The 72089-nt window shown below is 42.7% G+C and overlaps 1 protein-coding gene across 3 annotated transcripts; it reads right to left on the bottom strand.

Moving 5' to 3' along the window:
- Positions 1 to 25711: 25711 nt before the first annotated feature.
- BDNF (brain derived neurotrophic factor) lies at positions 25712 to 64577 on the bottom strand. Of its 3 annotated transcripts, none has more exons than XM_066320523.1 (2): positions 64401 to 64577; positions 25712 to 27049 (listed from the first exon to the last, which is right to left on the bottom strand). In XM_066320523.1, exon 2 carries the CDS (start codon positions 27026 to 27028, stop codon positions 26288 to 26290), a length of 741 nt encoding a protein of 246 aa, XP_066176620.1. In that variant the 5' UTR covers positions 27029 to 27049; positions 64401 to 64577; the 3' UTR covers positions 25712 to 26287. The 3 variants fall into 3 exon arrangements, with proteins under 3 accessions (XP_066176620.1, XP_066176619.1, XP_066176618.1); XM_066320522.1 differs by lacking the exon at positions 64401 to 64577 and adding an exon at positions 46608 to 46897; XM_066320521.1 differs by lacking the exon at positions 64401 to 64577 and adding an exon at positions 45724 to 46040.
- Positions 64578 to 72089: the final 7512 nt, after the last annotated feature.

Below are 72089 nucleotides of genomic sequence, written 5' to 3'. Positions count from 1 at the left end.
GCGAGGAAGACACATCTTACTTCATCATTTTGAGACCCCACCCCATAGGAAGGACCCCTGCCCCATTTCAAAGAACAAACTACACATGCTTAATTGCTTTTTGGCTAATTACCATACGAAGTGGGGAATGGGACGGACCAGAGTTATGAATATGCATTTGTGTTTTGGGTATTCAATACTCATGTACATAAAAGGACCCTGTGATCATCTGTAAATTGTGGTGTGTATTTGGGAGCTATCCTGTCATGATAAACATACACTTTCTAACTTCAAACCATTAGAGAGTCTTTGTTTGCCATAGTTCATAGTTTGCATTCAAAGTGCTTTCAACATTTTAAGGCAAATATTAAGTCCAAAAGGAATTTTATTTATCTTTTTACTTAAAGAATTACCTAGCTAATTGCTGTAGAAGGTATGTATGTGCCCAGTTACCTCTCAGGAGGAAATGGCAATTTTGTAACAGAGTACACCAGCGTGGAAAAAAAAATTGACTAGTAATGGGTATCAGAATATGGGCTTATAAAAATTGCAGAGGAGTATTTACTGTCCACGAAGAACAATGTCTCCTCAGAAAACCTGAAAGGGCTGAATTAACCATGATACGACTTTTATTTATGATTCATGTCAGAGAAGAGAGTGCAAATTCAATTTTTAGTTTATCAAGACATCTCTTTTTCTCAGGACTATGATGTTGGTAGAATTTTATTGCATCAATACAGCTGAATTTAGTCTCTTTGAATCATTAACCATTGAATTAGTATTTTCAATTTTAGCAATACTTTGATTCACTGACCTAGTCCATGGTGAGTTTCACGATATGCCACACACTGTGATTGATTGCTATTGTCCCTGTCAAAGTTCAGGTGTTTATATCTATAGGACTTGGTACCTTTTTGGTCATGCAGATACTAGCAATTTTTTTCTGTCTTCATATGACAGAAGACATTTTTGCTCTGTTACGTGTTACAGAATATGCATTTTTGATAAATCTCTCTCACACTGATTGATTAGCATGTAGAAAGAGTTCAGCATTTTATAAGTGTCACCTAATTTCCATGAGAATTATTTTTTCCACATAAAATTCGACTATGTGAAATGTCTCTGAATTTTTCTAGTTACTCCTGGTGAATGTGAGAGCCTGTGGCAGATATGTAGAGAATTCTGCCGGTTATGTTTTTGCTTTAATCTTGTCTGTGTCAAACCCTGCCCACTCCCAACATTTTCTATAGATGAAAGTGCTGCTTACTGACAACAAGACTGACAGAAGCAGCAAAGTCAAACTGTAAAAGTCAGTGATGCATGTGAGTGCTAATTACCATTAACACTCAGAAATAATTGAATGCATGTGCTTTGTTTCAGAGGAAAAGAGTTGATCTTGCAAATGTTCTTTTTTAATAAAATGCACAGTATCTATGAAAGACCTCATACAGATGAGACTTGATGCATCACCTCTAAGGTCTTCTCCAACCTAGCTGATCCTGTGATTTTGTTGACTCTGTGAGACATACCTTACTGTATGATGTAGTACAGGTCTGCAGGAACCACTTCACTATTAAGTTTTAAAGGTGAGCAAGCTTCTATTTACAAAAAAGGATACTATCATATATTAATAATACTAATACATTATTATATGTTAATAGTATTATCGAATAGTATAATATTCCATAAAGAACCAAAACTTACTTTTCAACATTCATTTCACAGAACTTACCCTTTTCCATATGCAAGTGGTCATAGTACAATAATTAAGCTGGCACAGTTCTCACCTATAAGCACATTTTACTTGGTACAAAATTGAAATTTTTTAGGGAATGGCATTGAATTAATTGATAAATTTCAGAAAAAAACAGCGAATGTTTCATTTCACCTTGAATGGGATAGGAATGTTTTTGAAAGGACTGTTTGTAAGTTGTGTCCTTTTGTAGAATCATGGAGATAAGTTCATATTGTATTAGCAACATTTTCCTGCCTTTCAAGTGTTTTGCTTGATGCCTTGTTAAAGTAGCCTATGAGACAAAGCAGTGTGGAAATGTGGCAACTTAAAAAAATACTGCATTTTACTTTATGAAAAGTTATTTGAACCCTAAAGTTCTGAGTTTACTTTACAAAAGAACTAGTGTTGAACTGAAGCTACTCAAAATAGATTTGGCAGAATAGCCTTTTGTTAGGAGTCCATAAACGTTTATGCTGAATCTCTTTCCACTTTCATCACCGGTGGCAATGTGTGGCCCCAGCCTGTGGGAAGGTTGATCAAAAGAAGAAACTGCCTCTGCACTATGCTCTACTTCCTGCTTGAACTCAGCAGAGCTTTTTGAGTGGGAAAGGGGTGGAAGCTGCAAATTTAGTGTGGGTCCTGCACAAATACAGGCATGAGTTAGCAGTGGGTTCCAAAGCTTAGTTTTAATTGAACCACACCTTGCAAGGAAGTAGTTCATAAAGGGAAGATGTTTGCTGCTAAAATATAATTTAAATATCCATAAAGCCTTCCATAAAGAGACGTGAGGAAAACTTTCCAGATCTTGATTATCACACTCACAAAAAAACCCACACAAAAATAATTGTAGGAAAATACTTTTACTATGTATTAGGCAACCATTGGCTGCATGTAGTAATTTCAGTGCTTTTAAACACATAGCAGCCTTTATGTTACTAGTTGTAATATACTCTTTTTCTGGTACCTGTCTGGTTTTGGCCCAGATCAGCAGGAGCAGATGTGGCCAAAGCCCAGATGTTACTCAATACCCATCCTGTCATTGCCGAGGCAGGAAAAAGAGATTCTCTTTCTCTTGCTTCTGGAAAGAAAGATGTTCCTTCCCATGGAGCAAGCATATCAGACAGAGGAGTGGGGTGACACTCGTCCCAACCAGAGAGAGTAATTTGGGTGATGTAGCTTTGGTCAGGTTGAGCTCTGCACTCTCTCTTTTGTATACTTTAATTATTAATATTGTTGCTGTTCCTTACCTCATTGCTGTTTCCAGTAAGCTGTTCTAATCTCAACCTGTTGTCTTTGACTTTTGTTCCTCCAAAACCTCCTTGCCTATCCAGGCTGGGTGTTTGCCTTGTCAGCTCATCTTTTGGCACACAGGGACAGTCTGTTCCTGTGCCCTCAAAATCTCTGCTTTGAAGAACACCCACCTTTCCTGGACTCCTTTGTTTTCCAGGGCTGCTTCCCAAGGAACTCTCTGAGTAAGTCTCCTAAATAGGCCAAAGTCTGCCCTCCGGAAGTCCAATGTGAGAATCTTATTGATGTTCCTTTTGATTTCACCAAATATCAAGAATTCTATAATTTCATGATCAGCCTGCCCCAATAGGCCTCCAACCACCACATCTCCCACCAGTCCTTCTCTATTTGCAAACAACAGGTCTAACATAGTCCCTCCCCTGGTGGGCTCACCCACCGGCTGTGACAAAAAGTTGTCCTCCACACAATCTAAAAACTTCCTGGACTGCCTCTTTTCTGCTGTATTAAGTTCCCAGCAGATTGGTTGGTTGAAGTCACCTACAAGAACAAGGGCTGGTGATCCTGAAACATTCTCCAGCTGATTATAGAATAGGTTGTCCACCTCTTCTTCCTGGTCGGGTGGATAACAGACTTCCAGGAGGATGTCAGCCCTGTTAGCCTTCCTCTTAACTGTTGCCCATAGACATTCAACTTCATCATCATTAGTTTCAATACCTATGGCATCAAAAGCCTCCCTAATGTAAATGTGCCCACCCCTCCACCTCTTCTCCCTTTCCTGTCTCTTCTGAAGAACCTGTAGCCATCCAGTGCAGTGCCCCAGCTTTGTCAGTCATCCCACCATGTTTCTGTGATGGCCACTACATCACAGCTTTGCTGTTGCACCATGAGCTCCAGCTCTTCCTGTTTGTTTCCCATGCTGCATGCATCCGTATACATGCACTTCAGCTGCGCTACTGATTTCACCCCTGACTCAGGCTTAGCCCCCTTGGGCCTGCTTCCAGGCAGCCCAGCTGCATCCCCTTCCCCCTTCAAACCTAGTTTAAAGCCCTCTCAATGAGGTGTACCAGTTCCTGAGCTAGGAACCTTCTACCCTTACCAGAGGGATGGAGCCCATCTGGTTCCAGCAGGCCAGGTGCCATATAAACTGCCCCATGATCAAAGAACCCAAAATTCTGCCGATGACACCATCCCTTGAGCCACTTGCTGATAATGTGAGCTCTCCTTTTGCTTTCACCATTTTTCTCAGCCACCAAAGGGACTGAGGAAAAGACTACCTGTGCCCCTGACCTATCAACCACTTGACCCAGTGCCCTAAAGTCTCTTTTAACTGCCCTGACACTCCTCTTTTCAATCTCATCACTGCCAGCCTGGAGTATCAGCAGTGGTTAAGAGTCAGAGGGCTGATTCAGCCCAGGGAGTCTCTCAGTGATATCCCATATCCAGGCCCTAGGGAGGCAGCAGAGGTCTCTATGGGATGGCTTCAGTCGACATATGGGGCCCTCTGTTCCCCTCAGAAGGGAGTCACCCACTACAATTACCCTTCTTTTCTTCTTGATGTTAGAGGTGGAGATCCATCTTACGGATGAATCATAATTGGGAGGCTCATTGGGCAGATAATTTTCTTCTAAATCATCTGGCTGAATCTAGATCCAGCTGCTCATACCTATTCTGAAAAATGGGTATTTATTTTAAATTAAAAAAAAAGAAAAGGTCTCAGTACTTATTTTCACTTGCATCAAGATGAACCCGGGATTAATTTTTTTAATGATAAACTAGAATGAGAGAAAGACTGCAGAATATCTAGGAGTTTTGTGGCTAGGAAGCTCTTTAGGAGATGTGATACAAAGGAGGGAGTGAAACCCAAATATTAATTTCTGAGGTCAGCTCACTAGTCACAGGGCTAGTGTATTTTCTAACATTCTTCTATCATCCATTGGCTTTTTGTGTTTTGCCCCCACCGCTTCGAATGCTTGCTTTTGTTTCAGTCCAGATCAAAACCAACTATAAGGATCACTGTTTTATTTCTTCATTGTTATGGTAAAAACAGTAATTTGCTGTCTTTGCATGAATGTATATTGACATGTGAATGCAAAATTAAATAGTTCAATTAAAAGAAAGAGGCAAGTATATAATCAGTCACAGAAATCATAAAACTATTTGTAGCCCCCACTTACTTCTAGTTCCAAATTAATATCCTGAACTACCTCTTTTGAGATGAATAAAGTAATCATGAGGATATTGTTTATTCTGTAACTGCTCCATCATTTCCCATCTATTTCATATGTCTTATTTTAACTAGCTATTCTTGTTTGAGCCCAGCAACTTAGCATGAACATATTTCTAAGAAGCCTACTCCAAATTTGCTCAATAACACACTTTTTCTTTTCATTCCTTTTCATTCTTTCTTTGATGGATTTGTGCAACAGCTTCACAGGAAATTCCTTTACTGCAACCTAATTACTGCATATCTTTAGCCTTTAATGTTTTCTGATGAGGATATCTGAGGCCACACTCTGTTCATGCTGGAATATGTTAGCATTTCTGGAAGTGAATATAAAAAAAAAAATATACATAGCTGAAGAGATACTAAAGATTTTGTTTAAATACTTGAGCTGAAATACATCAACTAAATATCCATTAACAGGTTTAGAAAATACAAATAAAATTTTCCACATTGGTGGGCACCAGGCTATTTTAATTTTGCTAAATAAATGACATATATCTTTATTTTTAAAAGTCCAGATTAAAAAAAAAAAATCAGGATTTGTTGTAACAAGCAGCTGCACTTCTAGCTCTGCTTTAAGATAAAGTTTTCTAGTCTTTTCCTTTTACCTTCCTCAGATGAGTAACAAGACCCTGCTGAGATCATTTAGCCACATTGGCTCCTGGGTTCTTGTCTCCCTGCCTTGGGCCAGAGTGTGACTGTGGTGACAGATGCCTGTGCCTGCATGTGTCAGGCAGGGGCTGCTACTTGCTTCCAAATGGTTACTTGATTCGGCATCCCCAAAGAGTCTGTAATCCTTCTTTGCTTTGTTCTGCATTGCTTAATATCCAGTGACTCAGCAGCATTCCCTGCCACCTACTGGCATATTTTCCCTGTTATTTTATACATTGTGAAACAACCACTAATTTAATTTCATGGGTGAGGAACGAGCCTGCCACACATAATTCCCCAACATGTTATGTGAGATAGTATCAGGGAACTCTTACAGCCCCAGGAAAAGCTTAGCTGTCATTTCAGTAAAGGCTCTGTTTTGTGGAAAGACAGTTTCAAAGTGATCATATGGGGTTCAGGAACCCAAGAAAATTGCAGGGAAGGCACCAAGGAACAGTTACTGCATGAGTGATGAGCAGATGCTCCAGAAAAGACACTAAACAAACTATGGAGCAGCATTGCCACAGCCTTGAAGCTTCTCCAGGAACAGGTAGTCAAGGCTGGTGTATTCCTGCTCCATGGGATAGAGACCCAGCTGATCCACCTTCAGCACTGTACCTTGCTAGCCCTGCACTTCCAAGCTGCCTTTTGGAGCCTGACCACATTTGAATAGTCCTTAAAATGAAGCAGATGGCAAATGGACAGCTGCTCTGATTTATGGTCATACAGGACATGGCTGTACCAAACCCCGGACTTAAAATTAAGTTGAATTTCTTTAAAGGAATGAGCAGAAACTTACTGGATTTTTCTGAGGTGGTTAAGGTTTTTAGTTTGAAAGACATCTCTGTTTATTATTCCGCTTATGTTCCACCAGCTGAGGGTATTTTATGCAAGGCACAGCTGGGGGATGTGCACCTCAGAGGTTCTTCATGGAGGGCATCCATATAGGATAATAAATGCTGTTTAACCAAGCAGACATCAGAAGCAACAAGCTTCTCTTAGTATTGAACATGTTGTGCCAGTGTCCAGAAGAGGGAGAATCATCTGTTGCACTGGGTCCACAGTCACAGTAGCCTCCTGCATGGCCACAGATGACAGCTTGCCTGCCTCAGCCCCAACAGGCCCCACCTCTGGGAGCAGGTGTGAGCACTGTTGTTATCTGTGCATGAGGTGCCAGTAAACACCTAAGCTCTAAAATCCATAAGAAACCAACTGGCCTGGAGGAAGCAGTGAGCTAGCACAGTAGGTGGGGGTGGTGAAGGGCCCACCCATGGGACAAGAACACAGTACAAACCTTTCTTGCTATGTGGATGTTAGTCATTGTTTTCCTATTTCTCACATGAAGAAAATAAAAAAAAAAATATTGAAAAAAAGTCGGTTTTTTTTTTTCCTGTTAAATCAGCTGAGCAGCCCTGCTCCTGAGCAGCCCTCCTCTGACCGTCTCTGATCTGATGTAGAATTCAGTTTTCTCATGGACAGGTTCAAGAGGACTACTAGAGGAACAGCAGTAGCACCTAAACCACAGGGAAGCAGATTTTCGGTACTAAAAATGTTAAAAGTGAGTCTGTTCAGAGGAGGCAACTTCGGATTTTGCTCATGGGTGTAAAAAGTTTAATATCACCTTTTGAGAGCTCAATATCACCATAGCCTAAACTGATGTTATTGCCATTGGAAAAATAGTGCTTTTTGTGTCTACAAGATCCCCCAAAATAAAGACACACCCATATACAAATTGTGCTGATATTGTAAGCACATTCATGACTCCAGACACTTTCAAAGGATTTGACCAGCTAGCAGAGCAAAATCCAGTGCTCTGTTTAACATACCAGCCTGACCAAAACCAGAAGATTAGGAATCTTTGGAAGATTAAGAAACATTACTGAGACATTAGATATGGGGTTATAATAATTGACAAGTCAAACAGGAGAACTCATGTCTAAAGATGGAAAATAATAGGTGTCTGAAACAATCAGGAATGTGTTCCTTCTCAATGGATTTTCCCAAGATACATCCACAGCCCCCTAAGCAAACCTCAGCAGAGGATATAGTAGATAAAATGAGAGATTGTGTCTATCACGGATATTGCATTTGCAATCTAATAATTTATATGTTGGATACTAAATGTTATTACTGAAAAAGAGTGTAAACTCTATCTGTGGGACAGTTTGAGCTTGAGCCAAAGGTATTAGTGGGAGACCCACAGTTTCAGTGATTATCTTGAAACTGTCCCAGAATGATTTGCTTGTCCTAAACAGTAGTTAGAAGAGCCTGTTTCATTTGTTTTGCCAAGTTTTAGCTGAGGGGAACATGAAAAATATCCATAAGACAAAACAAAAACAAAACCAAAAAACAATCAAACAAACAAACAAAACCCAAACCAAAACAAAAAAAAAACCCAACCCCAAACCCCATAACCACAAGAACAGGAGATAAAATCTGAGTATGAAAGAAGTTGGAGAAAAAAAAAAAAGGGGGGGGGATAAAAAGGTCTCCAGAACTATCAGTCTAAGAATGCAATGACTGTGGGGCCAACAGGAGGCTCAAGAAGTTGACTCATCTGCAAGAAGTCATTTTCAGGGACATCACTAGGGAAAGGATGTTATTTATTTGCTTGGTTCTTATTTCTCCATAGCCTGCTCATGCCAATACTGGAGAAGGGCTACTGGACTGCAGGGACCTTCATCCTGGCTGTTTCTGTGTTGCCTGCTGTCTTTGTTAATAAGACTGTGGATGAATCAAAAGCAGCTTCTGGAATGAAGTAAGATGGATGGAAAAAGCATGGAAAGATTTATTTTCCTTGGAGAATAGCCATATGTAAATAGTATAATAAGGAGTGTGACTTAGCTGAACTCCCAAAGACTGTCTCTTAGCTCCCTTTCCAGGGAAACAGCCTGAAGTCATGGGAAATTTTCTGGTTCTTCACCTTCTTCAGAGAATTGCTGATAGCAGTCTCCTAAGTATACTTCAGATTCTCTTGAAATAATTTATTTGTAAATTAACTTATTTTTTCTTTTTATTTTTTGTTTGTTTGTTTGTTCTTGTTTTTTTGGGCAGAGAATGAGAACAGATCTCTTAATGGTCATAGGTGTTCATAAGGGTTTTTGATTTTCAGGCTGGATTAGAGCACCTCAGAGAAATAGTAGTTGAAACCTGAACTCCTTGCATGCTCTGGAGAAGATGTTCACCACTGCAATAAAAATGGTAGTAGAAAAAACAAGAATGTGAAAAAAAGGAACAGGATCCTCTTTCCTCCTTGTACATTCCTATGAATTCACAATTAAAAGCAATTGCATCATTCTGCAAAGTAAAAGTTTTGTATCATCTGCCTTATTTCTTTACACTAAAGTTATTAAATCTGCTGAAAGAATGTATTTTCAGTTTGATAATTTCCTACTCAGCCTATAGAGTAGGCTATTACACGTTATTCAGAATTAATTCTCTAAATAATCCCAGTGATGTATTACTAAAAATGATAAGATTTTAATTGATTTCCAGCAGTTTTAGATTACACTTCACCCTGTACTGCATCTATAGTTTACAGATGTTTAATCCTGGAGCTGTCTTCCAGCAGCAGTTTGGCAGCATTTATGAAACAGTTGGTGTGTTAAAACTCCAAACATCTTTCTAAGAGCCTGGTGCTAGAACTAAAGGGGTATGGCATTTTCCATATTAAGTAATGATATACAGGATGGTAATTGCAGTGTCTTTTCCACAAGATATTTTTAAGGATCAAAACCTTCCTCTGTCACTTATTCTCATGCTAGGTCTGCTAGCATGTGAAAATCTATAAATAACAAACTACAAGCAATATTAGGTTTTATTAGTTGAGGGGAGGGAAGGCAATGGGTTTACTCTTCTTCCTTCAGTCCTTCTCAAGCAGATCTCCGTAGTTTGGTGATCAAAACCAAGTAGGGATTTGGCTCAGAGGTTAAGGCTCTGTTTGCTTTGCTCCATGTGATTTTGAAGACTCGATTGGTATATTCAACTGTGTAACTCTCTACTATTGTTTTGAAATAATTTAAAATGTTTGAAGAATTATCTATCTTACAACACTTCCGTATTGACGTAGCTCTCTGCTCTAGCCATTACAATTTTCCCCTGGGAGGAGCTAGCTTGATAGCTTGCTAGTTTGATTTAAATGACTTAAATGATAAGTGGCATCTTGTTCTCATTACACTAAGAAAAGCCAATCAATATAAAGCCCATCAATGCATTAATATAAAAGCAGAAACCAAAGAAAACTGGTATTAAATGGAAATTTAGGATCCAGTATATTGAACACTACAACTCAGTTTCCTGAACTAGAGTTGACAAACCACCAGTAAATGTCCAGCAGGGAGTAGATCCACTGTGATTATACAGACTAGATGATTCAATAGGTCTTTTTCCTCTCTAATATCTATGAACATATGGAAATCAATGGCAGCCCACTTAGTGGAAGTACCTTCCCTCTTTTGCTCCAGATGCATGGTTTGAGCTACCTATGCAAAGCAATGCTAACAGAGAAGCCAGCTGTGTGTCACCCCTAGGATGAAAGCCTCATACAGAAATTCTAGGCCAAAATCCAAAGGATTTTTTTTGAGCTCTGTAAAACGCCACCTCCTTTCCTTCGTGGGAACTTCAGGCAAAACCTTTCAACAGGAGAGGAGAGAGAGTGTCAGCTGTCAGCTGTAGAACAAGGTGAGGACCAGCTGGCATGTGTGAGATCTCTGCCCAGCATCTGTTCCCCTTCCAGAGACCCTTTTGGGATACAGGTCCTTGCCAATCAATGGAGAGAATATGGAATAGGTATGCAGCTGTGTCCCCCCTTGAGGCTTCTCCTCCATTTGAGAGCCTTGAGAACACCTAACTGAGGAATACGCCAAACAGCCCAGCTATGTGGATTTATTCAGATTGGTCTTCTGATCACATTGTCCCACAGGCTGTGGAAATGTTGTGTCTGAGGAGCGGAAGCAGCTGCCCCCTCTGTATTGCCAAGCTTTTATTTTACTTTTCATTTCTGAGCTGTCATTTCATTTCATATCCAGTAGATGCTACTCTACTCTAGGTGCTCGCTAATCAGGAATTGCTCCTTACCTAAATGCCAGAAACATTTCCTTACTCAAATGCCAGAAACCCTTGACAGAAACATTTCTTTGTGTATTTTCAGAATACAGAAAAACAGTCTTAATCCATCAAAAGTTGATCAATGGTGTGACATTTAATTAACAAGCAAAAAGGAAGGAGCAGGGCCATGCCTACCCAGTGAAGCCCACGGTGATAAGCCTGTGCAGAACTGAGCTCAGTAATTCAAAAATGTTTTAGTAAACAGTGGCAGGAATATGGGAGATTGCATTATACATCAGCAGTGTGGGTAAAAAGGATGGGTGTAGGAGAAGCAATAAAATCTTAGGCTTTGGTAGTGAAACGAGGGGAAATGGAATAAAACATCCTTTCTGAAACAACCTTTATGAATTTAAACAACACTTTCGACCACAAATTGTTTCGTGTTCCCACTTATAATATTGAATGTTATTTGCACATCTTATCCTTGACCGATTTTTACATATTTCTATGCTTTTCTCAAAAAAAAAAAAAAAAAGTGTGTGGTGGAATCCTTTCCATTAAAGAACTTGCAGGACTTCCTGCAAGTTTAGGACAAAGGACATAGTTTAGCTAAAATAAAAATAAAATTAGAAAAATTTAAATTTTTTACATAATTATATATAAAATATTATATATTTTAACCCCTCTGTCCCCTCCACACTCTGTGCTTTGGACACAAAGCCTGCCATCCATTACAAAGCAGGAAAAAATCTTCTCCTAATCTGAGCTGGGCCATGCTGGAAAGAAAAGGTAAGTACCTTGCTCAAATCTATGCTCATGTTATTTGAAGTTACACTTGTTATGTTCTTCTGCTAGAAGTACTGGAAGGATAAAAACTGATGGTAGGTGTCCCATATCAAGCAGTTGTTTTACATCAAAGGAGGGAGGACACCTAATTTCTACAGGAGCCCTGTCCCAGTATCAACTCCCCGTGATGTTGAAGACCAACAGCACCCATTTGCTGACATCCCCACTCAAAACCTTTGCCTTCCGTGCAGTACATGCCCTAAAACTTTCTCCTGCCCTTGCTTTCAAGGAGACAGACTCATGCATCCTCACTAATAAAACAACACAGGAAATTCTGTGAAATGATGAAAAGGTAAAAAAAAAAGAAAGGAGGAAGTGTTGGTCAAATCTACTGTGACTATTAATAAATGGTGACAAGCAAAGTTTTACCAACCTTGCTTATTTCCATAGCAATTAATTTCAAAATCTTGGCCTTTCCCTGCCCCCCCCCCCCATGATAATTATTCCAGTAAATTTTAAAGTAAGTGGCAGCATTAACTTAATCTTTTATTTAGCTAATAAAAGGTTGCATTAGAGCATTCCTGGAATAAATGTGAGTGTTCCTTAAACTGATTGCACAATGGCAATTCCCCATTCAGGTGGGAAATATGACTAAATATGGCTTTGTCACAGCTTGACCTTTTATTTCAAGTATCACATTATCTGACCTTACTCTTCAAGTTCTGTTCAATCAAATCATGTTGTTTTGTGAAAGTATGAGGAACCTCAGCATCTATGGTTAAAATAAAGTAACAGAGCTTCAGTTCCATACTTTCCATCTCTAATGGTGAGCATTACACATAGTGTAGCTGTGTGGGAAAACACACCCCTACTGAGGGAGAATGATTCAGGTCATGAGATGCCTGCCCAAGCCTGGGGATGTCCTTTTCCAGCTACCATTACACATCCAGGCTGTAATGCCATTCAACAGTGCTCCTGAAGCCTATGGGGGGGTTTCATCTCTATTAAGCCAAGATTAATTTAACTCCAACAGTCTTATTTGGACATCTGATAAGCTTTAATCACAATATTTCAGGCAAGGCTGTAACCTGCACCTGGCTTCCTTCTGCACCTTCATCACCATCGTTTTTCACAGCCCTGTTGAACCTGGTGCTCACACACCCCTGTCCCTGATGAGTTTGTTTCTCATTTGAACTTCAGCTGCTTGAAAGATGTCAACAGAAATGCCAGTGGTGGCAAGCTTTGCAAACAGGATGCTGTTGCTTTGCATAATAGGCCATTTTTTATTTTTTTGAACATTTTGTGTGAGAACTGCAAGTCGACATCAGGAGAAAGATGACTAAGGAATCATCTCAGGAAGCAGGGCACAGACACATCGGGGGTACCACATGGCACAGTCATAGTACAAATCACAAACACATGGCCCTGCACAGAGCACAGCCACCCTAGCACTGGCTCTGCTCTTACCTGCTGGTCCTTCATGGTGCCTCCCATATCCCAAGACAGCCCTCTCCTTGGCCGATGGCCACAGGAGCCTCAAATGGGGCAAACACAAGGGAAATGGATCCTATAAACGTACCGTGAACATCAGAAGATTGAGGTCACCATGCTCCAGCTGAGCTGCATGCAGAGAGGGAGGGTGCAAATCCAAGGGTACAACACAAGGCTCAGTTTCCATGTGTCCTTGCAGTGCTGGACTAGAAGAAAAGAGGGTAGATGGCCATTGGCAGCCACGACAGGTCCCTGGGCACTGCCAACCGTGCCCTGTCCCCGACAGTGTGGGTCCAAAGGGCTCAGGTTCAGTCTACTGGCACTGCTGTCACCTCTTTCCAACCACCAAGCCAGGTGCCTCCTCATTCAAAACCTTGAAAACACTCTGGTCCCTCATTGCAGTGCAGGAAGACACATGGGTTTTCTCATTTTCTTTCAAATGAAAGATGATGGGCCATTTGTTAAAGAAAGGAATATGGTGATTCTGCTGCTACTTTGCTGTGAGATTGCTTGTGAATTCCTTAAATACTCTATGCTGAGTTTACCCAGCCACAAGGCACATGCAGACCTCACAGAAGTATTCTGAGAAGAACTGCAATTTCAGATCCTCCAGGGTAAACTGCTGAAGCAGAGCACTGTGATTTATTGATGATTTCTTTAGCATTAAACAATTTCCACAGGCCATGGTTCAGCTAGGAAAGGCGGAAGACACCATACTTGTGATCTTTTTTCCTTCCATGCAAATGGTAACCTAGACAATATGCAAACACATCTGCCTAAATCAAAGCAGAATTTTCATCATCACCCATCCCTGCTCAGGCACAAGAGTTGGCAGCAATTAGAGAAGTTCAGAAATCAAACATGGAAAGAAAGATGAGAGGCACGCAACTGCATATTTAAATAAGACACAGCTGGTAAGGGAAAGGAATCTTTCTTAAAAGGTCACCTAATCCACTAGGACAACAAAAGAAGTACTTATTATTTATTCCATTTTCATGAAAATGTTTTTAGCACAAAGAGATACTCATTCTTCAGCCTTCTTTGGTGTCTGTGTGAGACATTAATTCTTGGGTAATAAACTGAATGAGACTTTTCCAGAAAAAATGGAAGAGATGGGACTTATGCTTCAGTTATGCTATAATAAACCCAGCAATTATAGTCTGCAGTATCTAAACCCCACAGGTTTGAGGTTTTGCTTTACAGCTGCATGCAGCATAAACAACATCCTTTGTATGTTTCTGACAGTGGTTTTACTTGATCATGGCATTGATCACCTGCATGCAGGTGGCTGGGGGTTTCCTCTAAAAAGTTTTTGATACCTCATTATAGTGCTGACGAAAGCAGCAAGTGCTCATGGCTGATGCAACTAACACTTCAGTTGTTACTCTACACTAACCCAATGATTTTTTACATCCTTTCCATCCCCATAGCTGAGCTAGTTAGAATGTGATCCTGAACATTGGCCAGTTTGGATGAGCTGGATGGGACTGCAGCTCTGGTACCCCATATGTCCTGTTCTCAGTTTGGTGACCTTACCAAGCAGCTCCAAAGCCAGGTACCTGCAAAGCCAGCATATGGCACTTTGGAACCCCAAATCTGAGTTTCTGGCTAAGGCAGATTGCTGCAGCAGTAGCAGGATTATTTTTATTTTAAAAACCCATTTCTGTACATATGTCAGGCTGTCAGGAGCAGCACGAAGCAAATGCTTTTGCATAATTGTGTATTACAGCTTGGAGTCAAAGCTGGTGTGTGGGTGGGGAGGGACTGGTTACACATCTCCAAGAGGAACCCTAACGGATGTCGTAAGGGCCACATGAAGAAAACATCTGCTCATTAGCAAAGCTGCTCCATTTCAGACACTGAGAGCACGCAAGCACTGACAAGCCTTGAACAGAGGCTGCTCATATCTAAATCCCCATGTCAAGCCTCATTGTTTGGCCACCCTGGCCCCCTCCACAGCCTCTAGCTAACCCTCTGTACTCAGCAGCATCCTCTAGTCTGCCAGTCAATCCAATATTCCAAAGGGATTTTTTTTCCCCTGGTTGGCTGCGCTGCTCACATTTCTTTTTCACCTTCTTGCAAACACACACAGCTCAAAGCATCTTCCCCATTTTCTCTGATTTTCTTTACGGTTGATCTGTCTAGTGGCCTTCAACATGCTACATTTTAGCCTCCTCTTCCCAAGGCCAAGGGAAGGTGATTCTGTCTCCACTTCCCCTGTTTCTCCTTTCTGGGGCAAATCCTGTCCTCTCTGCCAGAAATGGCTTTGTCCCATTTTTAATTTGTGGGAAGCTGTTAATCAGTCTTACTTTCTTGGTGAAGGATACACCTATGCAGCCCCCTGCCTCCCTCAAATGGCCTTCAAACTGCTTCTTCACTCATGCAGATGGGCTCTCCAGTGGTTTCTGGTGGAGGGAGAGCATCTTTGCCCTGAGATGATCTGTCTCTGGGATGAGGTTTCTGTGGTGGCCCTGGCTGTGAAGCAAACAGGGACTCACCCTGGACTCTCCTCCAAGTGAGAAGTTTGAGAAACAAAAGGAGGGAAGTAAACTGAGAGAATGAGACCAGCGATGATGGGATCACAGGTTAATTATCCATGGAGATTTTTGGACAGGTAATACCAACCCTTCATATTTTTTCCCAAGTCCCCAGTTAGCTGCTGCTGAGAGTCAGACACTTGGATCCTCATGTGTGTCCATGTGGACACACAGCTTTGGGTTAGGGTATCTGTGGGAAGTGAGCACATATAGCACTGGACCCTGACCGAACTGGACCTGTCGAAACACAAAGTGCAAGAACTACTTTGCCTTGTGTTTCCAGCTCTGCACAGGGGCGGGCTGGATCCAGGGATTTCAAAGATGTCACATTTGCTTGCCAGGCCCAAAAAACCAAGTCTGGAGCCCATATTTTCCATAATTTCAAGTCTGCAGTGTACTTGAGAAGTCTGAAATCTTTGACAGGGTTTTATACTTGCAGAGGGGGATTTTATTTTGAACATCCTTTAAATACTTTGTGGGTAGGAGTATTTCCAGTTTTGGCGTGGTACATGTATTCTGATAAATAAAATCAGCCTACAGGGTGGACCTTTGCACTGGTAATCAATACAGCATTTATCTGCATTAGTGACTCACAGGCCCTGTCACATAGGCTTTGTTCAGTTATTTAACGTAAAGTTATATTTAAATTACCAAATATTTACATTGTAGATATTGTAACACCAATGAACAGATATTTCGCAATATTATGTAATTTATTAGAGAATAAGAGTTTTGCATCCTGTGATGTGCTGCAGTCTTCATAAATATGTCTCTCAAAACTAATTATTTTTTGGCACCATATATGATGTTCATCTTAAAAGACAGAAAACTTTAGGTCAGAAGTATGGTGGTAATAGTTGAAAGAGACATTTTTCCTAATCAAATTAGTGTTTATTCAAATCCTAGCTTCCTAACCCAAATGATGTCATTTGCCCAAATTCTTCTTCCAAGTACACTTTTTATTCCTAGAATAGATAGATCTAAGGAATAACACTCTTTGCTGCCTTGTAGACCAAGCTGGCCAAGAAGACAGATCAGTGTGCCTGCCATTAGAAGGGAAGAGTCCGAGTTTTATCTCTGCAGCTTAAACTTTGTATTTTGAATACAAATTCTTGTAATTTCCTAGTTACTACTCAGAGTAATCATAGCTTTGGCAGAAAATCTTTTCTGTTTGCGCTTTTTCTGTATTGTTTTGTTTTTAAATATATGCATTCATCAGAGTTCAATGAGAACACATTGCAAAACACTCTAGGACCCTAAAGGTAAATCTTTAAGTGACTTTTTATTGGGACCTGGCAATGCTTAGGGATGGAGGTAGGAAAACCCCCTCCTGGGCAATGACAGAAACCTCTGGGCACAATGTATAGCATACAAAGAGGCAAAAACAGATGGTGGCCACAGGCCTGAACCAGAGCAGAGGCTCTGTGCTCTGTATGGTGGAGGATGAAAACTGTTGGGTGGAACAAGCTCATTTTCTTCAAAGCAAAATGGCAATTCCCAGCCAGCCATGCAGCTGCAGGACGCTGTGCCCAGGCATGGAGCTCTGAAGCAGGCAAGCTGCTGGTAAAATATAATCGGCAAAATTCAGGGCAACAACAATTGCAAAATGGCAAAACCTAACAGGAAAGTAGAGCCAGGGAGCTCAGCTGTGCCCGAGGCTATGTGAAGTCTGTAGCACCACAGAGACATGGCAAGTTTCTCATCCCTGCTGGATCCCCACAGCTGGCTGTAGCTCAAATACATCCGTGTAAATCCAGAACAAACCATTGACCTGACTTTAATTTACTAGAAAGGCAAACTCCCACAACTTAGGAGCAGGAAGGCCAAAGCAGTAGAAAGAAGCCACATGTGGTTGTGTGCAAGCTCCAGGAGATGTCTCTACCCCCTTGGGCCTTCTGAGCAGTCTCCCAGGCCAGACAAGGTCCCACTCACTCCTCCTCTGGGGTCAGTGGTCCCTGGGGCTGAAATCCACACAGGCACACACCACAGTGCAGTCAAGGCCCCTGTGTCAGTGCCATGGGGGCTTTTTCATGTTACTCTGCAAGAGGAAGTTTCTGAGGGAGTCCACACCAAATGTAATCACCAATGTGGCCACCCTCATCCTTGACCTCCAGTGGTGGCCAAGTCCCCAGTTTTCCCAAGTTCCAGGATGGGGGTGGAAATGGGGCAATTTTATAGCAATTGACTCCCAGACTACTCCTCTGCCAGTCTTCATCCCAAGTATCTCCTGAGCTGAAACTAAATCTGTCCAGAATGATTTCTGCTAGATTTATTCTCTATTGATTTATTGAGTGCTCTTTAATCCTCCAACTAAATTCAGTAGACACTGCACTTTTCAAAGGCAGAATTAGGCTCTGTGATTAAGGAAAAATTGTCCTATTTAAAGGAGAGAAAAACAAAAGCTCCAGGAAAGAATATTTGCAGAGGTCTCTGGGTGTGCAGCTTTGTTCTGCAATGCCCCAACTTACTGCAGAGGTGGTCATTTCATTAGTCTGGCACCAAACTGAAATTAGTCTGTAAATTTAGTCTGTAAATTACACTGTAGTTACAGCCCTACTCAATACCTGATAAACACTTCATTAGGGATATTGCACCAATTCTTAGAAACCATAGGTATCTGTTGTGTTACAAACCACAGAACAGAGTACTGTGTTTCTTAAAGGGAATTTATGAGGTGACCATTGCATAGGTAGTGGATTGCAGACCCCTAATATCATCTTAGGCTACAGGAAGCCTTTATTTCAGGATCTGTCCGTATTAATGTACAGCCTTGGAAGTTCGAGCAAGGCAGCCCATCCACTATTTTCAGTGACAGGCAGGGCTAATTAGCTCGTATAAATATTGTTTGTGCCACTTTATCTTAATTGTTCCTCTGACTTTCCATGCAAGCAACAATTACAAAGCCGTAAGGACATGCAGAATTATGCCTGGAATCTCTGGTTTAATTAGAGAAGGCACAGACAAGAGCAGCATTGCTAACTACAGATGCCTACCTGACAGATTTACAGAGGGATTTCACGTGTTTCTCTGCCTTTCCTCTGTGTCCCACACTATGCAAGCTGAATTTAACAGCTGACAAAAAGAGTTGTGGTGGTCCCTGGGCTTGTCAGACTCACTGAAATAAAATACCTGACTATCAAGGCCATAATGCACGTGAAGATTGTTATCTTTTTAGGAAACTAATGGTAATGCATCTTTTAAGGGAACACACAAAACTGATGCTTTTCTTCCATCAGCCTCTTCCAAGCTCTTGCCCTATTTTCCCCTGGGAAAACAAAGCTGCTGTTTGGCACATCAGGGGATAAATTTCTATTTCACTAGACAGCTTGTTTGCAACAAGACTTCTGAAAACAGGGGCATGGCTTATTCCCCCTGAAGTGCTGAGCTCAGACTACCATTGTCCTTATTTCAGCACAGGGTCATCTACCATGTGTCATATCTTGCAGTGAGCCAACAAGAAGTTGTTTGATACCTACTACTGCACAACAGGGCAAGGCATTTGGCAGCAGGATCCGCTTTGTTTCCCTGACAGCTCTTCAGTGGAGACCTGTGCAGCTCAGCGGAATGCACCAGCAGCTATTAGCAAGATTGAATGGGCATGTCTGAACTCACATCCCCGCAAGTGGGGAGGTGAGCGAGTGAACCACACCAGCACAGCTGGCAGCAAGGAGGCGGAACTCAAAGGAAAAAGAAGATAATATGGCTGTTTTGAATAGTTCAGTTGGAGCTGAGTGAGACTTTCTCTGTACACTTCAGAATTAAACAGGCAGATGGTAGTATCTCCAGGACTAATTTACTCAAGCCCAAGGGAACAGTGGTCAAAATCTGTAACGAGCTGGGAGGTGATTTGGCGTTACGTGACACAACAGTGTGTCACCTTGTTGCTGCAGCCCAGCACTGGCAATCACCTGTTAGCAGAGATCTGCACCTATATCAGCACATCCCTCTGGCTCTACCCTCAGGAGCAGTAACTCCCATGAGAAAAAAAAAGGTATTAATTTACAAGGTGATGTAGAGATTTTATTTTTTTTAATAAATACTTGTGTTGCTGAGACTGTTCTTGCTCACCAGGTGGCCTGCATTACACAGGGATGTTGAGGACAGACATTTTGCTTAGGCCAAGAATAAAACAAACCAGAGGGAGTTAAAAAAAAAAAAATTAAAAAATGCTGCACACTTTAAGTTTCTTGTAGCTACACAGAACTTTAGGTATGCATTTGTGGCTGAATGGCCACAAAGGTGGGGATGTCCAGCCTGCTACGAACAGGGAAAGCAGCAGTACATCACCTGCACTTTGCTCTCAACAAAGTTCACTAGGTTCGTTATTTTTTATATTTCTCAAAGATTTTTTGACTCCCTCCTTCCATTCAATTTTATAGCTGTACCAATCCCTATGTGTAAGAGCACAGCATACATCTGGAAATGAAAGGGCCTCATTGGGCTGTTCCACAGAAGTAAATGGTGACACTGGCAGCACTATTTTTATAATGGAAACATGGTCAAACATATTTTATACTTCTTGAAATAACAGATCCCCAAGGTTGGAATCCAAATGTAGCGGAACTTCTATGAAGGATCATGTAGGGATTAGAGAAAAAAATGAGTCTCCCAGCAGAATGGTCTTTAAAGGTCAGAAAAAATAATTACTGGAAACCTTCCTAAGATAATTTAGAACCCTCACTGTAGATGACAGTTGAAGGAACATTTAGTCCACCAGGTACCTGCACCGCTGTTTAGAGTCTGAGCAGTTTTAAAGGCTGTTATAATTAACATAACACAGGAGGAGAAAACAGCTTGGTTTACATACATGAACTGCAGTTTGCACTTTATAGGCTTAAGCTACACCAGATTTTTTTAGTGAAGGGGAGGAAGGGACAGTATAAAGAAAGGATTCTTTCAGCAAAGGGAAATATTTTCAGAGTGTAAACTCATGAGATGCTGTTTCTGGAAGTGCAAAAAACTCTGCACTCCCAGCAGGACATATCCTTCCTTGTAACCCATCCCTTCGCTGGCAGAGGCAGAAGAGAGGATTTAGGCAAGAAGCCTCACAGCTCTGTGCCAAATCCTCCTCCTCATCTCTGAAATCCCTGTGTGAGCAAACTGGCAGTTGCTGTTCAGATGAGATCAGCAGTGTCTGCTGCAAGCTGAGGCAGTGGAAGACTCCAGGCAGCAGGGAAGACCTGGCTGCCTGCGTGGTCCTCCCAGGCACTGGCAATTACTGGGAACTGCCACTCCTTGTTCCCTCTGCACATTATTCCCACAGAGCAAGGACCTGCAGCAGCAGGTGGGGTGGCTGCAATCCTGTATGGAGTCAACAACACAGCAGCAGCCTGACCAACAGAGACAAGTGAGCAGCACCAATAGTGAATTTTACAGCTAGATAAATACGTATACATGTGGGTGACTTCAGTGTGGAGAATGGAGCAGGTCACAGGCAGGTTTTAAGAGACTCACCCTTGCACGACAAAGCCAAAACCAGCAACTATGTGCAATTTGTCTTAGTAGAGAGGGGTTGGTATAGCGAAGAGCAGTTTAGCTCCAAGTGCTTTCAGCCACTGTCTAACAGGATTTCAAAGACTTGGAAGCACTTCAAATTCCACAGGTGAACCCAGATCTTGCGTGGAAAAGCAGAATCCCTTGTGCTACCTCCAGTCCATCTTCCATAGGCATCAAAATAAAGCTATCACTTTAAATTCTCTGATTTATAGCAACACCACAATCTCTGAGTACCCCAAATGTTAGCAAGTTGTTTTAAAAAAAGGAAACTCTTACCTATAAAAGAAGTTCAGGAAAAAAAGTCTCCTCCTCTTCCAAAACCCTCTACAAGCAAATTCCTGACTTTAAAATTCCAATTCCTTCATAAGGTCAGACGTCAGTGCTCTTTATATTTACTCAAAAAAAAGTGCATCAATTACTTTTAATTTTAATTGACCTGCCAGAAGATGTCTTAATGAGAACCTAATTAGGGGAAGGAGCCTGTGGAAGCCCTGTATTAGATCCACCTGGGACAAACTGAAATAAACATCCTCCCCATCTCATTACATTTCAGTGCAGCCTTCACTTCTCTTCAGAAATCTTCTATTTTTTTTTTTTTTTTTCTGAGTAATTGTAAAGTGGAGCTATGGATTTTTTTTTTCTCCAAGTGAGAAAAGCCATGGAAGTACCTTTGTTTTCCCCAACAGATCTAGGACTCAGGAGAGTGGCTGGCTGGATGGTTAGCACCTGTAGCTCAAATATATATTTTCAGTACCTCAATTACATTTCCGAGGTACCCATGTCATATCATCAACATACATTTAACAAGCTAAAGCAACTTCTCTTTCTTACCTCAGGAAGGAGGCAAGGTCCAGGCAGAGCGAGCTCCTGTAGCCAGGGGCAGGCACATGGCGTGGTCCATGCAGCTCCATCCATCACGTCCCAAAGACTTAAGCATCCATTACAGCTTCTGTTAGCTTATGTTAAGATGACAATAAAGGAAGCAATGTGCGTGCAGGTGTGTTGACTATAAATGACAATCGGGAGAAGCATAATTTCCTCAGTTTTGGTGAGATATTGTTGGTAGTGGACTCTTGAAAAATCTGCAGCAATAGATGGTTTTTTTTGGTAAGAGTTTGGGTTTGTGCTCCCCTCTCACCTCCCTCCTAAAGTTATATCTAAGTTTTCTACTCATCATGAGGATTTATTGATTATTATATGTCTATGGGATAATTAAATGCACAGGCTTGGGAGTTGTACTAGAGAATATTATTTTAGAAATGCTAACAAGATATTAAATCCAAGGAATTCCACTCCTAGTACTCTGTAGGGTCATAAATCAGTGCAGGGGATATAAATATAAATATAAATGACACCATTTAAAAATCAGGTACATTACTACAACTATTGAGTTTATGTCTCATCCCTTAGTTACTAAGGGTAGAAACTCTCACTCCCTTAAATCCATTATGCTCTTTATTTTATACTTGAGTAAAATCATATATATGCCATTCATGGGCTTTTAGTTCATGAGGACTTTTGTGCTAGAATTAAATGGAAATACATCATTCTGCAAGTATCCCCAACTTTTGTGTGAAGTAAAAAGTAAATTCTTGCTATCCCTCCCCTCCCCATGCTAACTGTCCAGCTATGAAACAGGGGGCTATCTGCCCTCCAAGTGAGATTTTATTGCTAAAATAGAGTAAAAATTGTTTTAAAACAAAGAACACACATATTTATAGTAAAACTCAAGTTTGTTTTACAATTAGAGAAAAGTCACATGGTCCCCAAAAAAACCCCGTTTATATATATATATATGTATTTTGAAAATATATTTAAAAACATAAAAAACTCTTGTTAAACATATATTATGTTAATCAGTACACTTAAATATAGCTTAATTATATTTACAATATGACGCAGTTGCTTTTAAATTTTAATGCCAATTTCAGTATTTTCCCAAAAAACCATAAAATTATATAAATACAATAAATATTTATGTTACACAAGATGAATAATAGAGAACAAAGCCACAGACATGAACTTACAGTTGCAAGAGTCTTTAACACAGTACTTAGGCCTGCTGACGTGCATGATATACTTCTGTCACAAACAGACCAAAGCAAGAGTTTAATTAAGTGATATCCAGGAAAACCAACACTCCCCTCTCTGTCTCTGTGTTAACAAAAACTGCCCAGCCTGTGACCATGGGTGTATAAGGTCAGGCACGGGAGACTGCAGGTTAATTGCCTGCTTAACCTTATATTGATAAGTATAGAGTTGGCATGTTATGGGAAATATCACTCTGGGTATAGCTACTAGACACAGCTCTTTAGGTTCCCAGCTCCATCCTTTAGTCCCCCCAGCTACATGGGCTGTCTTTTACCCCTCTGAACTTACCATGGTCTAGTTCTGCCACACCTGCACCATCGTTACTGTGCCAGGGTGAGGATTTATGAGTAAAGGATATAGGCAAAGTTAACTCTGGGAAGTAAGAAACTTTACTGGTAGCATGATTTATGCATTAACACTTCTCTTTTGGAAATTCAATTTCTTTGAACTAGTAGTTATTTTATTCCTGTATCTGAATTAGACTACTGTCAGATTCTAGCTATCTTTTTTTTCCCAGTCTAGATGAGTGATTTGTTTGTTATTCACACATCAGCATCATCTTTTCCTAAAAGGCAATCAACCCTCGTTTTGAGAGAAGCCAACATTACACCAGTTCTCTGCTGCAGATTGGAAGTATTGCTGAGAATAACTCCAGAGTGATGCTGGGTTAAATAAATGCAAATTACAATGCACTGACAGGTACTGGCCCCAGGGGAATGAAATGGTCTAGTGGAAGGTGTACTTCCCCATAATATAAATGATCTTTAAAGTCCCCTCCAACATAAAATATTTTTTGATTCTGTGATTTAATTTGCATGAAGAATATCTTAGATGAAGTTTTGAGAGTTTCAATAAGGTTTTGAGTTATTTTGGTTTTTTTTTTTTTTTTTTTTTTTTTTCTCTGCAGGAAATTCCCATCAGCAATCGATGGGGAAGGTTGAAGTCTGAGGTTCAGGTGGATCACACAACCCTCTCTTCTCACTCACAGTCCACTGTGCACATGGCTGATGCAACTGGCACTTGGACAGCCAGTTATCCTCAGGAACTGGATGCCCTTCTACCTGAAGTAGAAGAAATCACTAATGTGAAAGTGTTTGTTAGCTTCTGGCATGGGTTTTTACCTGTGATGATGTAAAATCAGTGTTAAATATGCTCTTCAAAGAGCATTACTGGGGCCAACATATTTCCATAAGCTTTTCCCAGTCAAAGTTTTAATAAACACAGATTCTACAGCATTCAGAAGCAGATTATATTTTGCCATATTGTCCTACTTGTCCAGCTATTTTTTTTAATCTACAGGAATTACAAATATAGCATCAGGCTTCAGTGAGCTTACTAACAAACTATTTTTGTTCTCAGCCCACTGTAGCCAGTGCAAGTGCTATGCACAGCTCTCAGCCTTACAACCCACCTTTTTAGCAATACTTCTGTCGGGGGGGGGGGGGACACAGAGCTAAACATGTCTCTCAGAACCTAAGCAAGTTAAGCCAACTCCTCCAGCTCTTGCTCTTCATTTACTTCAAGAGTGTTTTTTTAGCGCCAATATTTGTTTCATAAAATAAGCCTGACAGCAGAGGTAGAGCCACACAAACATAACGCTGTCTTCTACAAAAAGCAGCGCTCCTTTCTGTCTCATTCCCAAGCTATTTTCCAGGGCTCCTTCAGGCAGAGAGGCCACCAGAGTCTGCCTACCAGCTTTGCAGGCCTGGGGCTGCTGGCATGCTCTGGGAGGGGAAGGGCATCCACGTACATGGCCAAGCTCTCGCTCTCTAACATAATGCACAGGACCACATTCAGTAATGACTGCAATTGGGATAACCTCAGTCAACCCAAATCACTGTTATTTGTTCCCAAACTGGCTGAGCTATAAAGTTCCACAACCAATCTGATGGATTTCCGATCCATCATCATCTTTTCCAGACCCTTTTTCTAGTGACACTCTCACCGTGCTTCACCAAGACATTTAATGCAAGCACAGTCTTTTATTATATGAAAATAATGTCTCTGAACACTATAGAATATTCTCTGTATGACAAGTTCCAGTTCTATGGTAAGTGAAATACTTAAAGATCACAACCAATGTCTTTCCAGAGGGAGAAGGGGGGGGGGGAAATCTCAAACACAAGCAAACATGGTATAAGCAAATGCATGGCTCAAAAGACTGAAAATTGAAAAAGAAAAACAAAACCACAAAAACAACCCAACAACAACAAACTACCCCCCCAACAACCAAAAAAAGCATGTTGCCATACAGTTAAATAAGTGTTGTCTTTAAACCTGAAGTTCAACAATGTGAAGTGGAACATCACCATTCTTTTTCAGTTGCCTCTTTTTATTATTTTTTGTCAGTAGTTGGACTGCTATTGCAAACACCTTCACAACATACAAAAACCAAAATTTTTTTTCTAATCCAGAATAAAGTAATGATTTCTTTTTCAGTCTGATGGGAGTTCAAAAGTAAAAGAGAAACAGTAAAACTATGACAACAGCACCTTGACATTGTTTTAATTTCAACGCTATCAGAAGTTAGAAGCAGTAAACATATATACTAACAGACTAAAGATACTTACTGTCTAAAATGTAAACAGAATGTTTTGGTTCAATTTATTTTTCTGAAAGAGGACAGTTTATCATTAATTCACAATTGAAGCAGCATGCAATTATATTCTTTTTTTTAAAAATTTTTTATATTTTCAATTCTTGGCAACGGCGACAAACCACAATGTTATGGAGGAATGTAATGCAGACTTTTTTGTTTGCTTGGTTTTTTTTTTTTTTAATGTTTTGTTTTCCTTTGTTTGTTTAAACTTGTGCGCAAATGACTATTGTTCCCCTTCAGGTCATGGATATGTTCAATAAATAGATTGTGTAACCACTGTACTGTATAAACTTCAGTCATACATGCAGTCCATAAATTTTTTTTTTTACCGAATAATTTACCCTGTTATGTATATATACAAATAGATAATTTTGTCTCAATATAATCTATACAACATGAATCCACTATCTTCCCCTTTTAATGGTTAATGTACATACACAAGAAGTGTCTATCCTTATAAAGCGCCAGCCAACTCTCTTTTTATTATCCATGGTGAGAGCTCTCACATAAGACTGGGTAGTTCGGCACTGAGAGTTCCAGTGCCTCTTGTCTATGCCTCTGCAGCCCTCCTTTGTGTACCCCTTAGGGTTGCATTTGGTCTCATAGAAGTATTGCTTCAGCTGGCCTTTGGGTACTGGAACTTTTTCCAGGACTGTGACAGTTGCCCCAGACATGTCCACTGCAGTCTTTTTCTCTGCTGCTGTCACCCACTCACTCGTGCTGTCACACACACTCAGTTCCCCACGGCGAGCTGGATCAGAGTGGCGCCGGACTCTCATGGACATGTTTGCAGCATCTAAGTAGTTTTTGTACTCCTCGAGCAGAAAGAGCAGTGGGGGTTCCAAAGGCACTTGACTGCTTAGCATGACTCGGGATGTATACAAGTCTGCATCCTTATTTCCCTCACTGGGCTGGATGTCCTGGTCCTCATCTAGAAGCTCCTCTATGACATGTTCAAAAGTATCTGCCAACGATGTCAGTCCTCTTGAACCAGCACTGGGCCCATTTACGCTCTCGAGAGTCCCGTGGGTCCGAAGACCTGGGTAAGCCAAGCTGCCTTGTCCTCTTAGACTAGCTTCTTTCATTGGGGCAGCTTTCATGCAAGTGAAGTATGAGATAACCATAGTAAAGAAAAGGATGGTCATCACTCTTCTCACTTGGTGGAACTGTTAAAACCAAGAAAAATGAATTAACTTACAAGGTTTGGAGTAATAAAAATTCACCCAAGTTGTCACAACACTATGCATTTTCTACAGAGATGTTCTGCATGCAGTTGCAACTCATTACCAGTAATAAAGCATACTCTTGTAAAACAGTGTTCTTTAATTTAGAGTTTCAGAAAAAGCATATGCTGCAGCACAGGCAACATTGATCCCAGCAATTTGGTTGTTACATGCTAAAATCTCTCTGTAGGAAGTATCAGCTTAGATACTATGCAGGCTCCTTATTTATTGGATTACAATTACACCTATTTCAAGTAACAGCAAAAGCAAAACTGCTGTTTAGCAATGCAACATTTCAGCAATAAAATACAGCTTCACAGCCGTAAAAGGCAAAACTTCCATTTCAAGCACAAATGTAAACATCTGATTTTGAGGATCTCTCTATGGCAGAAAACAGTTCATCATTCTGCCCACAAAAAAAAAAACAACAAACCCAACAACTGAGCAACACCAGGATAAACTGCATTTGTGTTTTGAAAGCAATCTTCAAAACACAGGAAGAGCCAATACAATTCTGAGGTCCCAGCAGGTCAATTTCTCACCTAAATGTAGAAGGTATATACACATAAATATAGAACAAGAAAATGGTCTGGAACAGTACACTAAACCTGAGCTGGACAGATAGCTTGCATCATGTGAACAGCATGGGAAGGGTGTGCTGGATTACAGAGCTGGTAAGAGCTATACTGAGGTGACAGTAGCAAAACCATTGTTCAGTACTTTTCCAGGACCCCACACTACCTGTCCTCAGCTGGCCAAGCATTTATTGACGCCTAGTTACAGCCCAGAGGTCATCATGAAACCCAGCATAACTAGCCCTACTGCCATACTGAAACACAGCAGTTTGCCTCTTCCTGTCAGATTCTGCCCCAAAACCTAGCACATGTTAAGGGTCGTGCTTTAACGTTTATGTATATGCTCACCCCTGTCCTCACTGAGAGAGAAAGGGTAACATTGGAAAGGAGTGCTGGTAAGGAAATTCCTCACCAGGCTTGGCATCAGCACAACTCACTCCTATCAGGACTCCCAACCGCTTGGAGCTCATATGAACTCCTTCCCAAGTCCTTTGTTAAGTTTCCTCAGGGTAGAAATTGTTTCTTCTTCAAGTGCAGATAGATACTTTAAGTCCTGTTACAAGAACCACCCCCAAATCCTGCACTGACAGAGCTATGCCTTCTGTCTGATCCCAAGAACTACTACAACATCTATCATGTTGTAGTAGTTGTTATTCTAGCCAGTTGTTATTCTTTTACCTTCTGATCCCTCTTCTCACCAGTTCTGTTAGCTAGAAAGCAACGGCATTGTTCACATTTTTGAAAAAGCAGCTAATGCATGTTTCAGAGCTTTTGAAGTTCATTTGGGAGTACCTCATATTTGGCAACACTCATTGGAGTAAATGCTATTTCTGTTTGCCAACAGGGTTCTATGTCAAAAGACTTACTTTATCTCCAGCAAATATGCTGTGGGAAACGAGTACTCTTATGACTTAACATGGAAAGGCAATTTATCATAAAACATATTAATAAAATGAACTGTGCACTAGAAAGGCAATGTCCACAACGTAGGTCTTAAAACACTTAATGAAGGCAGGGTGGGAAGTTTCCAGGTTTCTGTCCATACCCCCCTCATCTCCAGGCCCCCACTAAACAAGATTTTGGCCAAGAAGCCTTTCTAACCCCGCACAACTCTTCCTTCATCTCTCCATCTCTCTTTCTATTTAATAGTGTTGGTGTGGCATAGATTTATTAAGATTAAACAAACCTGACATCTGTGACTAACAGGAACATAGTATTTGTTGTAACCATGCAGAACATTAATATTTTATAGTTTTTTTCACGTTGGGATTCTAAAAACATTCTACAGGGAGTGGTCAGATTTCTTCCTCAAATAGGAGGAAAAGAGGCCTTACAGAGGTGACTTACAAAAGAAGGAAAAAGATTGCTAGTCTTCCTTTATTGAGTGAGATACAAGTCTTCTTGAAAATGGGTCGCTCAGCTAACATACAAATGCAGAGCCAGTGGAACAAAAAAATAATATTTATACACTCTCTCTTCAGAGAATTGTTTAATATAAAGCCTAAAACGAAAAGAACCCCAAACACTCACATCACACTTTGTGACCACCAGAGCAATGAACAGAAAACAGATCTGGCTCCTAACCAAGTTTCCTGTTATTTCTAACGAAGCACACAGGCCCCCAAGGGGCCTTCCAGAGCAAAAGAGAGAGGGCACAAGAATCACCAAGACAAGCACAGAACAGGGAGAAGTTTGCACCCATCAGGTAAGCACACCAGCTGGAGTCCATCAGCTGCTTTTCAAGTTAGATAGGAGAACAAAGGAGAGAAGAATCCCTGGACCAGGCCACATTGTTCACTACTGTCACTGGGCTGTTTATCTCGCACATATATGGAAACAGGGTAGCAACTTCATTCACACAGATGCTCTTCTTAAAAGGAGGACAATGGAGGACAGCGGTGCTGACTGACTTTAATAAGGCTTCAGCTGGTGGGTCACCAGATCTAACAGTACTTTATGTATCACATTAAATTTTCCCTTATCAATTAGGCCTTCCATTTAGCAAGAAAACTGCTGTCAGGTTTGATCAATTTGCATCCCATGTGATCAGACAACCACCACTATTACCTGGGATAGCAAGAAATTGTGTACAACTGGACTCCAAAAACCAGCAATTTTTAGACAGGCATTACCCACATAACGTACTGATGATACACAAGACATATTTGCTTAAAAGCGAATCCTCTTCCTCCCATGTAAAACTGTAGAAAAGCATGTCAAAGTAAGCTTTAGCAGCACAGATATAAGGAATATTGCCAGCAAGCAACCACAAATCAAACATCTACTTCCCTGCAAATGAGTCCCAGACTAAGTTGAACTCCAGAAGCAGGATGTAAAAAGATTCTTCTCTCTATCTTGACAGTGACTTGAGCACTATACCAAGTCCTTATCTTTGGCAGCAAAATTATATCAAGTGATTTAATAAAAGTGTGTAATATTTTATCACCTGGGAAATACCTTCATTTTAGAGACCATAGCAATTTGTATTAGCAGTTGCTAAAAATCAGCTAGCTTAACATGCTTTGGCAGAGTAAGATATTTCACTTCATGGGTAGAATCCCACAACCTTTCAGCTATTGTTGAACTGACACATGAATGCATGTGTGTTGGTTTTACCTGGCTTGATTTTTTGTTGAGGAGGGAGGATGCCAGCCATGGAAGGGAATTTTTTTGTGTGTGTGTGCGGGAAGCTGCTAGAAGTTTCTTCCATGCCTGGCAAAGCCAGTCACAGGCTGGCTCTGAAAACAGACATGCTGCTAAGCCAACTGAAGTAGTTTGCTGGTAATTGTGGACTCGATATCTTCTGAGCCTGAGAAGAGCTAGTTCATCTCAAGGGAAACTTTTCAACAGCTTTCTTTTGCTTAAAACAACTTTGTGTAAACAATATTCTTTTCCCATAACAACAGGTGCTGTTTGCTATTTCTGTCACTGAGCCAATGGGAGAGGTGTCAGCCCTATGGACCAATAATGTGGTTTTTAGCACAGCGTGTTATAAAAGGGCTGAATGAATTGTAAATAAAGTCTTGTGATTTCTACTGGCTCCTGACTGGAGTCAAGCACCTTTATTTCATGTCCCATTGTGACAATTAACCTTTCAGCACTGTTACTCCATTAAAACTGTTTCAACTGATAAGAGCTTGAGAACAAATGAACCTACAGACACACCAATTCTCTCCTCCCGAGTCAGAGAAAAGGAAAAGGTGAAGATACTAAGGTCAGTGAAAGGAGGAAGGGGGAGGAGGAGGTACTCTGAGCATCAGAGCTGAGATTCTTCTGCAAGCTATGGTAAGGACTATGATATAAGTTTCCCTGTAAGTAATGAAGTGCATGGAGGGCTGCAGAGGTCAACTCGCAGCCTGTGTGGATGCTGAAAAGCTGTAATCTGGTGGTAAACTCAGAGAGAAAGAAGGTAGAGAAAGAGAACCCTTGCTTCCAATCTAGAACAACACATCCCTAAAAAAACTACACCCCATGAACTAAAATGGCCCACACCATGTAGCTCGGGAAGACTATTTTGCCAGTGGGACTCATGTTACAGCAGGTCAGGTGGGACTGCTACTCATGAAAATTAGAAACATGTTGGAAAAGTTCACAGAGAACTGCCCCCCCTGGGAGGCACCCCACTACATCGCATAAAAGACTCCTCTCCCTAAGTGAACTGCAGAAAGATTTTTAGAAGTGATAAACTGACTAAAACCCCCATATTTTGTCTCCCTGCACTGCTGGTGGGAAAGAAACAAGGGCGGGGAGAAGAAAGGTGTTCTAAAGGTTTATTTTAGTTCTCATTATACTCTTTCAATTCTGTTAATAATTTTCTAATAGCTTTTAAGTTTTGGGCCTATTTTGCTCTTAGTGTTTCTTCCCAATCCTTATCTCAACTCATGAGCCGCTTTGGGTTTTCTTTCGCCCTCCTCTGCTCAACTATAGCAGAGGAGAATGGATGAAGAGTTTTTTTCATGAATGCCTGGCATTTAGCATCAAACACAACAGCATGGTTCATCTCTTTCTTAATGAGGCAGGACTAATATCCCAATGTAGCAGCAATAAGGTCATTTGGAATACTTTGGATGGTAGTTTCCAGTCCTTTTCCTCTCTGTTCTTCAACCACCAAACCTTCATTATATTGCAAAGATTACAGATACTGCATTTCCTGTTATAGTAAGTGTCTTGTAAACCCCAAACATTAACACATTGTGTACATCCTTCTGATTATGAGCCAGTCAGTGTGCCACCCTGTGTGGAAGGGGAGCTGGACTGGGAATGTGGGAGAAAACTATTTTCCTATTTTCCCAGCCTCCTACTACCGAGCAAGATACTGATCCTTTCTGTGCTGGGCATATCCACCACTGCGAGGCCTTGCATGGAGATGCCCCAGCATTCTGTGTACATCCATGCCTGACACTATGCTGGTAGACTGAGCAACTATCTCCCATGGAGGCTCACCAGTGCTGAGGTTTTCTTAACTGGAGCAACCTGGCTGCTAATACATTTTCTGAGGGCATCAATACAGCTGAATGCCAGACAGTATAGCCATGATTACTTGTAGTAAGATGGGCACGCAGAAACATACAATAAAAAAAATCATTGATGTTACAACACCAGTCTGTACTACTACAACACACTCATTTGCCCTCCCTTCTCAGGTGTGGGAGGTTCAGGTCTCTACTCCACACCTTCTAGGAACAAGTAAAGGCTGCAACCCTTTTGCACTCCTGTTCAGGCACATGTCTGAGCATAAGAGATTGAAGACCTCTCTAGGAGAAGGAGTCTTGGTCTAATTGTTGTCCCATACACTGCAGACCCACTAACTTGTACAACATAGATAAACACTAGCCTCCCTGAGAGCAACCCTTAAACTACTCCCTCAGGACATGAGAGACATCTATCAGAAATCACATTTGAGACCAGCTTTGTGAACACCAGCCATTCTCATAGCCACAAGAATGTCCTTTCTGCTTTCATGCAGCAGTGAAACTGTAGCAATGAAAAGAGGTCACCCACCGGACTGGATCTCAGGAAGATGCAACCTACTTCATACTCCAATAAAGTCCACACAATTACAGTTAGAGTAAGGACAGGTAATTGTGGCAGTCATCTCCACTAATGGGAAGCAGGTTCATTAAATGAAGGTCATGCCAATTATCTACAGCTACTTTACATATGCAGACAATTACCTTGCTGTACTATTAATTTCAGTATTTGTATTTAATGAAGATTCACCAGTTAATTGTTTTATTTCATTATTTTAATTATTTTAAGAAGAATTCCAGTAGTTTGACAGGTTATATTTCCCAGCAGAGAGACCTAAGAAATAGCTGTAACATGTACTTGCTTTTCTGCATCCCGATATCTGCCATGTGAGTCGAAATAACTTCCAGTAGTGAATAGATTCATGCTTTAATCTCCAGAAAGGAGTGTGTGGAGGAAGATAAAATTAGCAGCAAGTGACATTCATTTTGTGCCTTGCCATTTTCTAAGATCTTTACACAAAAGTTCGATTTACTAAATCCTACTGAATGCCACAGGCATGAGTTTTTGCTTTATGCATCATTACCAGAGTGTGTGAACAGATATCAAAATGGGATGCATGTCAGCACATGATTTGCAAAGACTAAATGTACTGAGAACAAATAGTATTAACATTTATCACATGCATAACTGGATGTCTGACACACTCTACTTATCCTTGAGGCTATTTATGCAGCAAACTATATAATTGCATTTCATTACTGCAAATAAAGCACCCACCCCCCAACACATATACATGCACACCCATATCCAATTTATATCCTTTTAAGTTGGTGCTTCGTGTCAGGAAAAATAAATCTGTTTTATTTTTATTCTCATGTTGGTTTTTCCCTGAGGTAATAAAATCTACTTAATCTTATTGCCAGAGATAGCAGAGACTACGAAGTATTTTGAAGTCCAAGATAAACAGCAAGCAAATTTGCAAGTAGTGTGAACTTTAACTACAACTTTTAGGATGAGAAATTTGCTTTTATTTTATGTTGCTAAATATTGTCTGTGGTACAGCTTCCAAGGGCAAAGAAACTCAACAATGTCTGTATTGACTCTGGAAAAACATGCATCTGTCTAAAGCACTACAAGGCATTTTTTGCAAGGTTCCAAGATTTTATTGGACTCTCTCCTCAGTACATACAGAAATCACAGCTTTTGACAACCAGAGGTGAGAAAGAACCCAAAGAAAATAATGGCAAAATAACAGTGCCATGACATCACAGTCCTGATCTTTCACAGAGCCATGTATCAGTTTCCTACAAACTTTGCTTGTATCTTTCTAGACACTCAAACAGCTCACTTCAAAGCTCTGAGTGAGAATTCAGTTGCTTTAATGAGTGCAGAGCAGATTCATTGCAAACACGCTTAATTATAATTAAATTAGCTAAGTGCAGGACTACAAGGTGTTCCCAGCAGGATCTCTGTTGGACAGATCTCAGACCCAGTCTGCCCAAACCAGTAAACAGGAAGGATGAGTTTTGACAGTATGTACAAGTGAAGAAATAGCAGATCAGATTCACAGATGGTATCACAAGTTTTAAGAGAGACAACATCTTTAGAAGAGATGTGCACTTTTTTATACTTTGATAATGGGAACTGATTATTGAGCCAGCGACACGCCTACTGCCTTTCCAGCTGTTGGTACAGCATGCCACACTTAGGGCATTCAAACTGCACAGGAAGTTGTGATTCCAACTGTACACAAAGAAACTTAGCTCCCAAAGGAGCCTCTGTGTGTGCCACTATTCATATCAAACACAACACATTTTACCACAACATTTTTTGCCAAAATTTCATGTTGAAATCCCAATGAATGTCCTCCACAAATAAAAGCACTACCAACAGGTTTATTTCTGCTTTTCAGATTATCATGGGTAGAGTAACATGCCACACTTCTATTATTATGTCAGAAATACTGTACAGTAGGGAGGATACTTCTAAGACCAAAACTTGTGCATCAGCAAATTCCAATTTCAAAACTGACTTCAGAAAATTGCATTTATCTTTTTAGCGTATACACCAAGCTATGTTCATGCCAATACTGTGGTCATTCAGAAGTAACATTAAAGCAATCTCTGCGAAAGGAAGGTTCACCTATAGAATAGGATACATACTCCCTCCCCAACATGAAACCAATCCATTAAGTAATTACTCCATGCCAAGATATTCTCTGGTTCCTCCATGGGGGCAGATAATTACAGTTCTCTGAAATCATTTGCTTCAATAGCTGCTAGAGCTTTATAAAATGCTAATTCAACCTGTGTTCAAAAGAACATTAAGGCAGAACCTCAGACATTTGAGCAGCATCTGTAGATTGTCTTCTGTTTCACTATAGTTCTCTGGTATGAAACACTGCACTGAATTATCACAAGACGAAGCTATTCTGCCAAGTACACACATGTAGCTCACACAGAAGTCAAGGATAATTGGCACTCAAAAGCAGGAACACAACGGATCACGCTGCGTGCAATCTAGCAGGAGCTGGATCCCTTGAACAGTGACATGTGTCCAGCAGCCCTGGAACAACCCTGAAGTTCCAGCTGAGGCTGGATCTCACAGAGTGCCTATAGACTGTTGAACAGCATGCAAAGCATCCCACACACGCATCAGTTCTGCTGCAAGTGGCAGCTTCCTAGGACCTAGAGAATGTTATGCACCCAACAGGAACAAAAGCGAAGATTTGCCAAGGAAAAAAAATGGTTAAAAAGCATAATTGGCTGTCCTAGGGTGACTTTATGATGCTTTTGGATTATGATCCCAATTGTCTGTTCTGTTTGCACTCTATATTGAGTTCTGTACATTTAAAGCTGGTTCTGAGGGTGAAGCAGGGAGGAGAAGCGACAAGTTGTTTTGAGAAAACTGTCTGACTCGTACACATTCCTCTCCTCAACTGTGTTCGTCTGAAGCACAGACCAGCAGCAGGACTGTGCAGAGATCTCCTTTGCTTTTAATTAGCCATGGCTAGCTGAAACAGAGAAGGTCCCTGGACAGGTTTTTTTTTTCTTTTTCTTGAGACAGTTTAAACCTGCTCTGGACTGAAATGCCCAGAAGAGCACCAGGAGCTGGCACCTGCAGCCCACCGGGGCCTGGACCTTGGCATTCTGTCAGTACCAGAGGAGCTGATAAGAGACCAAGCAAGCTGAGCTTCAATTCACAGCAAGGTCTTTCTGAATTTGCTATGCCCTTTCAGAACAATGAAAAGGTTTTATTGTTTCATATTGTTCATTCTTTTATGCTTGTGGACACTTTGTTAAATAAATATTTTTTTTCCACTTTTCTCCAAGGAAGTTCTTTCATGGACCAGTTGGGCAAGGGGCCATCTGGGTTTGCTTCCCAGAGGGGCCCTATTCGGGGGTTTTGTCCCAGATTTGCCCTAAACTAGGACATTATCAGATGGTGCAGCTATCAGTGGTTTGGGCAGGGAGTGCTGTCACTACGGTGAGGGCAGGAGAGCAAAGGCTGTACCTGCTAGTTGCAAGACTCTTACCTTTGCTGAGACCCTGACTATGTGTGGCATTGCTGTAAGAGAATACCTTACTTTTAGCCACAGCCCCTATGCAGCTGGATCAGTATGTTGTGATGTGCATGAACCAGAAAGCCGAGCTTATTGTGAAAGCCCTGACAGGTATTAACAGTGCTCCTGCATTTGCTAGTGGTGTCATCTTTTGGCTGTCTGCCCTTGTGTGTGGCTTTTTCTTGACATGTGCTCAGTCCAGCTGTCAGCACAGCATCCCCATGGAAGTAATTTCCATACACAGGGCAAGGAATAAAAGCTTACACGGAGGTACCAGTGCAGTTTCTGGGAGTATTCAAGTCCAAAGTTACATGAGAGCAGAACCAGAGCAGAAGAAGAAATCTGTACGTTTGCAAAGTCACCTCAATCAATGTTAACAGAATAATGAGGACTTATATAATGATATAAGGATATGCTCATTGGGAATTTAATCCACTTCACTGGACAGCCAGCCCTGCTGTGTATCTTGCTGTGACAACAGCTTTATCTTTGGAGATAACACTACTGGAAAATTCTGTCAGTATGTTAACATAACTGTATTGAAAACACTTGGGCAAGAAGTGCTCTTTCACCAACGATATTTTACAATCACAATGTAGCTTGCCACACATTTCAAAGCATTATAATTTTCAGCTTTTTTTTTGTCCCCCACTTTCTAAGTAGTTTCATTTGGAAACAAGACTTTTACACTTGCTATGGCTGTTACTCTATCCCTAATCTATTTTAAAAAGCTGGGCTGTAACTTCAACCAGATTCAACAGAGGGATACACAGGGTCACGTTGTACAACCAACATGCTAGCACCTGAGACAGACCCAAATAAGCTCTTCTCCTCATCCATCCTTAGGCAAACACCAGTGTATAGGCTTATGGACTTACAATGTATATTCCCTTTCATTTCACAAGCTTCACAGAGGGAAAGGGTTTGGAATCACTAGAAGGGGTGAGGAGGCACATCTGGCAAAGATGCAAGGGTTTGAAAACAAGCTTCATTAATTGTACTGCTCCAGGTACAAACATTTAACGGAACACATAGAAAAAAAAGCCCCTGCAGTCTTACAGGAAAAATTAATTTATCCAACTCCTGCCTTCTCCCAGTTGTATAATGCTGTAATTTCTTTCACCAAGGAGTGTTACGCTGTGATTTCTATGAATTACATGGACATTGGGACCTTCTCTTCCCTAATTAAAAATGAAGTTACATGGTTCTTGACTTTTCATACTTGCCACTAGATATAACAGATTGTGGCATCATGGGGAATCATTACCACAAAAATTACTGAAGTTCCTTGAAGTGGTAAGTTCCACTGGACCTTATTCTGGTGGACACATTCCCTGCCTGGTATAAATCCACAGTGTTCCATTCATAGATTTGTATCAGTTGCAAAGGTGACCCAGTATTTATGTGGTCAGAAAATCAGATGGGGTCGCAACCTAAATTATAGCTAATAGCTGTATCAGAACAAAATGTGACCGGTTTCAGCAAAATAGCTTCCTCAGGACTCCTGAGGGATACATGCATATTTGGTAATACAGTTTAAAGAGAAAGGAAAAAACCCTTTCTAGGTGTGCAGGCTAGCTCTCCTGTTTCCTCACTGATATAAGCACATAAATAGCCTAGACATGTCTATAAAGAGAAGTATGCAAAATCCAGCCCAACACCACCTAATGTTCCTCGCTTGGGTGTCCTGTTTCATGCACAACCCCCCACTGAAGAAAGTGGCTTTGCTGCCAGCAAAGCACTGTTCTCACTGTAAGAGCCCTTAAGCTCCAAAGGGTAGGTTTGTATATGAGATTTCAGTCATTAAATAAACACGTCTCTTGAAAAACTTCAATACCTGTCCCTTCATGTAAGCAGATCCCACTATGCTGCAGGGAAGGACAGCTTCTCTTCTAATAGCTGGGGGTGGGGGAGGAAAGAGAAAGTTAAAGCAAGAAACATTAAATTACAAAATTAGTCTTGGAAACAGCTAAGTATTCTCCCTCTCCCAAATATCTCCATAACATAATAGACTAACTATAGAAGTCATCATCCTATTCAAAAGTGTCATACCAGAGATTACTAGTAGTTATAGAGGAAAAGAGGTTGCAAAAGCTAAGAAATCTGGTACTTAAGCTGTTGTGACTCTCCAATTGTACATTTTTTGGAGAACATGCTATCAAAGTCCTCAAAGTGCTTTGCAAACAATGAATCACAACATACTTAGGTGATAAGGAACCACATCAAAAACTGTGTTTTCCCTCTAGGTAGCCTAAAGTCAACAGTATTTTAAACATTTTATCCCAGATTGCACAGCATGTTACTGCTGAACTAGAGGAGAACAAGGGTGTTCAAAATCCCTCAGTTCAGCCTTTACCCCGTGTTCCATACACATATTTTGCTAATCCTTCCACAGCAATTTATGTCTAACACAGAAGGATGCTGATTAAAACCTTAGGGGTATGACTTTGAATATATATGCTAGCTCACTTCCATCTGTGTCATTACTAGTTCCTGACTGTAGGTTAACTATAGGGCACATTGTCACAAGCCTGAGGTGGGGTGGTAGAAACTCCTGCTATTGCCATATGGCTTTTTATTCCTTCTTTAATTTTTCAGCTTTTAGCCTCGTGCTTCCAACTTGTGGCCTCAACCACTACATAACAAAGAGCAACAAGGAAAACAAAACTAGTGTTAAAATACAAACATTCTTCACAATTAAAACCTATAAGTTTGATTTGAAATGCAACACAAGTTCCCGTCTCATCCAGACCAGAGACTGCTTTTACCTGCAGCAAACTTGCTATGAAATTTGGGAAAGACCTATTCCCATAAAGAAGTATTATTGCACAAGCAGGTGTTTACCAGCCTTACAAACACAAACCAGGCAGCTTTCCAGGTACCAAGGGTCATCCTTAATCTGGATAAAGTGGAAAAGAGCAAGGCTATGCCCACTTGTAATACGGGTAGCAGCACCATCGCCATCAAACCAATAAAATGAAACAAGATGACTGAAGTTCCAAGCATCTTTTTTTCCAATGCACATCCACAGATCCAGCTTTATGTTAAAAATACCACTGGCTCAATACTGTCCTTAAAAAAAACTACAGGTCATGTTCTGATGTACGCTTGAACATGACAAATTACAAGATATGCAGAGTATCAGCAGTTCCCCTGCAGCCATTTTCTAGTGAGCACAATTTGAATACTAAAAGGTCTGGTGGTGCTTTGAAACTGAAGACTTGCTCCAAAGTGTTTAATTTAAAGCAGACATGGAAGTTATTTATTTTGTTTTCTAGGTCTCACTGCATACCTGTCCTTCCATTAGTTAAAGGCAGGAGAAATTATTTATAGTATTTCCAAGCAAAAGAGTCTAAGTTTCATGAGTTACAGGAATCAGAGCAAGTTAAAAAATATACAATCATTTCCACGTTGAACAAAATTGAATAAGAACTAGGTGATATGACTTCATGCTTGAAGTTTATGGACTTCAAGATGTTGCCTACAGGTTTGTCACTCTCAAAGGTGGACTTCTTATTCTTTTGTAACAACCTTGTTCATTGGTGACATTCCCCGTACTTTTGCAGTTGCAATGGCAATAAAGTTTTGCACAGGGGACAGTAGAAATTTATCATTAGTGCAAAATCAAGAGAGAAAAGGACTTAAATGAGTCTTTCAAGGAAGGCAGTTTTATTCCTTGTTTTAAATTCATGTGCCAATGCCTTTAAGGGGAAAACTAATTTTTAGACATCTCTTGCTAATCAAAAAATCTGTATGTCTGTGACAAGATGTAAAGAAGCACCTGCATCTTTGCACCATTTCATTGGCATCAATTTGCCAACACCACATCAGTCGATACTCTGCTGCTGTAATGACACAAAGTATCCTTCCTTGCCTCCCCATAAAATAAAAAACAATCCTTCACCAGTCTACAAGACATAAGCTGACAACAAAAAAAAATCATGACATTGACATAAATGGTAGTGTTTAGATCTGGAAAAGCGAAAATGCAGAACTTCAGATGTGTTTATTTCTACTTTGGGTTCAACCCATTATAAAGATAAAGGGTGGTCATGATTTTCAGAAGGACATTCATAGCTCACCACAGTTTCCTGGCATGGATTCTAGTTAAATCACTCTTGCCAGCTCGAACTTGTTATTGAATTTGCTTCCTCCTCACACTGGCTCTCAGTACAAATTCTATCAAATAGCATTTCTCTCTCGGCATTTACGGCTCAGTCAAACTGGATAATCAACTCAGAAGGAATGTAAATAGCAAGTGAAGATCCAAGTCTTAATGGAGGCAGCCAGCAGGCAGAATTACCTAGAAATACTTCAAAACAAGTCCTGTCACTCATCCCAACAGTATCCATACACTTCTGTGGTATAGTGAGAGCTATGACTAAGGGGAGAGGTTGGCTTTACTAATCCAGCCTTTCAATAAAGTTTAGATTTCATTTCTTTTCTTCTCAGTGTATCAAGTACTGAACACTCAACAAGAGCACCATGGCCAGTGTAAAGATGGATAAACTAAACCATATGGATACTAGATGTTGCACCAAGTTAAAAAGTAAATGGCACAACAGAATAAGGAATCCAGAGATCAGAACCTTTACTTCCTTGATGTAGATGAAACAGAACTTCTCCAGGAGCAGTGTTTAAAACTCCCCAGTGTTTAGATCACATTAGATAAGGTACAATATACACTAGAACTGGAACAAGATTAAGCTTAACTCACTTTTAAAATATATATAGTACAGGATTTTGGGTTGAATCTTTTACATGCTGAATTAATAAAGAGCATATAACAGCATTTTGCTCAAGGTTTTGCCTAGTTCGATTTTTTCCCAGATTCCTCCTGCATTCATGCAAAGCCTACTTGTAACTCAATGCATGTACCGGAAAGGCTGAGGCTGATGTGGAACTCCAGTGAGCCAAGGATAGTTTTTGCAAACTCTAGTTTGGTATTAAAACTCTCATGCACCCCGATATGGCATAAGCAGTTTGCAGTTACCTCCTGACTTGTGGCAAATATCCCTGTATCATAGTTTCACGGTTTCCCACAGGAAAATTCTGTTCCCTCAGAAGTTTTGGACTAAGCTCTTATCCCAATATAATTTACACTGACAGACTTCAAATATCTTAAGAAATTAAAAAAAAAAACCATCACCTGGAAAGTTTTACAGTACATGCAGTTAACTAGAGGATTGCATTTTCAGGGCTCTGTGAGATGATGTTATCAACTCCAGGTTTAGTTGTGTTGGTTTGTTTATTCCATTTGACATTTGACAGCATTTGACAGCTGGAAACTAGCAGTTATTATAAAACCCCCAAAACATCCTGTGTCTCTAAGAGTCAAACAGAAATAACTGAACATGAGGTTGAGTTCAGGGGTAAAAAAGGCTCATTGTTTCCCTCTATAATCTGGAATCAAATTAAGTAGGGAACGCTGCTTTTCTCTCAAATGCAGAGGATAAAACTGCTATAGCAGGTTGATGTACAAAACAAAAAAACACAAGGAGCAGATACCAGTGTATTCTATGTCGTTAGATTTGAGGTAGCAACAAATAGCTAACAAAATTCAACTTAATTTTGATACTTATTTTTTAAATTGAGCAAATTCTGAATCCAGTGAAACCAATTTAAAAGTTGCCGAGTTGATACATTTGGGAAAATCAGATTTTTTTTCTATTTAGCAAATATATACTAAAGGACAGTCCCCAACAAGTAGACTTCAAAGTCAGGATAGCGGACAAAGCAACCTTCAACTGAATCCTTAAGGGATTAATGCTACATTGCATATTGCTGGTGTAGGCTTTAAAAAGGTTATGAACCCTCAGCAGCAGTTGTACCAAACCCTTATAAATTTGACTTGCAAATACTTCTTTAGGTGTAATATAAATTAAATCAGCAAATGATTTACTGAAAGTGATGCTTCTTTGCTTACCTACTGAAACCACACAAGGAAGACTGTATAAAATTTAGTTACCTGAATCACTAGAACAGGATTCACAGGTAATCATCAATTACAAGGCTAAAAAAAAAGTCTGCACTCATACACAAAATTTGTACTGTGGAATAAGGACTGGGATTAACTCATTTTAAGGGCGCAGGCTCCCTTGCCAGAGACAGCCCGAGCACCCTATGTGCTTCATGCATCTCTAGGTGGCAGTAGCTGCTCAAATTTTGAGATGCCGTAAGATGCTTATCTCAAATTTAGCAACGAGAATCCTTCCATCCTCCTAGAATTGCCTTTCCTAACGTGAAATGTGACCCCCCTCCCCCATTTCTTCATAATTTATAGTAGTCTGTAGCTGAGTCACAAAGATTTCTGCATTTTCCTAACCAAGTACACAAGAAAAGAAATGAACTGCCGAAGGATTGAGGTAATTTATAGCGTAAAGCATTGAGAGCTTCTAGTCGATCAAAGGACTTGAAACAAATATAAGAACAATCATGCTTTCTGTTCTCTACAAATGCCATGGCCAGAAATAACTGTCCTAATTAACTGGTTTCAGAAAATGACTTCTCTGAAAAATACAATATTCTTACCAAGGAAAGTATACAACTGCTACAGCCTTATGGCTGCTGTCAGGAGGACATGAAAAATCCCTAAATGAAGTTTCCTTTTGCTTCCTCTGGTTGTGCATGGTACTCATCTTTAGACAGCTGTACTCATCTTTAGACAGCTGTATCTAATCACAGTGCCTAAATTATGCTGTAAAGGGACATTCTGATACCACTGGTATCAATGTTACCAAGAATTACAATCACATCAGGTCAGTACCATCCCAGCCAACCCCTCTGTTCACTAGTTATAAAGGCTAGACATTGTACCTGAGATGAGGTTGGCTTATTTTTTTTTTTTGGTAAGACTATTGCCTGGTCACTCATGTCCATGGCATTTCCAATATTTCAGACTGTTTCATGTTCATTATTGCTGTTGGGTATAGCAGTTGAACTCCAAGAGTCTACAGTTGCCTGATAGTTAGGTCCTGAAGGTTGAAAAGGAGGAAAGCCTGAGCCTGACCCTACAGATCACCTACACTTTACAAACAAGACTGTTTGCCCTGTTCTGCAAGGACAATTCCTACAAACAGTGCTCCTCACTGGACTGCTCAGCACCTGGAACAGACAACATGCAAATGTAAGGTACCATGGCAGAGCTGCCTGTATGCCCTGCAGAGCAAAATCTATTATTTATTGTTTGTATTACAAGAGCATGGATGCGTTCTTGTTGGGTGCCAGAAAAACAAGTCAGGCAAGACTATCTCTGCCTCAAAGAACCTGCAGTCAAAGATAAGACTGAACAATAGATGGATAAGGAAACAGTAGGATTTGTGAGTTGACAGACAGGGGACACAGCCTACCAGCCTCATCCCAACTCATGTATCAGGAAGTTCACTCAGTACACACCTGTGCTGCTTCCTAATGGTGTATCACAGCACACAAGAACTGTTACAGAAACTTCCCAGCTGGAACTGAAGACAGTAAGTTATTGGTTAACACTTCATTTCAGCAACACACAAAAATAGCTTAGCTTCAGTGCCTTTAGAAGCTTCCTTTTAAAGGGTGTTTACAACTAAGGATTACCAAGAGTGCCAGTGTATGAACTGATCTAAGAAATGATTGAGAGCTTCCCAATTAAGCCGCATTTCAGCTATTTAGGAGAAACCAAGCGCTCACAACATATGCTTGAATGCAAGTCAAGACAAGTTAGCAATTAACCTATTAAAAGCACATATCCTTCTCTAGTGGAGTCTCCAACAATTCACACAATGCCTAATGTGAGATTTCTAGTGTAGGCATAGGGTTCATTCTTAGAAGAACTTTTCAGCCTTTTACACAAATCAGGAAGGCAGGTATGAGAAATACCTTTTTTTTTTTAATACAACCATACTTATCACACAAGTCATTCAGTAGAGTGACTTGTTTCTCCTCTTCACGCAGTGCTTACCTGTAGAAGGGTTGAGAGGGTCTCCTACTTCCAAGTTTCTTGTGACCTTCTTTTATACACTCCTTGAGAGAATTATAATCTGAGCAAAATGTGCAGCTTCTGTGTTATCCTTACAGCAACAGCAGAGTTGCACAAATACTACAGCTACTGCAAGGACTTTTTAAGTGCAGTCGCTTTCAGCACTATCATGTATACAAAGCTTTTAAGCAAAAGCACAGAACCTTATTTTCCCTTTTTTTTTTACATGTTAATGAGCATTTAAAAACCTTTGCATCCTAGTGCACTACATTTTGTAGTATTCCAGCATATTGCAGTACTTCCCAAGCACTACTGTTAGAACATAATGCCTTGGTGCTTAACAGCAAACTGCTTGAAGTTACACTTTTTTCAGTTTAGTCCTACTCCATCCAAGATAAAAGTCCTTCTCCATCTTCCCCCACCACTATATCTGGATTATTCAGATAAAATGCTCTTTCTTCATCTTTCTGACCCGGTTTACCCAGATTTCACAGCTACATAACAACAGGATCTACCCCGCAGTTTCGGAAAGCAGAAAGCACTTGCCACGTGAACAGAAGGCACACTACTTACTACTTTCCCAGACAAGGTTCAGTGAAGCTGAACATCAGTGGTAGTACTACAGCAGAAAACAGATATTTTGAAGTTGAAACAGAGTTGCTGCTTTACTCTGAGACCCAGGTGAGGGACGGCACTCATTCCTGCAGAACATCACTGTCTGTTTTCTGCCTTTCTCTGGGTCTATTTACACAGCCAGTTCCCTGGAATTCTGCACATACGAAGCCGTAGCATCCTCCTAACAGCTGCTACCTCCTCTCACATGCCAAACTATAGGATTTGCAGCTTGCATTGAAACCAAGAGCATCCCCTCTGCTTACGATCTTCTATACCCACGTGAACTCTGGGCCATCACTGGGGCCGAGTTTTCATTTGAGGGCTTGCACACAGCAATCCAGCTTTGTAAGCAGAGCCTATGATTTACACCAATGCACTAGCCAGCACAAAATAGCAGACAATATGATGATCTTCTTACTTGGGACAGCCACTCGTGTAAACAGAGCAAACTCATAGGTTTTGAGACCAAAAAGCCATTAAAACTTGGTGCTGGGAAAGTTCCTCCTGCCCACAAGCAGGCAGCTCATTATCCAGCCCTTTGCTTGTCTCTATGGACAACCAAGGAAATTCATTTTATCTATTTATCACTATGAATTAAAGATTACAGAAATACTGGCTGAAGAAAAATGTATTGCCAGGATAGATTCTTTGCATTCATTAGAACTGTGTTACTAGAAACATAAATAAGTAATTACTATTGATCTTGCATAACCTCAGAAAAGCAGACTACAATAAACTGAGAGGAAAAGGACGTATCTTAACTGGAATGTACAAACCAAGACACCAACAGCACCTCTTAAAAACAACCAAGCAAAGCAAGCATGGCCCACAACTGTAGCACCTCATGCTTTTAATCCTAGGGGAAAAAAAAAAAAAAAAATTCTGCGGGACAGCACAAGGTTTCCAAAGTATTAATTAAACCTGTGCCAAACAAATTTACCATTTAACCCCAGGATTTTTTTTCTGGGTGAAGGCGTGTCTGACCCCCGATGTGAATCCACAGCCGGTGGATCGAGGCCAGTCGCTGTTCTTTTCCGAGCACCGACACCTTCAGCCGCCCAAGCCGCCGGAGTCCCTCTTTGCGCCGCCTTGCCTTCCCTGCCCTTCCTTCCCGGCGGCGCCCGGCGGGCTTCCCGCGCCCGGCGGGCGGTGGAAGAGGGACAGCCAGAGGAGAAGGCGCCCGTGGCACCGGATCCCGGTGACGGTGCCCGGCATACTTCACATTCCAGCGACGGTCCAGCTTCAACAAGTGCATCGCGCCCCTCCCTGACGGCGCCCGGCCCCGGCCCTCCCCGCACCTCGGCTCCTCCGCGCCGCTCCCGCCCCACGGCCGAGCCCCGCCGCTGAGGGAGGAGGCCGGGCCCCGCCGCCGCCCCACGGCCGGGCTCCTCCGCTCCCGCCCCACGGCCGGGCTCCTCCGCTCCCGCCCCACGGCCGGGCCCCGCCGCTGAGGGAGGAGGCCGGGCCGCCGCCCTGCCGCGCGCCCGCCGCCAGGGGGCGCTCCCCGCCGCCCGAGCGCCGCCCGCCGCGCCCCGCGCAGGGCGCCCGCGCCGCCGTCGGGGAAGCGCCGCCGGGTCCCGCGCTCCGCTCCCCCTGGAGCCGCCGGGAGCGCGCTACTGCTCCCGCCGGCCCCGACAAAAGCTCCGCCGGGCACCGGCCGGACCGACAGGTGCGGGAACAAAGGGGCGCGGGGCTGCCCCAGTCCTCCCCCGCCCTTACCGCTCCCCGACGCCTCTCGCCAGCCGGCGCCCCCTGCCCAGGTCCGCAGCCACCCGCGTCCCCTGCCCCCGGCGCCCCTAAGTTTCTTGGAGGGGCGCCGCGTACCTCGTCGTCCACACAAAGCCTGTCCGGGTCCCCTCCGGGAAGTCACATCCTCTCCCGGGCGCCCAGTCCCACCGACCGCCTCCCGCCGCCTCGACAACACAGGCGGCGTCTCAAGTGTCTCATCAAAGCTTTATGAGGGGCGGGAGGGCAGCGGAGCCGGATCCCACAGTCCCGCCGCTCAACCGGAGCCTCCCGGCCCAGCCCCACCGCCTTCTCCTCGCCGAGCGGCTTCGCCCCCGGCCAGCGGCTGCGGCGGCTGTAGGCACCGCGCTGCCCCGCTCCGAGTCTCCGCACCGCCTCCCGGCCCCGCCACCGCCCCCGCCCCGCCCGCCCGGCCGCGCTCCGCTCAGCTCCGCTCCGTTCCCCCAGCGCTTCCCGAGCGGGGCGGGGGGGATGTCGGCCTGCCCGCTGCGGGATATTGGTTTACTCCGCCAGGTATTAAGCAAGCCCAATCCATTTAAATATCGCTCCCGCGCTGACCTCTCCGTAGTTCTCCTATTAAGAATGCAATCAAGATAATAACAGGCATTGCTTATTAATGAGCGCCCCAGGTAACTTTACACCGGTGACTTTCTGCAGACGCCCAGCGGGAGCTCAGCACCAGCGGTCCCGAGGCGGCTCTGCCCGGCCTGGGACCGAGACAGGACCGGGAGCGAGGCTGACACCGACAGCGGGGCCGCCCGTCGCATCAGGGCCCGCCGGCGGAGACAGGGGCGAGCGCGGGGCCCGGGGGGTGTGGGGCAAACGCCTTGCTCGGCCCTGCCCGGCCGCCCGCAGGCTGGATTCTACACTCCCTGACAAAAATCTGTTTAGCCATCTCCTCCTCCTGCGCGTGCAGCAAATACAGTAAATTATTGATAGTGGAAATTGGATGGTGGCGGCAATAATGGTATCCCCTGATTGACTAGCTCCATTTGATCTTGGTAAAGACAGAGAGATGGCACGCTCCTTGGCTGGGCTGGCTGTGGCGAGTGGGAGTGCACGCGTGTGCTGGCGGGGCACGGCACCTTGTGCCGCATCCCACGGCAAGAGACCGCTGTGGGACAAGAACTGGCTTCACCCCCTGCCCGGAATGGGCTGTAATAGCCTCGCCTCTTTCCTTCCCTCTTCCCTCACGGGCAAAATTGGAAGCAGCTGATTTTCAGAAGATAGCGCAGCTTTTTTATGAATCAGTTAAAACATGTATATTTCTACAGCTCATAGCCTGACTGCCATCTAATTGCAATTAATGCCAATGGCCCATTCACCCCATGAGCTTGTGAAAATTTATTTTTACTAGGAGAAATGTGTGCAACTCATTGCTGCCCTCAGACAGTCTGATTGCCTGTGTGCTTTTGCTATAAAACACCTGCACTGATCAGTAAAGTAAAGAAAATAACCCAGGTGTTTGAAATTTGACTACACCTAAGGCCTTCCATATAAATCAGCTTTTAATATATATTAAAGGAAAGATTCCTGGTGGTTAATACCCTTCGCAGCTTTAAGAACTTTAAAAAAAAAATAAATCATGGTTAAGTACCACATCACCATCCTTCTTGCACTTGGGGGTTTGGTTTTGCATGTTTGAACTAAAAAAGTCAGTGAGCATGAAGACAGTTCCACCTCTTTCGTCTCAGTGTTTTCCAGTCCAAATCTACCCAATTTACGAGAAAAGAGATTTTCAAAGACTTCGCTAACAGCCTGGGCCTGAGGAGTCATGTTGGCTGATTGATAGTCAGCTCTTGTTGGCTGATAGATAGTCACTAAAACAGGTGGCTCTTCAGGCCAAGTCCTGCCCTTTGATTTCTTCTGTATTATTCAAATTCTGCCATTAGGGATATATCAACCATTCCTTTCCCCACCCTGATATAACAATATAGGCTTATGTTTCTCAGCAATAATGCTGGGTAGATGTTCCAGAGGTATTTCAAACACATGACTATACCTGGAATTTGCTAAGTTAATGTGTGTATTTTATTTATCTATTTTAGACTTCACTCCGCAATACCATTTAACTTTCCAGATACAACTGTATTGGTGTGGGTACCTGATTACACTAAGGCAGCATGTTTTCAGCAGCCTTTTTGCACAGTCATAAAACAGCACAGTTTCAATATTCTGTGTTTATAAGATGGTGCCTGCAAGTATTTGGATGATCTACCAACAAGTTAAACAGTAGCAGGAGAGGCTACTTTAATCAGCTGTAATGTAATACATTACACACTTGTTATTCCTGGAGGAAAGACTCTTCTGCTAGTCCACTCGACATGCAGATGAACAGCAGCAAGTGTCATGCTTTAGAAACACTGCTGGCTTTTTCTCAGGAGTGAAGGAGAAGGGATATACTTTCAAAAAAAAAATCTGCTTGCAATCAGAACAAATTTTATAATTTTGGAAAGGAAGCATGTTACAGCCAGCCTGACAAGTCCTCACTCTGTGGAAGCGCTTCAGCTCAGCTCTGCTAAGAACATGAGAACCATTAATTCCTTGCAACCATGAAATTCCAATTTTTCTCTGCTACAAACATGTTGCCATTTGCATTGGTGTAGAGATTTTCCCAGGGAAGAGGTGTGGTCAGAGGAGCTGCTGTTTCTTGCTGGTATAATCAGCCCTTTGAGCATTATTACCAGCCAGTGCTTGATTACTTGGAAAATGAAAAAGTAGTGTAAATAATGACTGGTTTGGATTTTTAATGCACGTGCAAACTGGGTTCCATATTTTTCAATCAGAACCTTCCAAGAGAATTTTTATGAATGAACCCCCAAAAATTTGGTCTTCAAGGTTTGTGAAACAACTGATAGTCCTCACATGGGGACACTGCTCTGGTCAGACTTCCAATCCTTTGTCCATAAGATGCACTGTAGATTTGGAGGTTACATAAACCATCACCTTTGAGATTTGTGGGGTACATAGGATGCAAAGATCAGGCATCCTGATGTTTTCTTGCTCGATTCAAAGGAGTTCTCTCTTGTTGTGTCTGAAAAAAAGATGTCCTCCAGCCTTTTTCAGAAGCAACTATGTTTTCCCCATTTGGATGTACAGATGTCAAAGGGCACTTGAAAAGAACCTCACGCCACAATTGCATAGGGAAGAAAAGGGTGAGGCAGACCCTTTTCTGGTGGTTTCAGATAATTCAGTGTATCAAGCCTCTTGGTGTTGTCACAGTATGCACGCTTTACAGCATTTATCTTAGAACCAACTGTTTTTTCTATTCATGACTAATTAAAATAATTTTTTGCATACACAAATCATACTTCACCATTTTCCAAACAGCAACAGGGCAAGAGTATGTGTTGTCAATCAACAAAATGCTGATTTATCCCTGCAGTAATATTGCTTGCAGGAGGGTAAGACCATTGCTTTTTGCTGAATTCGATTTAAACTGTAGCATAGGCACTAATGATGCTGTAGATACTATGAAGGAGAAAGCAGAAGCTCGCACACCTGGTTTCTGTCTCAGTGGAGGTTATGCATTGTAGTGATTGATGTGTGAGGTACAAATTTACTGATAAACTAAGTGTATGATAAAGTAGTTTGTGGGGCTCTTAAATTCCCCCATTGCGATTGTAGGAGAAGCAATAAAAAATTCAATATTTGAAAAGAGTAACATTCTTAAAAGGTCCATAATTAGACAAAAGTCTAATTGATTGAGTCTCCCCTCCCCCAGACTGTGTCTTTACACTCCCCATTTTATTCATGTAGTATCTGGACCTGTTTTTGAATGAGAAGAATCTACAATTTGGAATTCTTCTCACTTGGCTGTCAGGAAATATAAACTAATCTTGATTACAAAAAGGACATTGCTATTGATGTACTTGGGTTTTGATGCTACAGAGTTTTTTTCTGTTAAAAATTTTAATTGGCTGAAGTAATTTTTTATATCATTACAAGCATTTTATGTTTAATTATGTTTATTCATGTTTCCTAGTTACCATTATTTGCTATTTTTTTCACATTAAAGGAATGGAAAATTCATGGAAATAAACTTTTCCAACTCAAGTAATGCTAAAAATGGCAGTGGATTATATACACAAGTTATATACACAACCAGGGTTGCAGACATGGTGCATTTGTAAGATGACTGGGCTATGATGCCACTCTACAATGATTCACTGGTTGCAGCACACACAAGAGAGCCCCTCGTGCTCCACATTAACATCAGTGCACTAGAAAAACGTTAGCATCCTTGAGGACCAAAGCCAAATTCTGCTTAACTTTGTAAAATCTTTGTATTGTAGAGGCTTTGACTGAGAGATGATGAGAGAAAGATGGTGATGATCACTTCCTCAGCTTACCCCTTGCATTCAGAGGTTGGCCAAGCTGTGGCCACAGCTGCTTACTAACTCAAGGTTTACATTGCATTCAGCCTACAAAGAGTTGCTGTCATTCTGGTCTGCAAGCCTCTTGCTGGGTGACTAGAATAGACCCTGTGCCTTAACTAGTGAAGTGTCATTGCTCTAAATTTCAAGCATAATTTCACCTTCAATGAACAACATTTTTTGAGAGGCCTTTCAGCCTCATTTTAGCAGGGAAGGTATTAAGTGAAACAGCAAAGAGGGGAATACAAACCCAAAGATCCTTCATTAGACATGTTTCCTAGGCTGCATGTACACTGGACAAAGCAGGAAAACCTGCTCGTTGAATCACAGGCACTAAACCCACAACATTTCTTCTGAAGAAAAAAGGACTTAATAGCTCAGAATTGTCACCCTGAAGCTACAGCAAAAGTGATTTTAAAACTCTAACATACAATTAAAATAATAGTTTTCTTCTCATGTCTGCTAGAGGTATGCCAGCTTTCCATCACATGGCAAGATCTGTACCCTGAATCTTGTCCCATGCCTTCTAATCAGGGATTTCAGCACAATTTATGTGCATGAAACCGCTTCTCTGACAGAGTTCTGTGGTAGGTGCAGATTGGCCTTTTGCAAACAAGGAAATGGATGTGTGTATTACACCTAAATCTATTAAACTGCTCAAAAACGTATTTGTTTGGTGAGCATGCAAATTCTTGTTCCTTGCCACCGCTCATATAGTAGTCTCTACTGGCATGAAGTATCGTAAAAACAGAATGTGTGATAGGTGGTGATTGCCACATGCACTGATGCACACACATACACACACACACACACACACACACAAACACACAGAGTCCTCCCCATCCAAACCTCTAGGCTTTTCTTTTGGGATTTTGCATGAAGACCATGCACTGCTTGGACAGTAGGACTCCTAAACCACACGTGAAGTCCCTCTTTCCTGTGCTGAAGGGCTGGGGGAAGCCACGGGGATAATTCACCCTTCATTCTGACACCTGGTCCCATGGCCAGTGTCCAGCCATGCCAGGTTTGCTGCACACTGGGGGGTGCAGGGCAGCTGTTGAGAATGATGGCACAGAAAAAAAAAAAATTAGGAGAGAATGAATCCAACCCAGCAGAAACCTTAAAAATTTGGTTTGTCATTTTCTGATGCTTTGACAGTCACTAGAACTGGCAATTCATCTCCTGAGTGTCTCTGCCTTACTGCTGTTGTTTTGGAGGCATTAAACACCCATTACCTGAGCAAAGAGCAAAGAGGAAAGTATCTGGGTTGTGCCCAAGAGTATCCAGTGTACCAGGTGTCTGGCATACGGTGCCTGAGCCTTCCTCACTCACCCCTGACCTTCCTGCTAACAGCCCAGCCGAGGCTCCATCCCAGCAGACAGAAAAGAGGGCATGGTAGAACAACAACAAAAATGCAAACTCTGAGTAAGCAGCAGACATTGGAAGGGAAAAGAAAATCCCCTCTTCCCCAAAGAGGTTGTGTGTGATTCCTTGGGATGGTGGAAACCTGAGCCAAGTGTGGAAAGATTAGATGGCTAGAGATGCACTCCTGTGACGAATCAGGCCATTGGAGCTCTATGATTAAAGAACATCAGAAAACTGTTGGTGCACTTGTGGGTGAAAGGTGTTGGGATTGACTCATCTCTCCTTTCCTCTAAGTATTCAGTGGGTTTCAATTAGATGCAATATAGTGGATTATTTTTAATATTTAAAGGGATCAGATTCCAGGGGTTTTATAAACTTAGCCACGAATTTTATCAGGATAGGTATATGTCTTAGCAAACCCTTCTCAGTGCATAACTTTGGAGAGCTTATTTTGAGGGTGTGCTAAAAATAAGCAAGCCCCAATATCCCAGGTCCACCGCCCTATGAATGCCCTTTTGTAGTTTATTTCTATTTAAGCAACTAAAATCTCCTCTGACATCAAGCTCAAGCACTCCATTTGCCAGGTGCAGCAGCTCAGCGATATTGCCTGGAGGGTGACGGGTGATAAGAGATCTAAAGCAAACAGCTGGGGAGAGGAGATGGAAGATGGTGTTTGGCACAAGGGCCAGTAGCTGTTCTGGGGTGCCCACCACCCACAGGGTCCCACTCCAGCCAAGAGCGGGCAGGAGGGATCCTCCTTGGGTACACAGAAATCCTTGGGAATGTAAAGCACGTGTAAACATTAAATAGTTCTTCTGGCTCTCTGCTCTTCGGACTTTCATATTAACGTATTTTATGCTGCACTTAGATAGTCGTCTTCATCTTCCCAAAGAGGTTAAGGTATTTGGCTCCATCCCTTTTTCAAAGCGGAAGCAATATCAATGCTTTAAACAAGCTGATGTGTTTAAAGATAAATTCAGGATATTTTTTCATTAAATAGCACATTGAGCTATTTTCACCTAAGAAACAAAACATAGAGTTCAAATACATTTTCTGTTAACCACCTAAAGCATTAAAGAGAAAGCATCTGAGAAACAGTAGTATTTTGTTAATTCGCAAACTAAAATTATCAGTGCAGCAATAAATATTTAAAAGACCCGTCACCCCAAATGAAATTCAGACCGCATTAGGTTCTCCCCTCCAGTTACGTGACTCGTTGGCTCAAGAAAAAGTACTGGATTAGTCACATTAAGCAAAATTTCCCTTGACTTAAACATTTCATTTGTATGGTGTCATTTCTGTTGTATTGAATACTTTGGATTGTATCCTTCAGTAGTTTAATGACTGGAACCATGGTGTGTGTGTAAATGTTACTACATGCCACTTGGAGATTAATGGGCAGCCACTCTGTCTGTCAGGAGGTTTCATTTGTCCAAATAAAAGGTATGGTCTGCTCATCCTTGGCAGTGGGGTGCCCAGGCAGCATGTGAACACTGAGAGCAGCAGAGTCACTCTTGGCTGATGTGCTCACCCATTCCTCAGGCATGCTAACACCACAAAAGATGCCAACAAAAAAGGTGGCAGTCCTCACTCCTCTTTCCTCACTGTAAACCCAGCCTCCAAAGACATGGAATTGCACAGGGGCCCTTATTACTCTGCATGGGCCAGATGAAATTATTTCATTGACTTGCACAGCAGAACTGCTTTAAATAGTAACTAGTGCCAGTACAGCTGTTTCTTTGGTATTATTATTAAAATATTCTTTTCCTCCTCACTAGTAGAGGATGGGGATAGTTGGATGCATAGCTGGTTCTTTCTCTGTGGCATGTGATGTGCTCAGACCATCATGCAGAGAGATGGGAAGAACAAAACATAGGGTGGATGTATGACTACTCGGGAATTCAAAAAAACCTGAAATATTGATCCAGAAAATCAATGCAAATTTTAAGCTATTTTAAAATAACTTTCCTCACGTTCTACACCATTTCTCAAATGGGAAAACATATTGATTTCTCTGCCCCAGCCTGCACAAGGTCAGGGTGGCTTTTGAGGGGTAAGGGGTGGTTGGGCTGAGTGCATCCGGTAGTGGAGACATGGCCACCACCACAAAACCCATTTGAACATAATCTTAAGCAGGAGGAAAGCAATCCTGCCTTTTGATGCTCAAAGCCCCTGTATTTTTAGGATATGACTCCAAGAATATCCAAGTGAAATCTACCCCTGGCTTTGGCAAGACATTTAGTGGGGCCTTGGTGGTACAGGACTTGCGCCATCAGAGTATAAATTCATAAAAGACATAATATAAATTTATTTTCTGGACAATGTTTATTTTTCATGCTGTTTATACACTTGAACCATAAATGCTTACAAGGGAGTGTTTTAAACACCTCTTTGTATTTCATTAGTGGGCTGTTTAATCTGCGGTAATTTATTGCAAATTGCAGTTGCATTACATGGCCTCATGATGCTTTTACTTGTTTGAACATAAACACCACTGAAGTCAGCAGGAATGCAAAGTTTTTAAATCAGAAAGGAGGCAAATGCTAGATTTTCAGCAAGGACTTTGCATCAAGTCCTTCAAACCCCTTATTTTGGACTTTGTTATGTTTCTGTTCGATGCTTTACCCTGCTATGTGCTCCAAAGCAGAATCATTTTCCCTTACAGGCATTGTATAGCTTCTTCCCCTTTGGTTTCTTAATTTGGGTTAGATCCCGTAATATGAAAAATATACTCAGATATTGCACCTAGAGCACATTGATGAAACCTAAAGAGCTCTTCTGTGAAGGGAATTAAGATCAAAAAGAATGTGGAATTTAAATATTCAACATTTCTTCTTGGATATGAAACAGAAAAAAATGTTTTGATGCAAAAGTTCTTGTGACAGAATATGTTACTTAGACTCTGAGACCATATTAGGATAAATGCCTTTTTTTATATAGGAATTGCACTCCTTCATATGGAAATTATGACATTTTGTCTATTGCCTCTTACTACAAATGTTTAAAGGATCTGTTAAAAATATTCTTTTAAGAAGTTATATCAAGACAAAAGAAAGTAAAAAAAGAGCCAGCACAATTTCCAGGCTTATTTCTGTTTAGTTTCTTGATTTAGACTCTGTTAACTGCCAGAAAATTGTACCAACTACCAGAGCTGGGAAGCATAACTGGCAACACCGTTTATTTTTGCAGTTTTGGGTTTGCTGTGCTTTGTCAGAGCCTCACCCTCCCAGTAAAGGAACATTGCGTTAATTCCACGAACTGGTGGGCTTACAGCGCTCAGGAAAAAGGTCTCAGCTGTAGCGCTAACACCAATGAAAGCCAAGCAGATGAAATTACATTCCCATTGTCTGACAAACTGATATTGGACCTCCATCTAAACTTAGCGGATGGATTATTAACTAAGCATTAATCTTTACTAAAACCCCACAAAAAGCATGGACTCGGAAGGCAGTGGACAGCTTCCTCCATCAAGGCTTCAGATAAAGTCGGGCAGGACACGCTTGTAGACGGCTGAGGGACTGCCAGACTAGCTTGTCAGGAAGGTAGACCTTTCACCCTGTGCTCTTCCATACTAGGCAGGACTCATCCCTATCTCTTTTCCATCCAAGCACTGCTCCTCTAATGTGGGCCAACCTGTGCCTGCCAGAACTCCAGCACTATCCATCACTTCTGCTTGCCATTCACCTCCAAGTGCTCCCACACCTCCTCGCTGGCAGAGGCCCCATGGGGGTCCACAGGAGCCCTGCAGGGAAGTTCTGATGCTAATTAGTGCCCCAGGCAGCTGCCACACCATGGCCTCTGGTTAAGGAGGTGAGTCAGTACATTGCTTTGGTCCTACCCTGTTGCTCTTGGACAGGCTAATGGATCCAAAGAAAATAATTTGGAAAGGTGCATCACCTTTGGCTTTTCTCCTGAAGGTACGCCGCACATTAGTCTGAATTTCTTCCCTGTTTTGTCAGGAAAATCCCTACAGAAAATGAACAGGAAATTATGGCTATTTTGAATTAGCTTTCAAGGTTTGTCTTTTTAAGGATTTGGCCTTCATGTCAGATGTTTTGGCCTCCTTAAAATTTGGGAGCCAGAATTTTCTTAAGGGACTGCTGCAGAAATACTTTGATGGGAAAGCAGATGATAAAAATAACTATTAGGTGCCAAAGGCATTAGACTGGGAATTAAAAGCTCTTCTTAAGTCAGAGACATTTGTGTCTTTAAAAGAGCTCAAAAAAAAAAAAAAAAAAGAGGTGAGAAAAGCGGTAGGTATGCAAGGCTATGGCCATGGTTGGACAGCTGACTGAGTCTAGGTGAAAGATTTGGGAAGAGAAAAACAACAGGTGGTGGGCAGAAAACGCATGAGAATCAGATCTGCCTGGGGAATAAATGGTGGATACAGTGACTGGCTGCTGATGTAGGAGCAAATGCTGCACAGAAAGAAAAGGAGTGAATCTGTGATTAAACTTTTACCTCTTGCTACCACCAAGACCTTTGTGAAAGGCTTATGCGCAACAATTAAATCCCTCAAAACCAAAACTAGGGGAAAATCCTAGAATTAGCTACTTGTTCCCTCAGGAGGAGATGAAAACAAAACGTGTGACAGAGGTTATTCATGTCACTTAGAAAGGTGATCAAAAACAGTGATGAATGTAGTGCAAGGACCTAAAACATCTTAGTAAATAAACCAAATTTGAGACAGGAAAAGAGATCCATATGGAAAATACTGTAAGATTCACTCCTTCTGTGGATGACTCTATGACCAATAAATGCAGCAGGTTTTTTTCTCTCTAGTACAGTAAATTTTCAGCAATATAACAAAGAGTATCACACTTCAGGCTATAGTAAGAGATATGTACAGTAGCATAAGACATTTGAGATGTATCATCACTGACTGGAAAAATTCAAACCTGGAATTTAGCCTCATTTAAAAACTGCTAAGTCTTTTTTGTTTTCCTGGTCAGTACCATATTATCAGCTATCTGTTTACAAAATTCAGCCGAATATTCTCTCAGATGGTTTTATAGACTTTTTGCAGGTATGAGTGAACATGTATTTTACCACGTGAGCAGCTCCAGTCTCTTGATGTCTGCTCATGTCTCTTGCTTCATCCCATTCTCAGTAGAGTTTGTGGGTTTCAAAAGGTATTTGTTGTCAGAAATCAGCTGCCTTTTTTTTTTTTTCCTTTCGTAGCCACCTGTTTACTTGAAATCCATTAAATCCATTGTCTTTTCATGATACCGTTTGGGTTTGAATCTGAATATTTTATCAAAATTCATTCGCAGATTATTGTCGATAGCTTTAGACGGGAGTACTAAGAGCCTCTTTGAATACTCCGTTAAACAATATAGGACCGAGTCTGTGTTGAAAATACTGGGAAAAAAAATTAATTTTGAAATGTCAAATATTTTCCCAACTCTCTCTGCCTTGACAATGTGTGGCCTTTTCTGATTCCTGAGAGAAAATCGGAATGGGTGCTAAGTGAGAGGTACAAGACTACTTGTGGGCCACCATACAAGCTCCTTCTATTGCTGTTGTTTCAAGGGGTGAAACACATAAAAGAATAAAGAAACCTGAATGCAGGATCAGGGCTGAAGTCAATATTTTGACATTTCCACAGCTGTACAGGTTTAGCGTCTCTTATATTAGAATAATACACTGCAAGAGTTGGTATGTTAAGCTATACTGTTTTGCCTTGTCTTAGACTTGAACAGTAACCATTTAAACAGCCTCCATCATTCCCTTTCCATTCTCAAATGTTTCTCAAAAAAATATCCTTCAGATAAAGAATTGTGAACTTCATGGTTGGGTTTTGCTCTTTTTTTCAATTTATGGTACATTTCACCTTATTCAGTGTTTGGAGGGGAGCTTTGTAACACCTCTTTATTGTTGATGAACAAATGGAGGTAAAAGAGCTGGAAAGATCTGCCACATACCACATAAGCTGCATAGGAACTTGGCTTTACTGTGGGTTAACAATGAAACCAGCCTTGCTGGTCTTCCCTCCTATTTGCCTTTAAAGAGTGTGCGTGCACACACACACATAGAGAAAGTGAACCCTCAGACACTGCCTATGTGCTTCTGCTCTTGCCAAACAGGTGAGAGAAAAATTAATCCTGAAGCCTTCCCACTGCCAGGGTCTCTTCCACCTCAGCATGCCTCACCCTTTTTGTTTTAACGGCTTCAATTTGTATTTTATCATTTGTTATTATAATGGAGTCTAGTGAGAAGCTAGTGGCCCCATAAACTTTGGACATAATTTTAACTGTGTCAGCTTTAAAAAGTCAGTATCTGCCTCATCAAAGGGCAATCATGTCCAATGTGGGTGTCTCTGTCAATTGTGTTTTGAACTGCAGCAATAATCCAAACAAACCATGCAAAGAGCTTTTCTACACCCACATTTCTTAATTATCATCATGAGACTGAGGTAGCTGAAACTAGATCTATAATGTTTTCTGGATGTCAAAATGCCCACACACCTTCTGTAATCCTTGTGCTACCAGCCCCCTTTCATATTGCTTTTAGCTGGTCCATCTAATTGTCTACTACCATAACTTTTTACTGCATTATTCCCAAATCCCACAAAGGCTCTGTTTAAGAAAAAAAAAAGAAACAACTGGTCTGATGGGACCTCCTTAACTGAACAAGCCTATTAATGGTTTAGTGGATGATAAACCCCTCTTCATTCACCCCTTTCAGAAATGAACAGGTTTGTTTTTTTTTTTTTTTTACAGTCAGGGAAGACCTAGGGCCTTAAAAGTCTCTGCATATATTGCATCCATAAACAATGCAATTTCTTGAGCTTTGGGGTCTACCGTCCATTTGGAGAATAAATATCTTCATTATTTCCACATGTGCTATAGTCAATAAGGATCTGGAATGGGAAAGTAGCGAAAATGTTATGACTTAATGAACATGTTGCAAAATCATTCTTGCCAAATGTCAAAATAAATTGGAGGCCAGAGTGTATGGTTTATGCGTGTTAAATTGGGGGTTTGTGTGCTATTTTGGGAAAGAAAAAAAATAAAAAGACAGACCACACCGTGAAAAGGCAGAGAGAAGATAAAGTACACACTTGGCCACTTATGGCATGACCTTGGTCCTTTACAGTCCCACCATTAGTGCTCCCCATAAGTGACAATACAACAGTCTGTGACTGTGGGGAAATCACTTCCTGACAGCAGAACTGGCTCTGTGGCCATGCCCTGGCCCCAAGGCTCTCCACCAGCAAAGGAAGGGCAGGGGCCAAGACCTCAGTTTATTCCACAGATCAGACATGGCTAATCCCTGCCTCTCTGGGAAGCACCAAGCTGTGCCAGGGGTGAAAATGTGTCACATCCATTAGCAATTTCAAAAGACTTTTTCCATCAGGAGACTATGAATTTGCACTCTGCCATGAAGTCCAAATGACAATGGGAATAACATGACTGGAACTGGATGTGTCTTTGCTGGAGACTCCTGTGAGAAGTCTGATCATTTTCACAGGTAACCCATTGATTCCACTTTTGGCACGGACGTACTGAGAAAAGCAGGTTTTGCCTATATTGCAGAGAGTTTTCTGTTTGTCCAAGCCATGAGTAGCTTGAAAGTTCTAAGTTTAGAAATATCTACACAGCTGAGGACCTGATCCTTTGAACACCAAAGTGTGACACAGCTATTTTCCCTTTAAGATTGCCTCAGGAAAAGACCAATTAGGATTACATGATAAGTAAAATTATTCCCATACTTACATGGTTGGGAAAATAGGTCTCTCCAACTGCATATTCAAAAGGAGATCAAAGCAATATTGTTCTTTTGCAGTTAGATTTTGTCTTATTTATGTTTTCCCCCATTATGTACTTGTTCCAGCAGCACCAAGAGGCATGTGCTTCTTACTTCACCTCTACATCTAGTAATGGGAGTGCCATGAAAGTGCCTGTACATTTCTTGCTGCCTGCATGAAATGTGTGGAGACATATATGTGGCTTTCATTTATTTTGTTTCACAACACAAGGAGGGAGGAAAAATCTTTTTCATACACCTACATCTATCACAAAGCAACTAAGAATAGAAGCAATATTGAGACAGATGGAAATGTTAATGGTGACAGCTCACAAGCAAGAATCACACATTTGTGAAATAATGAAATGGGTGGGCAGTTGTTATATGAACTCCATGTCAGTCGGTATGTTTTCCTGGCTATAATTTTGCAAAAGCATGTCTCAGAGATATTTTCAGTTCATGGGAGAAGTCAGTGCTCTACCCTACACCTTGCTGGCACGTGGGTGTAGGAATTCACCAAAGTTGGTGAGCAGCTTGCAACTGAACCTGTTCATCACGTGCCCTGGGGGCTGCAGGATGTCCCCTGACATTCCCCTGCCAGGGCACTGTACCATTCCTAACAATGTGGTGGGAGAGATGAAGAAAGGAAGTGGAAAACCAAACATGAGAGAAACCTGGGATACTCACACTTGCTTCAAGATCTTACTTTGAGGCATACAAGCATTACTTTTTCTTTTACATTTCATCTGCCCATGTTCCATAGTCCTTATTATTAGCTGGACTTGCTGACCACTAATGAAAATAAGCATGACAAAACCAGTCCTGCATTTCTTTCTAGTTCTTTCTTTCTAGTTCTTCATGCCTCAAAAGCCATCAAATCCATTTTAAGGACCACTTTCACAAGCCTGTTTTTGCTAGCCCCAGTTTCTTAGCCCCAGTCTAATGTTAGCTCAAAGGGGAGGGAGCCGTGAAAGTGTCTTTTCATACGTATTTTACCTTGCACTACCTGTCTCATTCCCAAGGTCTAGGGAATCTACTGATTTTCAACAACTTTGATAGGTACTGTTTCTTGCAGATGCTGTTTTCTACACTTGATGTTACTATTTTTTGCCAGAGGAATGAACTAGTTCTCCTGAAATCTTACGGATGCTCTCTTTGTTTGGGTATCTGATTTAAAAAATTCTAGCAGCAACACCTTCAAGTGCTTAGTGGTGATTTACTACAATGATTCATGGTAAGACTTACAGCTCCAAGGAAAATCTCTCCCTCAGGATTTAACCACCTTTCCAGAATTTCTCATGGCAGGGCAACCATATGCCAATGTATTTAGGAAGCAACTTATGGTTACTGAATGGCAGCCAGTCTGCATTTTCTTAGTGCATTTCTAAGAGCTCAACAGCATTAATGTGATAAAGAAAAGAAAAAATAAAAATAAAAGGACTTGCTGTAGAAAACCAAATGTATGCACCCAGCCACCTCAGATTAATGAAATGCTAGACATTACTCCACTGGCATACATATCTGTGAATGCTGGCCACTCAAAATAAACAGTGAGAAATATCAGACCATTTGAAATAGGAAATTGTTGAGCAATCCTGAAAATCAAAACGTTATCCAAACGGTGAGCTGCTGAGAACGGCAATCTTGCATAGAGATAATGCCTGTGTCAAATACCATACTACAAAAACCATCTCACACTGGACACAGACACTTGACAGACACCAAACCACTGAAGACAACGCCCGTGGTATCAGGTAAAATAAAACTTGATGAAAAAAAAAAAAAAAAAAGAGGCAAGAAAGACTGCCACATCAAAACTTTGGAGGATGGAGACATATTCCAAGAATATCGGCCATTTTACTGTATAATAACTGTAAGAGATGAAAGGTGGTGATGAACCACCACCAAAGCAGTGACAGCTCGTGGAGAAACAGTAGATGCTAAAATCAATAAAGCTACTTGCGGATTAAGGTATGAGTCACCACAATGGGACCAAATATGGCCCGTGTCATTTGTTAGCAGCCGTCCATCCCATGCATCTCTGCAGAGAATGTTTAGAATTCAAGAGAAACATGGCAACAGAGGCAGAAAGGGAAATGTTGGGAGTTTTTTAAGAGCTGGCAGGAAAGTAATGGTGCAAACTTAAAATACAGGAAGATATACAAAATTATGCATGAAGTGGAAAATTCATATAACTAGAAGCTCCTTGACAACCTTCTAGATAACAGAAAAAATTTATTTTGGGAAGTGGATAGATTTTTAATAGGGCTCATCAACCTCTAGTTCACAGTAGACGTATTGAAATATTAGCTCTACCACGTTACTTTTTCCTAAGCGAAAAAAGGTCAGAGGACGTTTCATTATGAATTTAATGAAACCAGTACTGCAAATCATGAGCGTTTCAGTGTCACCCAGCCCCCCGACGACGGATGCCGCTGAGACCTGGCTCTTCTCGGCCTCCTCTCTCCTCGCCTTACGGCTGCTTAAGAATTGCCTCACGTGGCACCCTGACAGGTATCCCCAGCAAACGCAAGTTCTCCAAGTGGAAATGGAAAAATCCACGGAGGGATGCTGCCCGCTCCCTTCCCGGCCTGGGGGCTGGGGATTAAAGGAGGACGGCACTAAGCCCAGGCCGCCGGAATCGCCTTTCCCGGAGAGGAGAGCGGCTGCTTTCCTCTAAGGATAAACCCCCTGAGCCAGCACCCCGCACACACAGGACCGCAGCCGAGGCGACAGATGACCGAGTTCCGCGGCAGCCCCCCTCCGGGGCCGTCCTGCGCCACCTCCATGTTGGCTGCGGGCGCGGCGCCGCCGTCCGCTCCGGCTCCGTGCCGCAGGCCGCGCCGTCCGGGGGCCGCCGCCGAGGAGCCGCTCCCCCGAGGGCAGCGGGGCGGAGGGGGGCGGCGGAGGGCCGGCAACCCCGGCCCCGCGGCGCCGAGCCCCCGTTTCCGCAGGCCGGCGCCTCTCGGGGGGGAGGCGGTCGCCGCGGCAACCACGGCGGGGCGGGGTGAGGCAAGGCGGGGGAACGCCGCCCGGGGTAGCCCGGCCCGGGCCGGCCCGCGGAGCCCCGCGTGGCGTCCCCGCCCTGCTGCGCGGTGGGGACGCCGCCCCCTCCCCCGCCGCCGGGCCGGCCTCCCGCTCGCCGGGGGCTTCCCTGCTCGGCGGCGCTACGTGCGAGCCGAAGCGGGAGCCCGGCGGGAGGCGGGGGCGGGGGGGCCTCGGGATCCGCCCTCCCGGCCCGGCGGGGCCGCGGCACCGCAGCGGGGCTGGCCGCGGGGCTGGCCGCCGGCGCTGCCGCAGGGAGGGCCCGTCGCCCCAGCGCCGTGGCTTGTGCTGGGGGGGGGGGGGGGGGCTCGGCCGGCCGCCCCGCGGATCCGCCGGGGCGGGGGAGGAGGGGTGGCTCCCCGTGGCCGGGATTCCCCGGGCGGAGGAGCGCAGTCTGTCTGGAACGGGGCGGCGGGGGAGCGGCGGGGGAGCGGCGTGGCTGCGTGTGGACTCTCCTTGGCAGGAAGGCGCTCCCCTTCCTGCAAGCAGCGCGGGGAGCGGGAGAGGGGCGTGATGCACAGCCTCCGTGCGGAGCCGGAGACCCCCAGAGCCTCTCTACCTGCGAGCAGTGCTGCTACCCGCCGCTGCTCTGCCAAACTGCTGACTTTCCAGAGCTTATTTTAGCCCGGAGACTAAATATTATTAGCTACATTTCTACGTAGGAAGAATCGGAAGCTCGGGGAGGGGTGGGGGGAGGCACTAGAGGTAGGGAGGGAGATAAGCAGAAAGCTTATCCGAATGATCTCCAGTTGGGGGGGCTGCGTTTGGCTTTCAGGCTTGCCAAACACACACACACACACACACACGCACACCAGCACACCATTAATTACAGCAAAGTAGATGCGGATATTGGATCATCAGCAATACATGCACGGCTCTCCCTTCGAGCCGCAGGTTGCGTATACGGAGGGGTCAGCTAATCTCCGTGTAGGTAAAGATCAGCTGCGTCCCTTTATCTGTGAAAGATCAGTCCTGCACAGTGCCAGCTAGGGCTCAGCTGCATCTCTTTAGCTATGCAAAATCAACTTGCATCCTTAGCCAGGAAAAAAAAAATAAATCCGTCGCGTCTGCTTCTCTAGGTAAAGATCAGTTGCATCTCTGCCCAAAGCATGCACACACACATAAGACGAGATCCCCAGGTTAAATCAGGCGCAAGTTAAGTTGACTCGTAGTTAAATCTCATCCAGCTTTTCCTTCCTTCCTTCTCTAGCCCTCACACACATCAAGCAGCCAGCAAGGTAACAAAACTAGGCAAAGAGCAAGCACCCATCCGCGCACCACAGAGAGGGAGATAGAGGAGCCAGGGGGGCCGCCGGGGGTGTCCCCCTCCGCTTACCTTGGTTACAGCTAACACCACGAGCCGTGGCTAGATCGCGGAGATAAATACTGGCATTTCCCAAAGTTGACACCGTCAAACCAACCCCCGGAGCTTGCAAGACTTTTTTTTTTTTTTTTTTTTTTTTTAGCCCTCCTCTCTTGTTCCTATTCCAGTCCGCACCGCTAGGAATTCAACTTCGCCCAGCTCCAGCGGGGCGAGAGGGCGGCGGGCGGGGAGGGGAGTGGAAGGACCGGGGCTTGGCGGGGGAGGGAAGCCGGTACCCGGTGCCAAGGGCTCCCCAAGAGCCCGCAGGGTCGCGGAGCGCTGCGGAGCGGTGCGCGGCCGCCTCGGCCGGGCCCCCCGCCGCCGCTGTCCAGGGTGCTGCCGCCGCCGCGCCCGCTTCTCTCCGCCGCCGCCGCCGCCGCGCCCGCTGCGCTCCCGGGCCGCTCCGAGCCCCGGCCCCCCGCGCCGTCACGTGCCTCGGCCGCGCCGCTCCGCGGCCCCCGCTCGGCCGGGGCAGCCCCGAGCCCCGCTCCGCCGCCGGGCGCCCCGAGCCCCCCCGCCTCCTGCCCCCCGGCGGTAGGCGTCAGGCGCCTCCCGTGCCCGCCGAGGGACAGAGGGCAGGAGCGAGCCGGCGAGGAGAGGCGTGCGCCCGGCGGCCGCTACAGCTCCAAGTTTCCATCGCAGCCCTAAATCAAAGAGCGTCGCAATTAAAGTTACACTGTCTAAAACACAATTCTCCTGGCCTCCGCGGGTTACGCTCTTTGGTGTATTAAGTACTAGAAAGCCAAGCCCGTGATATTAGATACTGTCGTTAAGCAACATCTCAAGCTTTTTATTGTAGTTGTTTTGTTCTTCTCTCCAGGTATTAAAAATAAGCTTTTTTTTGTTTTGTAGGTACTCACCATTGTTTCTTTGCTGTCCTGGAGACAGGAGTGGTTTAAAATCCAGTCTCTCCAACAGATGCTGGAAGGTAATGTGTCTTGTTTGAAGTCATCATGTGAGAACTTCTGCTTTGCTCAGTGGATCGCCCACCACTTGGTGTGACTTATGAATCTAATAACCCTTTGCAATATCCGCAAGCTTAAACTCTCCACCACCTTGGTGCCTACAGAAGACGGAAAGCAACTGGCAGGGAGTTTTAAAAACCTATAGATTTACGCAAACGCCTTAGCTCAGAGTCACGTTTCCCTCTGAGTTCTTACGTGATCTTAATGAATGAGAGGGGTTACCAACCAATACAGTATAAAACGTGATCGCAGCCGCCTCCCAGGAAACCGGAGCGGGACAGTAAGTTCCCGAGGAAAGTCCTGGCCGGTCGGGCGCACTGTGCAGTGAGCCCTGACTCCCACCGCCCTCCTTCCACCTCCCGCCTCGCACCTGGGGCCGTGCAAGACGAGCCAGCTCTGGAGATTTACGTTCGGGACAGGTAAGTAAATATTTGGGGGTTGTTTGTTTGTCTGTTTGTTTGAATGTCACGTTCACTGCGCTCTCACGGGAAGTGCTCCAGGGACTTGTTGCATGCTAGGTCCTGCCACAAGAGGAGCATGACACAGTTGCCAAGACGAGTTCCTTTCCGAAACACCTGCATTTCCCGAGCTGCAACTTCCCCGCACACTTTTCCTCCTCCTCCTCCTCCTCTTCCTCCTCCTCCTCCCTCCACCCTCCCCGGGAGGCGCATCCCAGGGACGGGCTGCTCCGCCGAGCCCGCACTGAGCCCCTGCCGCCGACAAGGCAGAGGAGAGTGGAGGGCATCGCCGGGATCTGCCTTTGCTTTCCCTTTCTCCACTTCTCCCCTTTTTCCCTCTCCTCGGGGCCCCAGCAGCTCCCCGACTCCGCCCGTGCTTTTCTATCGCTAAGTCCATCCCGGTCTGATTGCGTTGTGAGAACACCCGCACACCTGGGCGCAACTGCAGTCTCTTTAAAGCCCCGCGATAGGCGGCCGAGCGCCGGTATTACTCCTGCCAAGGCTCACAAAGTCCTCGTCCCCATTTTGTCTTCGTATGTTGGGTTTATTCTCAGTGGCTGCCCCGCCTCCCCTGCTCACAGAACCCCGCGGGGAGCGGGTGCAGGAAGGGATGTGGGAGGTGCTGGGGCGGGCTGCTTTGCCTTTGAAGGCGAATTGCAGTCAACCGAACCCGGACTTGCCAAAGTTTCTGGGTGCTGCCTCTCATACGTAAAAAAGAGACCAAGACCGAAACGCTCCTTGTCCACTCCCGTTCTCTCCTGACTAACTATTGGAATTACATTCACGGGTCATTTCTCTTCAAAGTGCTGGTTTCTCGCCGAGTCCCAGCTACCTCTGCCTGGGAGCCAAAGCGAGCAGCCTCTTCCATGACAACCATCTATGTTGATCCATGCAATAACCAGCAGATGCTGCCCTAAGACTGGTACAGCTGGTACTTTCCTGCCTTGGCTGTCCTGGGGACAAAGTGTTAGAAGAAAAGTCAAGTGGTATCCAGCGAAGCTGCCATGAGGAGAACCACTGAATCCCTTCACCTGCATCACGTACTGCCTGTATGCCGTGTGTAGGCAGAGCCTGTCAGAGAGCCTGTTGCTGATGTAACACTGCACCCGACAGATCACCCTATCGCTGATAGGGTGTCACCCGAAATACATGCTTAAGTACTGATCTTCAGTAAGGAAGTTTTCTTCCAACAGCTGGAAGTACTCCTAGTGGTTAATACTGGTCAGGCATATCAGTTTGAAGTGGCATTGGAGTTTAAAAAAAAAAAAAAAAAAGCAAAAAAAAAATAAGCGTGTTTCAACGAGTGGACTTGCAATGAGTTCTACTTTCTCCCATTCTTCTAAGCAATTTGTTCCTGCCTCTTCCTCAAGGGAATAAAATATCTTGGTAATATCTACTCTGGGGTAGTAATTGCACAATTCACATTTTGACTACATAAACACATGTCTAGATCTTAAAGGTTTCTGACCCTGTGGAGTCTTCAATGTTTTATAGAGAGAACTTTACAAAGATGGAATATAATTTAAAACCTATTTCTACATACTTATTTCATAGCTCAAGAAACATAGTCTTTAATTGAGAAAATAATTCCCTCTGTAGCACTCGTAAGAAAGTACTTTGCAGCACCGTTCCCCCCCCTACTTCTCATTTCATTAACTTCTAGGTATCTTCATTTTCTGATGAAGGTCTCAATCGTTAGAGATGCCCAGGAGAAACCTTTGGTGGGTCATAGTATTATATTGATGAAACAATGTTAAATGTACAACAGCAACAAAAAAATCCTTCCACAAAGCTTCCTAGGAGATCCACAGGCAGAAGCAGTATACTATCATTTCAGCCATGTCCAGATGCATTTTCTGGAGGAAACTGATGGGACTTACAAGAAGTAATAAGGCAGGGTCATGCTGACAGAACCACAACCAAAGACAGTTCTTTAGAGAGTTTACTAGAATAGCCCCTGGTCAGTATTTCTGCTTATGAACAGGACTCCGCCTACCTCACTGGGGATAGGTGACAATTGATAACACATGTCTTTCTCAGTAGACCAAATTAAGCACATGCTTGTTGAAGGGAATGCTTTACATTTTTTCAATGTAATTAATGGAATAAACAGGCACTGTAGTCCAGGGAATGGTACAAAAGTGTATGGAAAAACAGGTCATTGGTAGAGTAATAAGGGATGCTATGGAGAACGGGAGTTATCTAACAGAAGACTAGTAGGAAGAGATAGTATAAAACAATCAGAGTTCTTTCCTTGTAGTGGCATTCACAGGTGAGAGAACAGCCCAAGTCATTCTGATGGACCAGAGATGAATTTCAGACGCCAGTCAAGGCACAAAAATGGTAGAGGAGAGTCACTCCTCCATCGGGGATTCCTGTAAGCAGGGCGTTGGAAAGGGGATGGACTAGAAGGAAACATAAATGCCTGTTGAGTTTCTAGACATTTCCTTTCCCTATGTCTATTTTTTTTATCTCCAGAAGAGCTTACCCCCAGGCCGTGGGAGACCCAGCCATGAAAAATCACTAGATGTGAGTCGATGTGGAGGGTTGTTTTTCCTCCTACCATAGAGGGGCACAAGTGACTCAAAATTACTCACCTGGCAAGTCATACACCTCAGTAAAAGATGGAACTAGTGAGCAGAGTTTAGCCAATTATTTAAAACTAATAATCAGGTGGTCCGTTTTTACAGAGTGTTGAAATGGAGTAGCTGTTAGCATTTGCCAGACTGACATGGCACAGCATTTGCTGTATGCAGGTAGTTCATACATATAAGGCAATGTACATCTCTTGTTCCAAGTCTGTTTATCTTGGAATCACATTGTTACCAGATGAAGTATACAACTGCAAGTCTTGACTTCAGTGGGGACTACTCATATGTAAATAGTGACATAACTGTTTAGCAGATGAGGCCTAATTAAGCAGGAATCAGCCATACATTTTCCCTCTCTTAGACAAAACAATGTGAAGAATACTGCAGAAGCATTGCTAGAAAGTCACAGTATCTTAAATCAAGACACCCCAAAATCCTAAGCAAGCTGCAAATGTTCTTTCTCTGCCTTAAAATACCTTAGAAAATGATGAGCTGTTACTGGTTGGCTTTTTCACATAGTTGAAAGACTACCAAAATATGTGGATAAGTGCTAAGCACGTGCAAAAGACACCTTCAATTCATTATACACAGCCGCTCCTTCAGAGACCACTGAAAACCTTCCTCAGACACCAACATTAGCAATCCAAGCAGAATCAGATGATAGCAGTAGCTGTCAACTTTACAGAGATGCTTCTGAAATAAGAGCTATGTGACATCATCCTTAGTGTGAAATGGGGCTGCCAAATTCTCTCCATGCCAGCAATCTAATAGTGTGTTTGCAAGAAAGGTCCCCCAGGGTTATGGTGTGCTAGTTTTGCTGGTAACCTCCTGCTTCTTCAACAGGCGAATTTGGCACCTGCCCTGCTACTGCCTGGAGGGTAAATACCACCCTCCCAGTATGTATTTAGGGTAGCCTCCCATCAAGTGTTGATTTTCTGTGCCTGATTTCCTCCTGCTGCAGATTATCTTGCTCTGATATTTCCATCTTTCTCCTGATCTTCACGCTGCAAGTGTTAGCAGTCTTTCACTCTGCCTCCTCCCTCCCTGGAAGTTTTCCTTTCTTTCTGAGCCTACTTGTCTTCAAACTGCGTATATTCCATGCTGGAAACATGCAGATGAACATCGTAGTCATGATCCCACTCAGATACTAAACAAGCCTCCCACCAATGCCTTGTCCTCCTTTAAAGTGCTAGAACATTTCAGCTTGCTTTCAGTCTCCTGAAAGTACCAGGAAATCCTCTGGAGTAGACAAGCAGCAGCACATGTGCTTGTTGTGGTTGTACCTCAGAGAACAGCTTATCATGGACTCGTCTCCAAGCATGTGCTTACAGGGAAGAGAGGGTGAGACTCCCACAGGACAGTGGTGGGCCCATAGCCAGCACAGAGCTTAGGCTCCAGCCCACCTCAGCCCACATTGAAAGGCTTCAATGTCCCATCAACGGGAGGTATTCTGCAGGCACTGACTTCTTTTAAGATCACAAATTGTGCCAAGCTCATATTCATGTTTAGTAAAACCAGGAGAGCTCAGTATGCTTAAGGAAGCCCAGCCCTGCTACAAGTCAGGATAAATCAGGGCTTCCATCACCCATATTGTCTGAAGCAAATACCTTGAGACAGATTCCTTGGCAAGCATTCTTAATCCGTAGAGACAATAGCACAGGTTACAGTGGGAGGACGTGCATCAGGGCTAATAGGGGTCTGTCAGCACTGTGTCAGCCACCAATTTGCTGATCCTGGAGAAATCCTCTATTCTGCACTTTCAGCTGTCTATAGGTACCTCCACATCCCTCTCACAGTGGGACTGTAGCAAGGCTTCAAGAACAGGTTTGAGAGTTTAGCATTAATTATCTATTTGCCATCAACTTATAGTAAAAAAAGCACTATTGTAAAAAAGTTTTGCCTAAACGGTTTCTGTCATTTATGGAAAAGGTATATTTCAGGAAAATTTCTAGAATTAAACTTCTGTTTTTCTCAAACTACCACACAGGCAAATGTAGCTTAGTACTTGTATGGCGCTCATTTAGGTTAGCTGGAAAAGACAGGAGATTAGATAAATGTAATGGAAACTATTGGCCCGTGTAAGTTCTCCTGCCTGACCTGAGCAAAATGAGACACCGGGTATCTCTTACTAGAAGAAAACCAGAGACAGGGAGAGAAATCAGAACCTGGAGAAAAAGAAACATGACAGCTGTAATCTGTTACTATTGCAACTTGATTATAGGATTCATTGACAAGGTGGGGGATCCTTTCTTTTGGTGTTAAAGTCTACACCTTCACGTAACCACAAGAATTGATCTCCAGGCATGTCAGCCTTTAAAACAGATTCTCCCTTCAATTTTCTTGGAAGAGAAAACATATAGTGTGACCATGAACAAAATAAGCTACACCACCACCTCATCATATTTTTAAATGCAGTTATGTGCAGACCTGAGTTAGTAAAGAAAATCAGCTAGTAAAGAAAATCTCCAGTACAGAAATACCCTTATAAAACTATAGGGGATTAGCCTTAATTGTACTTACAGGTGAAAAGTAAACACATACCTTAATTCCTCTCTAATGTTTGTAAGGAAGCTGCCTTCCAAATTGTATTAATCTACTTCTTAAGAGTCAAATACCCTATCAGCTTTCATGGGAGCTTGCAGTAACAACATGATGGAGCATGCTAGAAACATGTTATTGTTAAGAACAAAATATCTGTTGGAGAAATTATACACTGAGTTAGCAGAGAGCAAGAGGAAATGGATGCCTATCACAAGGATTATTAAGAGATGCTGGCAAGCTCTGAGTAAGAATGACTTTGTCTTGACTTTGTCTCTGCATTCTTATGATGAACTCTTTCAAATATAACTGTGTTTTCTGCAAGGCCTCTGTGTAAAAGAGGAGAGAGGAACAGCGAAATAGTGATAGAGGGTAAAAAGTGCTAAAGGAAAGTAGAAATGCAGAGAAACTCTTACAAGGCTACCACTGAACTCGGGGCATTTAGTGAAATAACCTTCATCCAGGCTCTTGCATCAAGTTAGCTAAAAACACCTCCATACCAGTTACATATGAAATTGTCCCGTCTATTTTTATCCTGTCATTTTCAGACTAAAATGACAATTTCTCCTCTGAGATAATATTCACAACAACCAGGAAATAGTGCTAATGTTGACCTAAATAAATAAAGCTGCTCCTATGTAAGAACTCCTGCAAGGATCCTCTAAAACAAGATACTTTGAAAACATTTGCTGCAAAATGCATATGAAACCCTGGAGGACAAACAACTTGCTAGACACTATGGTCTTACTGTCCCAATTTGGCAAACAAGGTTGAGAGATTTATAAATGTGCTGTTGAAGATAGCAAGGGTACTTTGAGTGAGACACAGGGTCCTGGCATACCTTTCAGTTAAGACCCAAATAAATTTTCAAAGAAAAAAGTATTATTTTGTATAGTTGTATGTATGTTTTTGAGCTAAAGTGCACAGGAAACTTTAACTATGTCTTATGACAATTTGCATGATGCTTTCTGTCTCAGGTGGTGCTATTACTCCATCTTAACTTTTTGATGGTGTCTTTCATTAATGCTAAAGAGAGCAATTACACACTTAATCAAACAGATCTCTTTAGATGCATTTTTTATTGAGATGAATTAGATCTATTGTCCTTAT

The sequence above is a fragment of the Sylvia atricapilla genome, chromosome 6 (genome assembly GCF_009819655.1).
Source record: "Sylvia atricapilla isolate bSylAtr1 chromosome 6, bSylAtr1.pri, whole genome shotgun sequence".
Lineage (NCBI taxonomy): Eukaryota > Metazoa > Chordata > Aves > Passeriformes > Sylviidae > Sylvia > Sylvia atricapilla.
Note: the sequence above shows the minus strand (reverse complement) of the source record. Positions and strands in the feature narration are given on the sequence as shown.